The following is a 68,085-nucleotide window of genomic DNA, read 5'->3' as shown; positions in this document are numbered from 1 at the left end:
GCAGGGGAACCGCACAGCACGTATGGAGTTAATTCAAAATGGATGACGGGCTTGAATGTAAAATCCGATGCTATCATCCCCGTCAAAGAAAGCCTAGAAGAAAAATACATGTTGTGTTTTCATTTATAAAACTTTCTTGGGGCACGACAGGAGTAACCCACGATCTTTTATTCTTACACACAGGGCTTCGTCAAAGTCGTAAAAATGTCTGCTCTTTGAAAAGTATTGTAAAGGAAACGAAAGATCCGCCACAGCGTGGGAGAAGATGTCCCCCGCCTACATACTTGGTCCTGATCCCCGGAATGTACAGTGCATGTATGTATCCTTACAGCTAATGAGAGAACCAGAAAGCATGTTTACAATCCGTGAAGTGTCTAACCTGAGACCTGAAGGAGACAGTTGGGAGCAGTCGTGAAAGATGCCCAGCCTCATTCGTCCCTGAGGGATGTAGAAGACCGCACCTGGTTCCATAGCGCCCGCTGAACTTGGCGCTACAGTCAAAAGGACCCATGAGGTCAGGCTTCGACAAGGCGAGGGACCTCCTGAAACACCCCCACTTTCGGTGGGATCGTAACTCATCCAACTACTTTGGGAAACTCCCTGACTCAACGTCTTATGAAGAACAACACACATTTACGACATGACCAACTCCGATCTTAGATCCTACCAGGGAAGAGTGAAAATGTTACGCCCCCACAAAAAAAACCATCTGGAAACGATCTGAATCGTTCAACTATTGTAAACAGAGACACACAGCAGTTGTGTGCTCAGGGTAGCTGTGCCCACTAGCCACAGGAAGTACCACAGCCCTGCTTCATGCAACGTGAATGAACAGAAGAACTCACTGTGCTGAGCTCCGGGGGCGGGGGTGGGGGGCGGGGGGGGGGAGGCCCTGTCACCCTTTTGTATGGATTTATTTAGATGACATTTAGACACAGAGCTTCAAAGAGCAGATCAGTGGGTGTCTTGAGGCAGGGCAGGAGGGAGCTGTGGGCTGAGGGACCTGACTGAGTAAAGTCTACATAGGTGTCTTTTTTTTTTTTTTTTTTTTTTTTTTTTTTTTGTCCAAACTGAGTCTTTAGAACAGACACATTTGACAGCCTATCAATTAAACCTCAGTAAAACTGATCTTAAGAAATAAAAGCAACGCTAAAGAGAACCAAAAACCGAATGCACTTATGGTTTTGCCAGAAACAACCCGCAAGGCGAGACTGAATCTGCAGATCATTTGAGAATTTTTAAGAGTAGTATGCCTTTGATTCCATGAATATGGTTTATCTCTCTGCTTAATTTCTCCTAGTACTTATTGGTAGTTTTCAGTTTCTTTTCTTAATTGGGAAAAGATTTGTGTGTATGTGTTTGTGTGTGTGTGTGTGTTTGTGCACACGCATGTGCACGCATGCATGTGTCTGTTGTGTACCTGTGGGTACATGTGTGCCATGACCACGTGTGGAGATCCGAGGGCAACTCAGAGTTGCTTCTCCCTCTCCATCTTTGAGTAGGTTCTAGAAATCAAATTCAGGTTACCAGCCTTGTATGACCAGCACTTCACCCACAGAGCTATCTTGTAGGCCCCTTCGTTTATGTTTTTGATGTTATTATAAATTATATATGTATATATAATAAATTTTGTGTACATATAATTTAAATAATAAATAAATTAATGAAAATAATTAATAAGTTAAAGTAAGCTATGGAGAAATCAATTAAATAAATAATAAATTAAGATAAATCATGTGTGAATTAATTAAAACAAATAATAAATTAAAAATAAATCATGCATAAATTAATTAAAACAATAAAAATGAATGAATACTACATAAATTAATATATTCATAATTCATGTGCGATAAAGGCTTTAATGGTATAGCTAGGTTGGCTTTGAGCTCATTAGGCAGTTAATTGTGACCTTGAACTCCTGATCCTTCTGCCTCTACCTTCCAAATCTGTGCATTCTAGTAGAGTGCCACCATGCCCAGTTTTAAATAATATTTAATATACATCTGTATTTAATCTTGTGTGTGGGTATTTTGCCTGCAGGTGTGCATGTGTACTGCATGCATGTCTCGTGCCCACGGAGGCCAGAAGAGGACATCACATCTTCTGAAACTGGAATAACAATTGTCGTGGGCTACCAGGGCAATGTAAACTGCCGCACGGATTTTGGGAACTGAACCTGGCTCCTCTGCAAGAGCAGTCGGGACTCTTAACCACTGAGTTTTCTCTCCACACCCTCCCCTGCCCCCGTAAATGACACTTTAAAACAATAACTGTTTCCAGTTGTTGGCAGGGGTAGAGAAATCCAACTGATTTTTGTACAAGGATCCCACAACCTGCTAAGTTTAGTTATTATTCCTGGAGCTGGAGAGATTTTTCGCATTTCCTATGGACTTAATATGACCTGTTCTCCAAGTAGCAGCTGCTTTCCTCTTCCTTTCAAGTTGTTGTTGTAACATTAGGGCTATGTGGGATTTTATTGTATCACAATTTGCCATATTATTCCAGTGTGGGCAAGATGGGTTTCTTGATGCTATGCCAGTCTGGTTTCCTAAGATTAATTCTTAATTAAGAGTCATAACACTCATGTATATGTATATGTATGTGTATGTGTGTGTGTCTGCATGTTTGTCTCTGTGTGTCTCTGTGTGTGTACATACATACATATACATATATATACACACATATATGACTTCCTGGTCACATTCCTTATTTGTAATTAACATTTTTTTATGTGAGTGTATGTGCGCACACACGTGTGAGGATGCCAGGAGAAGGTGTTGGGAATCCCTTGGAGCAGGAGCTGCAGGCAGTTGTATTCACACATGCACACGCACATGCACACAGACACACATGTGTTTATGCACTTTACTACCAATCATTGGACTCAACATATAATAACACGCCTTTAAGGAACTCTACATCAGTGTTTGTGAATTACCTTGACCAGCTGCTCTTTTATTTTGCTTTGTTCTGTTTTGTTTTGTTTTTTGAGACAGGGTTTCTCTCTTGGCTTCGAGCCTTGGCTGTCCTGGAACTCACTCTGTAGACCAGGCTGGCCTTGAACTCAGAGACCCACATGCCTCTGCCTCCTGAGTACTGGGATTAAAGGCGTGCGCCACCACATTCAACATCATGTCCTTATTACTCACTGGTTCTACTTTTTCTTTTTCTTTTGTATTTTCTTCTTCATCTGGTTTATCCTTTTTTTCCCTTCGAAACTTCTTTCTTTTCTCTGTCTCTCTAACTTTCTGTGTTCATTGTACCATGCTGGACCCCAAATACGATGCTGAGTGGATGTGATAGTTCCTCCATGCTACTCCGTAGTGTAAAGACTTTTAATATCTTTAAACTTTTATTTACTAGAACCCCTCTTTCTTTGCTCTCTCTCTATATATACATATATACACATATATGCACACATATACATATATATACACATATCACATATATATACACATATCACATATATATACATATCTGTACACATATACATATATACACATATAAGACTTCTTAAATTATCACATTCTTTAACTTTAATTAAAATTTTTATTTGTGTGTATGTGCACACCCACATGTGAGGGTGCCAGGAGACAGTATTGGTGATCCCCTGGAGCAGGAGTTACAGACAGTTGTGAGCCTTCTAACATGGGACCAGGCTCCATGCTCTGCGGGAGTAACAAATGCCCTTTGAAATCGGCTTTCCACATTTCCCAGCATGCAGTGCTGCTCTGTGGCTGTGTACTCACACCTGACTCTGGATTTGCCCATTCTACAGATAGACAATCTACACCCGTTTAGTCAGTCACGTCCCCCACTTCCTCTCACTCCACCCTAACCCCACAACAACCATTTTGTTCTCTACCACATTCTTTCTTTTGCATAGCTCACACCTAAAGGTTAGCTGGCAATCTCTTTCTCCACCTGGCCTGTTTCCTTTCTGTGGCAGGCACCAGGCTGCCACCCATTCTCCCTTTTCTCTTAGGGATCCAAGAGGAATTTCCCAGTGACTCAGTTATCTTGAATTTGAACGTTAGAAATAGACAAAGTTTGCTACCGTCAAGGCAAAACTCATCTCTTGCTCCAAAGGGAGTTAGGAGACAGTTTCATTGTGATTCGGCTGTGAGTCACCTGGCTTCGAGTTACCCCAGATGACACAGCTTCACTGTGGAAATGTTACATGAACTTTTGATAGTCGCAGAACAAAAGGCAGTCTAAATGAAGGCATTTTCAAACACACGGCCCGGGACATCAGATAGATGGGTTACAGGGAAGCGGGGATATCTCTTCTGTAAGTCTCGGGTGCCATCCGACACCATGCATAGCTTTAGGGCTGGTAGAGTCACTGGTCTGCTGAATGAATACATTCCAATGGTTTTACTTGTTAGTTGAAGGAATGTTAGGTCAGATAAAGAGGTGGGTGACAAATGACCGTGAAGGATATTAAAGATAGTCCGAGATGATTTGGATCTTGATCTGCAACAATCCAGCATGTGCAAGGCCGCGTGTGCACACACACACACACACACACACACACACACACATACATATACACACATACACACATACATATACACACACATACACACATACACACATACATGCACATACACTCACATATACACACATACACACATATATATATACACACACATACATATACACACATACATATACACACATACACACATACATATACACACACATACACTCATACACACATACATGTACATACACTCACATATATACACATACACACATATATATATACACATATACACACACATACACACATACATATACACACATACACACATACATATATACACACATACACACATACACATATACATGTACATACACTCACATATACACACAAACACACATATATATACACACATATACACACACATACACACACATACATATACACACATACACACATACATATACACACACATACACACATACACACATACATGCACATACACTCACATATACACACATACACACATATATACACACATATACACACACACACACACACACGCATATACACACATATACATAAACACAGACATATACACACACATACATTCACACACACACACCATACCTCATAAGTTGTAGTCAGTCTATAAAAATCTTCAACACAGGTGAGGCTTTGTGAGGTGTGCGAGTATGAGGGCTTTGTTCCATATTACCCTGAGGAGAAAAATGTAAATGCCAAGTCTAATAAATAGCTCCATTCAAATATGGGTTTTCTCTTCCAAATATTAACTTTGAGCAGGTATATTTATATCTATAATATATTGAAATATGATATGTTTTGACTCATTTCTCTGTATTCCCAGAACTTGAAGCCAGAGAAGCAGAATGGTGAGTTTGAGGCTAGCCTGGTCTACACAATATGATGTTGACTCATAAAACAGAAGGAAGGAAAAAAGGAAGAAAGGAAGGAAAGAAGGAAGGAAAGGGGAAGAGGGAAAAAAAGCTCGTTCACATCAGCCAGGAAATCCTCTAGCTGATTTATTCCTTTCCTCATACCTTAAAAAAGATTGTCTTTCAGTCAGTCACAGAAAGAAACCATCCTGATGGTTCATCTACAAAGCTTGCAGGAGAGAACAGATTTATATGCAAATTATGCTGAGGAGGCGGAGACCCGTCTGACCTGCACCCTGCATCCTCTCAGTTAGCTGTGTATTTATTCAATACCGTTTGAACACATATGGTGAACAATTAGCTCTTCCTGGTCCCAGTCACCACTGTGGGAGCCATGACAGAACATTCTAGATGATCACCGAAAAGGTTCCATTCCACAGAAAGAAAAGAGAGCTTCAAGAACTAAAGTCTCCTGTCATTGTCTCAAGAAATATTCATCTTGGGATCAGGAGAGTAGTCAGAGATAAGAAAGGACCTGCAAGCATGGGGGATTTCGAGTGAATCCAGACATTAAAGGGTGGGCAAAATGGAAAATAGAGTGACTTTTTTTGGAGGGGGACCTGGATAGCAATCCCCGCCCCCCCCCCCCAACACACACCTCGGGTCTCACTACTCCTGGACTGGTCTAGAACCTGTTCTGTAGCTCATGATCCTCCTGCCTCAGCATCTGAAGAAAGCACACTGCTTCCAAGTACCTCTTCAGCCACTGCTCTTTGCAAATCTCTGAGCATTCAGCACAGAGGGTAGCTTCATGGCTGAGACTCATGGCTACAGCCTGCTCCAACCCCGTGTGTCTATGTATCTCACTCAGAACCTAACGTGTCTGTTCTGCTTAGCTTGTTCTGCCCTGGGTCTGTCTATCAGACAGGAAGCAAACTGGAATCCTTTCTGACATTGCAGGTTCTCCGAGCCACACATCAGACTCCCTCACCTCTGGCTCCAGGCGTGGGGTTTTCCCCAGGGTGCACCCTCTCTCCTGGCTCTGAAGTCATGGTTGCCTACTAGGAAGGAACAACCTAACCCTATTTCACAGGACTAATCCTGTCCTGTCCTGAGGTCTCTGCTTTTCAGAGCCTGTCCTCTATACAACCATCTTCATCTCTTCTAGCACTCTGTATAGCTCAAGGCCACATAGTCGAACACAGATACACTGAGCACACAGAGACCCCTGCACCATAGAGCTCCGAGTCTCTGCTCAGTGTGTGGCATCCTCCAGTTTCCAGCTTTTGTCCTTGGGGCAGCTGTAGGACTCAGCCAAGGCTCAGTCACCTGCGTGGATGGAGCTGCCCACAGAAGTGCCGACCTGCCCTTCTGTGGGGCTGTCTGCTTGGCACTGGGTATGGCCCCCTGTGTTCGCATTTGAATAGAAGGGCCCTACATTCTTCTGTGAAGCTCCTATAATTCTGCCTTTGCTCATTTACAAGCTGCTGTCTTCTATCTCTGGGCCCATACCACCAGGGTTACCTGATAGTCACCTTCAGATTGAGTTACAGAGGCGCCACGGTGATGCCGCTGGCCCCAGGGACGGAGACGGCAAGGCTGAGTGGCTTGGTAGAAATATTTCCCGACTGGACTCCCCTTTGCCAGCTGCTCACCCTCCTGCTCATTTTTTATAATGAAAAAGGAAATCATTCCTGCTTCCAAGGATGGCGGCTCCAGAAATGGTAAGTAAGGGACCCCGGGGGAGGGGCGCTCCCAAGATGCACTCTGGGGGACTTCCCAGCCTCCCCATATAGGACCTGTCAACCATGGCCAGCTTGGGAGGGGACGCTCCCCCAAAGCATATTTTCCAGAAGCTTAGAGTTTGCTAATATTGTAAAACAACAAACAAACAAACAAACAAGGTTAGTTTTTAATGGTGAGTAGCTCCATTTGGAATGTGAGTAAGTCTAACAGGTGGCCAGGAAGGATTCATTACTGGCTCTCTCACCAGCCTTTGTGGGGAGGGCTCCGTGGACCTCAGCCTTGGTGGACGCAGATTCCTAGAGCACCAAGGTTGTGCACTTGAGTGACCTGGGGCTCACCTGGGAGCACCCTACAGCTCTGTGCTTACCCAGACCTGTCTAGAAGGTCTCTATTGTATGAAAACAGAGGCCTGTGTGGGTTTGGCTCAAGCTGGAGGGTTTGGCCCTAGAAGGAGGCTCCCAGCCACTCCTCATTTGGCTGGGTGGCCTGGGTCCCCAGGGCTCCGATACTTTCTTTTTCAATTAGGTCATGCTTGCATGAGCCAGGAAAAGGCTGTGTTTGTGGGCTGCTACTAACAGGGTGACAGTGCCCATTCCCGGGTGCTGCCTCCGTTTTGGGATACACAAATTGAATATCAGAAGATCTTATGTTTATGACAGGTAAACTCTATGGCTAGAAAGAAAAATCAAAATGTTGGATAAAGGAGGACCATCTCATCCTGACAGTCACCGTTTTCTAAGGAACAACACAACAGTGACTTCTGTGTGACAAAGGAACTTATCTTTCTAAAAGATATCTTTCTAAAAGCGCCACTTGATTGGCTACACAGAGGACTCTGTCATGTTACTTGAAAGGAATTAAAATTCCGATTTTTGTCAGCTCTAGAAGCCAGTCTGCTATTTACTGTGGTCTCGAGAAAGTTGCGTTGTCAGTAGACAGGTATTTGCGACAAACCCACAGCGGGTGTGGGCTTCGTGTTGGACTGAAAGGACTTAAAGTGGGACAGAGGCGCCCCTGGTGCCGGCATTTTCCACAGGGACCAACGCTGCTCACCCCTGGCAAAGCAGGTGGAGGTGGAGCCGGAACCCAACATCAGAGGCCCTGAGATAGTCACCATGGGGGAAAACGACCCTCCGGCAGCCGAAGCCCCCTTCTCCTTCCGATCACTCTTCGGTTTGGATGATTTGAAAATAAGTCCTGTGGTACCTGGTGAGTGGGCCTTTTGCAAAATGGATGAATGTGGTCAAGTGGGGCTGGGGGAGGGGGATCCCCTCTGTACAGCCAGCCTCTCACTCTCCTACTCTGTCTCTTTCTCCCACCTCCCTCTCTTTCTTCTCTTCCACTTCCTTCTCTACAGTACTGGGGATCAAACTGGGCCTTACTCACACTAGATAGGCACTCTAGGACTTTGCTATGACTCCCACCCGTCCTGGGGATCTTGCCATCACTGGCTGGGCACCTCTCTTTCCTGATCTTGCAGAACCCGAGTCAGACGGTGCTGAGGGGGAGCCCCTTTGGCTCAGGCACTTGCTGCCTCTCTGCAGGCAGTGTGCACGTGTGCGAATGAACTCGTGTTTAACCTCTCTTCTTGGGTGGGGGCACGGTCTTCAGAGACTCAAACGCCACAGTGGCTCTGGTTCACTTAGAAGAGGGTCAGATGGCCACCGCCCTTCTGGAAAATTCAGGCACGCTGTGTGTCACCAAGGGTTAAGTGCTGGGCTAGAACGAGTGGTCCAGCCACCGGAAGAAGGAAAGCTGGTTTTATGAGTCACATACCTGTGCAGGCAGCATTCGTCGCCTGATGTCCTCTTTGTGCTGTGTGGCTTTGAACAATGTGTATCTGGGATCCCCAAAGGATTCTTTTTAAGCCATCTGGGCTGCAGACAGAATCTGGAAAACAAGGAAGAAGGAGTAGGTTTGTGAATTGAAAAGACTCCCCTGGGTCTATCCCGTGTGTGTGTGTGTGTGTGTGTGTGTGTGTGTGTGTGTGTGTGCGTGCTCTGGCTGGATGCCAAGGCTTTATTGATGCCCTATCATAGGCTGTTCAGACTGCTTCCTGTTTGCCATGCTCAAGAATGCCATGCTCCATAGGGTGTGTGGAAACAGGAATCTGTGTACTCCCACGGCAACGTTTAGGATACATTTCTGGGTCAAGAATTGTATCTTTTAAGCTGTGTAGATACATCTCCAATCGGAAAGCAAATGTGATCCACTCCCCACCCTGTGCTATGTAAGAAGCCAGCCATCCCTTCCACCATGAGCGCCAGTGGGTGTGGTCATAGTAAAGTCATGGTTGTGTTAGGATGAATTTAAGTCCATTTTTTTCTTTGTTTACTTCTGGAGAGGCTTTGCTGCTTGTCAGCCTTTTTTTGGGGGGTCTCTCTAGAGAGATACATTTTTGCACAGCATCCCAGGTGTCTCAGATTAGTTTCTATTGCTGTGATCAACACCATGGCCAGAAGCAAACTGGAGAGGAAAGGGTTAAACCAGCTTCACAGTTTATAGTCTGTCATCTGGGGGAAGTCAGGGCAGGAACTCAAAGCAGGGCAGGAAGCCAGGAACTGAAACAGCGGCCATGGAGGAGTGCAGCTTACTGGTTTGTTCCGTTCACATTTTTATGCCAGTCAGGAATGACTGCCCCGGAGAGACACCACCCACAATGAGCTGGGCTCTCCCATGCCCATCAAGGACAGGGATTTGTCACTCCCTGAAGAGCAGGTAGTCACCCTTGGCACTGCCAGCCTCCTCCCCCAGTGAGTACCACCCAAGTAGGTGGTTCTCACTGGAGCTGAAGACTCCAGAGTCTGGGAACCCCAGTCTTTGAGAGTCATAAGCAGAGCCGCGGCAGCTCTGATTGGGAAGCAGAATTTTACTAAGTTGGGCATTCAGCTGCTGGACAGCCCCCGATTGGGGCGACAAGCTGCCTATATGGTGGCCTCTACCCACAGGAGGTGCATGGTCTGGAGCAAAGGGTAAGGGTGGCACAGTTAGAGAGAGCCCAGTGCCTCAATGCTTCAACCACATGGTATAAAACCTCCACGACCTATTTCCCTTGAGACTTGGGACTTCCTTCAACTGTTCTCCCAGGGCTGCTGGGACAACATGCCACGGCTGGGTGGCTCAGTCAGCGGTCGTCTTGTCTTCCTTTTTGGGAGCTGGATGTCTGAGAGCCCTGATATCAATAAGGCCCCATTACCATGGATGTACACAGGACGCCCCATGCCTGTGCAGATGCAGGCCTTTGGCCAATAGCCTATGAGGTTCCTTGAATTTTGGACATATCACTCTGTCTTCTGCCTTCATCTTTCTATGGATGTCTGTTTTCCTAGTCTCTTATCTTTCTTCTATGCGTGTCTGTGTTAAAACATCCCCCTCTCCAAGGACACCAATCATACAAGATTAGCCTCTGCCCATCTTAACCTCTCTTCTCTGTGGCCTCCAAGTAAGATCCCATTCTTGGCTGTTAAAGGTTAGGGTGTCAAGGGCTCCCAGTGAGGATACTTCTCAGCCTACACAATGTTCTCCTAAGCTGGGACAGAGTGCTGGGTGAGCGAAGACAGTCCTAGACACTGTGGTCATTCACCTAACAAATGACCTGTCTTTGGGCCAGTGCTTTCTTTGCACAGAGGGGATACAGCACTCATGGCTAAACTTTAAGTTTCATGTCACTCGGAACTGATGCTCCCTGGCTACCCCCACACCCCCATCCCTTTGGTTCTCAGATGGAGATGCGGTGGCCGCACAGATCTTGTCCCTTCTGCCCTTGAAGTTTTTTCCGATCATCGTCATTGGGATCATTGCCTTGATACTGGCGCTGGCCATTGGCCTGGGCAGTGAGTACATCTATTATTTAATAGGCGCTCGATTACCTGTTCTGGCATTTAAACTTGCATGAGACCCTCCCACCCCCTTGTCTGTCCTGCTGCCGCCTGGCCTTAATTACTGGTGGCCAGTGTCCTTTGGGTTTGATGGCTGTGGGTTTGATCATCCTGTAGTATGTCAAACAGGTGTGGGAATGGGCAGGGTCTGCTGGCTGTGCCCCAGGCTCTGCCACCAGGGCACCTGGCTGGTTAGAATTACTCAGAGGTAGCAGGTGAAACAGGACTCTGGGATGGGAGGGGGGAGGCTTGGGTGGAGCAAACAAAGCCTTCCATTCAAGTCATACCACGCGCGTGGGCCATTTTTATAGGGAGGCATGTAGGGTTTTTAAGAAAGTGGGTCATGGGGAAGAAGGGGCTCTCTTAGAGCCTGTAGTTTCTCATGTTCTCCTTCAAGAAGCTGCAGCGCAGGGCAGCGTATTTTGCCCCCTGTTCGGCTGGGTGTTTCACAGTCTATTGGCTCCAGGCCCAGAGTGAACGGGGAAGCAGGGCAGTTGAGCAGTCTCAGCTGGGCCAGCTTAGTGTATTGGGCCCAGCCACGCAGTTTTGTCCTGCCTCGGATTTCCCGAGAGGCCGAATGCACTGTCTTATGATTCCTGGAGGTAGTGAGACTGTGGTTGTGGCAGTCCTGCCCCTGTTCAGTCATCCCCTGAACAGGTTGCTGTCGGGGATGCAGTTTCAAGGCGGGTTTCATTATTGATGAGCAAGTTCAAGGCCACACGGCGGGTCCACAGCTGTCTGCGCTGTGCACCGAAACGACCACTTGCTGGGATTCTCTCATCTCCCTTCCCCTTTCGGGACTACAGCTGTCTGCGCTGTGCACCGAAATGACCACTTGCTGGGATTCTCTCATCTCCCTTCCCCTTTCGGGTCCACAGCTGTCTGCGCTGTGCACCGAAAACGACCACTTGCTGGGATTCTCTCATCTCCCTTCCCCTTTCCCCAGTCCACTTCGACTGCTCTGGGAAGTACAGGTGCCATTCATCTTTCAAGTGTATTGAACTGACTGCTCGGTGCGACGGGGTCTCCGACTGCAAGGGCGCGGAGGATGAGTTCCGTTGTGGTGAGTCGCTCCCGTTCACGGAAGGAAGTCACAGAGAGTGAACACAAGCTGACGAGAGCCCTTTCTGTCCGATGGACCCCAGGCATAGCCAGCGTCACACCCTGTCCCCAGCTGGGACGTGCCTAGCTAGGCTCTTGGAGAACTGTTAGACATGTTTATATCCAGTTGAGGGACCTGACCGGCTCTGAGTTGGAGGGAGGGGGTCCCAGGGTACAAGCCCTGGGAACTGCAGCATCTTGTGGGGGAGGGGCTGCGAGTGGGAACAGATCAGGTTAGAAGGGAGGAGGGTGCGTGGAGCAAGCGTGGCTGTCCAGCCTCTGCCTGGCTTCAGCCTGTTCTGGTAATCATTGCCCTCCTCCACCCTACCCCCCACGCCTGGCCAGTGCGCGTGATCGGCCAAAGAGCAGCGCTCCAAGTGTTCTCGGCCGCTGCATGGAGGACCATGTGCTCAGATGACTGGAAAAGCCACTACGCCAAGATTGCCTGTGCCCAGCTGGGGTTTCCCAGGTGAGTCAAGGCCGAATGGCAAGGATGACAGGGCCAAGGCAGCTTCGCTATGGGACAGTCCAGAGCTCCCTAGAAGCTTTGGCGAGTCACAGTCCGTTCTTATAGCAACCTCATGGCACGGGGAGCCACACCTCACAGGGAACAAGATGAGGCCCACCCAGCCAGGTGACTCCACATCACGTAGAAGAACATCATCTTTGAAGGGAGTTCCCAGGGCGAGGCCAGGACTTTAGATGTAAAAGCCATTTAGACTTTTGGAGCTAGGACTGGGACTGGGGTTCAGTTGGTAGAGTTCTAATCAGGCATGGCCAAAGCCGTGGGTTCTGTTCCAGCGGGGTAACAAGCAACCACATGTCACATGGTAACACATATGTAATTCCCGTACTAGGGAGGCAGAGGCAGGAACAAAGGGAGTTCCAGCTGGAGCCGAAAAGTAAGTTCCTGTCCAAAGACAGACAGACAGACAGACAAACAGACAAACAGTAACAGAAAGCGAACAGTTCACGCGCCCAGAACTTCTGAGTGGAAAAAATAAATACTCTGGTTCGATGCGGTTTAAAGAGCACTGGGTCCTGCTGGTCACATCCATGTCTGCACTTGCATCCTCAAGAGCCCCAGAGGATGCAATTATTCAAAACACCCTTAGCCCCAGGAGACCGTCTAAGGTAGCATCTTTCCAACTTCAGGGTTGGGAGTCAGCTGCTGGCTTTCTACACTGCAGCAGCATGCTTTTACCCAGCTGAGGGTCCCCTGTCCTTCACGGCCATCGCTGACTCCTGACCCCTGCCTTGCTTCCCTGGAGGCCATCAATACTGTAGGTCACCGTTTACTAAGGCAGGTTCCCAAGTTCCTACACTCGTCTTAGGAACTGGGCAAGATCGACAATCACAAACTCAGAAGTATGACCTAACTTGTTTTATAACCCAGGAAGCAGGGCTCTCAAAACTGCATGGCCACACACACCTCCTGTCTGGGATCTAAGCCAGTGGGATCCTAGATGCCCCGAAGCTGAGGTCCCCCAGGCCCGCCTCCTCTGTACACCATGCCTGCCTGGGTTCTGAAACCAGTTGCAACTGAAATGCAGTGACAGCTGCGAAGGTTTCTAAGAGACAATGTTGAGAATTATGTAGCTTTAGTCCTTAAAGAAAAGGAAGAGACTTCAAAGCACAAAACCCACGCAGGTACTTACGTATGCACGCACAGACCAGTTGGCTCAAATCTCATTGGTAGAGAGAATGGATGATAAGCCTCCTCCTTAAAAGGCTGTGGGAGCTCTGTGGTTATTAGGGTGTAGGAGTGACCACAGCTGTGGTGGTGGTTGCTGCAGCTCTGAGGTGACCTGTGGGCTGTGTTTGTGACACCGAGACTCCCTCTGCCCCAGCTCACTGCCCTGTCCATCTCCCCATGACCCAGCATGCCAGCAAAAGCAGGCTCCTTCACCCCAGGGTAGCCTGCTGTGGCCTTCCCTGGGAGGAAATGCCTGGCCAATAGCTGGATGTCATTTGCTTCAAACCCATGCTTGGCTGAGCACTACAGGAAACTTACATGAGCTCCGGTGGCATTAACGGCATTTGGGGGCTCTTGTGGGTGACAAACTGCTGGGTTAGTGAGAAGGCGGCCACCTGCAGTACACTCTGCTCCCCACCTTCCTTGGGGACTCCTTAAATCCTTCATTTCCCCGTTTCTCTATTGCTGGGTTTGTGCTCAGCCGTTCCACCCCATTCTAACGCCTTTAAATCTCTCTTCTGCCCCATGGCTATGCATCTGTTTTCTGGCATTGAGCCCAATTGCTTGGTTCCAGGGTCCTTAAGCCACTGCCTTCTATGACAGGGCTAGGCAGAGTGGAACAGGCTCTCACACATCCCTTTACCCCTTACCCTCAGGAGCTAGACATCTAGCTGCCTCGCCCGACGCAGCCAAATCAAGAGCGTCAGAGCAGAGACCACCTGTGGCAGGAAGTGGTCTTCCTCAGTGGCTGGAGCTGGGCGGGTGGTCAGGCCAGGCTGTGGACTGTGGGTCAGCAAGCAGGTCCCCAGGCTAGAGCTAAGCTGGAAACGCCTGGCTAAGGCGTGTGCATTTTATCAGGAAAATGAAGTCTCTGGCGATTTGGGGAGGACCAAATGAGGTCTCCATAGCTTGTAACCTGGTGAGTGGGGGTGGGTGGCTGGTATCTCAGTCACCATGGCTGGTGGGCCTGGGTTTCTAATGTGCCTGCAGCTATGTGAGCTCAGACCACCTCAGAGTGGACGCACTGGAGGAGCAGTTACAGGGCAACTTTGTGTCCATCAATCACCTCTTGCCAGATGACAAGGTGACCGCGTTACACCAGTCTGTGTACATGAGGTAAGCGGTTAGACCGATGGTGCTGCTGTCTATACTGGGGCCAGGCCACAGACTGGGTTTGGGAAGTTGAGGTGCACTCTGTGAGGGGAAAGAATGTCACTTCCATGAGGTGCTCAGTGCTATGGCTAGAGTGGTCATGCATAGCTGGGGTGCAGGGATGAATCCCAGCCCTGGAAAGTCTGGTTCAGTGGAGGCAGCGAAGGAGGCACCGTAAAGGAGCAGCAGGGACAGGCAGGTATACCATCAGGCCATTGCTGTGCCTGCCTCACAGCAGGGAGGTGTGCATGCATGTGTGTGCTTATGCATGTGTGTGTGTCTGTGTGTGTAATGTGTATGTATATGTATGTGTATGTATATATATGTGCATGTATGTATGTACATGTGTATTGTGGGTACATATATGCATGTGTGTATGTAATGTGGTGTTGTGTATGTATGTGTATGTATATATATGTGTGTGTGCATATATGTATGTATATATGTGTATGTGTGGGTATATATATGTATGTGTGTTTGTGTGTGAACATGTGTATGTGTCTATGATTGTGTGTTTGTGTGTATGTATGTGTGTGTCTATGTATATATATATGTATGCATATGAATATGTGTGTATGTGTATGCATATGTGTGTATGCATGCATGTGTGTAGAGGGTGATATATATGCATGTGTTTGTGGTATGTATGTATATGTGTATGTATGTATATGTATATGTATGTATGTGTATGTGTAGGTATATATATGTATGTGTGTGTGTATGTCTATGTATATATGTGTGTACATGTGTATGTGTATGCATGCATGTGTGGGGGTAGTGGTGTGCATGCATGCGTTTGTGGCAGGTGTATATGTATATGTTTATATGCATATATGTATGTGTATATGTATGTAAGTGTATGTGTGTATGTGTCTATATATGTACATGTGCATGTATGTGTGTATATATGTATGTGTGTATATCTGTGTATGTATATTTGCATGTGTGTTTGTATATGTATGTGTGTATATGAATATGTGAGTGTGTATGTGTGTGTATGTATGTATATAAGTGTATGTATGTGTATGTGTCTATATATGTATGTGTGCATGTATGTGTGTATATGTATGTATGTATGTATATATCTGTGTATATATGTTTGCATGTGTGTATATGTATGTGTGTATATGCATGTATGTATGTGAGTGAATATGTGAGTGTGTATGTGTGTGTATATGACATAAGCAAAGAAGCAGGGAAGTTGTTCCCCAACCCCCAAAACTCTGGGGGAAAAAAACAGGTTCCCTTAGCAGCAATCAGTTCCCCAGCTCCAAGAGAGCTCCCCACTGGGGCTCAAGCTAAAGTAGGGAGCAAATGCCACAGGTGCTCTGAGCCCAGGCTTTCCTCTGACACCCAGGCCCCGGGTTGGCGTGTGTGACCTGTCTGCTCTATAAAAACAGCAGCTTGCTGGCCTGCCCATAAACGGTTCCTTTCCACTGCAGGGAAGGCTGCACCTCAGGCCATGTGGTTACCTTGAAGTGCTCAGGTAAGTGTCTGAATATGTAGGGAGCCACATGGACGACTGCACGGGTGGAGTCACAGCCCCCATTGGGGACAGCTCAAGACCCCTTCTCCTGGATGCTAGTGTGGGGCTGGTCATTGTCAGCAGGGACACAGTTGATGGGCAGGGTGACCATGCAGGCTCACTGCACTAAGGGCTCTTCCGCTGTCTCCCACAAACCCCACCCACCCCTGAGTCTTCCTCTTCTCATTACCCAGTTTTGGCAGTATTGTGAGCTCTGGGTAAGGGACAGGGATTTGGCTGGGGTGCTGACAACATTTCCTCCAGAAAAGGTCACAGAGTTTACCCATATAAACCCTTGTTCTTCCGTAGCCTGTGGCATGAGAACCGGCTACAGTCCACGCATTGTGGGTGGAAACATGTCCTCGCTCGCTCAGTGGCCCTGGCAGGTCAGCCTCCAGTTCCAGGGGTACCACCTATGCGGGGGCTCCGTCATCACCCCTCTGTGGATCGTCACTGCTGCGCACTGTGTTTACGAGTGAGTGCCCTGGCCTGCGGCTGCAGCTGCGGCGTCCACTCAGAGCCTTGTCTAGTCCAGGGTCAGGTAGAGACAGGGTGATCTGGAGGCGAGGAAGCCGTGTGTAGGTGCACAGCCCGCCTGCCTTACAGTGGACCTGTCTCTGTGTCTGAGTGACACGAGCTGGGCTAGCACAGGGAAGGTAGGAAAAGGAGGAGGGGACTCAAGGCAGAATGAGAGCCATTGAGGTCCCAGGCCTTCCCGTAGCTCACTCCTCTTGTCCATGGTATGGCACAGCAGGGTATCATGGGTGGAAGTGCAGGACACCCAGGGAACACTGAGCCTCCATGATGCTGTGTCTGTCGGGAGTTTAGAAGTCCCAGAAAGCATCTTAGAACAGTGGCTGGGGGCTGGAGAGATGGCTCACGGTTCAGAGCACTGACTGCACTTCCCGAAGGTCCTGAGTTCAAATCCCTCACAACCATCTGACGCCCCCTTCTGGTGTGTCTGAAGACAGCTATAGTGTACTTACATATAATAAATGAATAAATCTTTAAAGATAAAAAAAGAACAGTAGCTGGTTCTCTTTTTATCTCTTGGTTTGGTTACTGTCCACTGGAGAAAGGCCTCTCTCTGCAGAGAGCAAAGCTTTGCCCAGTTCTCAAATGAATATCTCTGGGGTGTCTTTGCAAGCCCTCAAAGAGGGCCTCGAAGAGAATGGTCTGTCTAGGATGTACATGAGTGGTTTGTGTTCTTGCAGAACTCAGGAGTGTGGTCTATGTGGGGCACAGTAGAGCATTGGGCCATCTATCCCACCTGGTGACATCTCTCACCTTTCCCCTGGACTCTTGGAACACCAGAGACCAACAGGGCTGGGTCTCCCCTGAGATTCACCTCTCCGTCTGTGCATTTCAGCCTGTACCACCCCAAGTCCTGGACTGTCCAGGTGGGTCTTGTGTCCTTGATGGACAGCCCTGTGCCCTCCCATCTGGTGGAGAAAATCATCTACCACAGCAAGTACAAGCCAAAGCGGCTGGGCAATGACATCGCTCTCATGAAGCTGTCCGAGCCACTCACCTTTGATGGTACGTTTAGGCCTCTGCAGCCGGCATTTGCTTGTAGCTTGTTTCAAGAGCTTGCCTGCTGAGGCACTGGGATACTGCCTGCTCTACTGTCCTTGCTTGGAAATTCCAAAATCTGATACAGCTGGGGTTTGACCTAGGTGCATTGCATTTGCTCGTTAAAGGTGTTTATGGGTGCGCATGCACACATGCATGCATGCACACATGCATACATGCACATAGTGGGGCAAGAAGTCAATCTTGAATGTTGTTCCTTAGGAACCATCCACCTTGCTTTTTTGAAAGGTCAGGGTCTCTTACTGATATAGAGTTGCCTAATAGGCTGACTGGCCAAGAAACCCCAGGGAACTCTTCTGTCTCTACCTCCTCAGTACCGGGTGACAGGCTCAGTGCCACTTCGGTGGCTTTTTTACATGGATGTCACAGATCCAACTCAGGAGTTCATGTTTGTGCAGCAAGCACTTTGCCAGCCGAGCCACCTTCCCAGCCCAAATTAGGCGTTTCTAGTCTGAGCGTGTTAGGAGACCCAGCCCTTGCTCAAGATTTCAGCCTGGTCCCTTCTTTCGACTTGGTGTGTCGATCTTAGCTGTTTCTCCAGCTCCAGTTTGCTCTCACAGCCTGCCAGTTCTGCTCTGGTCTCTCTGTCCTGTGCCAGCTGCAGATGGGCAGAGTTTCTCTAAGCCAGGCAACCCGGTGCCTCTAGGTGGTGGAAGAGAGTCTCCTTGTCCTCAGGGACCCAGAGCGGACAGCACTTTGCTGTCTTGCTTTTTGCCGCTTGGAGCCTCTTACAGGGCATCCCCAGTGGAAAAGAGCAGAGTCCCAGGCTGCGGCAGCTTGAGGGCTCGTGAAGAGCCTCCCTCTTCCTCACCATTTGGAAGGTTCTAGGTATCCTCAGCTTCCTGGGCATTCTCTTTCTCCACCCCGCCTCTTATTCTCCTCACGCCCAGTGACAGAGTCGGTGAGTTCCAAGCTCAGCCCTCTGGCTATTAACAGAAGCCTCCCAGAGTCAGCCCTGCTAGACCTCTCAAAATTCACAAAGCAAGGGGCGGGGGAGGGGGAGCTGGAGAGATGGCTCAGTGGTTAAGAGCACTAGCTGCTCTTTTGAAGGTCCTGAGTTCAAATCCCAACAACCACATGGTAGCTCACAACCATCCATAATGAGATCTAACACCCTCTTCTGGTGTGTCTAAAGATAGCTACAGTGTACTCACATATAAATAAATCCTTAAAAACATTCACAAAGCACAAAAACAGGAGAAATGTTGGCTTAAGTAAAAGGCTAAGCACTCCAAGGGCAGGCAGGACTGTTTCCAAGGTAGACTCCCATTCTTGGCAGCAAACCTGTGTGATTTCAAGGGCAACAGAGAAAAGCTGCTTGGGTGGGGTGGGGGCTACTTGCTAATTCCTGTTGGTGAGATAGTTGATTCTAGAAAGGGAGGTGTCTGTAGTGTACTTAGCTAAAGAGTTAAATATGTCTCTACCCATCTCCACGTTCCCATGATTACCATGCAGGATTGCGGGGGTGGGGGGTGGGGGCTGGGGGAGTGCGGGAGCGGAGGTGGGGGGGAAGAAGGGGGAGGGCATCTCAAGTACTGCTCACCCGGAAGCCCTGGGCATCTGCAGCTGCTTGGCTTGACTAGGTAGGGCATCAACAGTACAGCCTAGATGCAAATCGGCTGTCACCACAGACACGTAACATCTGGTCCAGGAGTGATCAACTGTGGTCTAAAGGCCAGCCATGTGACCTGATGCACATTTGAGCGAGTAAAATCTTGTCATAAATCCATCAGCCCCCTTCGTGTACATATCCTGCGGTTCCGGCAGCCATGATGAGGTCCACATAGCCCACAAGCCTGAACTGTCAATGGTCCAGCTGTCCAGCCTTTCACAGCTAAGTGTTTGCTGCTGGGCTCTGGACTCCTGCCATAGCCTAGGGCTACATTTGGGAGATGAGTGGGCGTGGCTTCTGCTCTGAGCTAGCTCAATGACCAAGGCCCAACCGCTCCCTAGGGAGTGGGTTCAGAGACTTGAACACAAGGTCAGTTGATTTCTGGGACAGTGGCTTCAGGGACTTCACTTTATTGTATTCCTTTTAACAGAGACCATCCAGCCTATCTGTCTGCCCAACTCTGAGGAGAACTTTCCCGACGGGAAACTGTGCTGGACCTCAGGATGGGGGGCCACAGAGGATGGAGGTCAGTGGTCTGAAACCAGAGGCTGGGAGGGCCCCTTGGGATGCTTAGAGGTCTCAGCGCAGGGTTAGGGCAGGCTGACTGTTCACAACAGCAGTCTGCTGTGTAGCCATTGGCCACCATGGTGCCACGCCTCTTTGGACAGTGTGTCGTTTTTTGAGGCTCCACAGAGAAATGAACTACGGGGGAGATGTGTGGGTACTTCTCCACGGTGAGGCCTCCACCCACCCCTCCTTCCTGCCCTCTTTTTATTCTACTGAAGCAAGTGTCTGAAGCACAGCTTGATGGGCCCTCAAGCTTGTGCCAACATGCAGGTACAAGATGAAGTCTTGCCCGGGAGAGCTGGCACGGTGTGCTATTTTTTCCTATGAGCTTGCAATAGCAGACATTACCCAGGAACCTCCACTGCTTTGGTAGTGGTGATAGCGTCAGTGATGGTCACATCACGTACTTCCCAGGGACGTCTGTGTCCCTTGCAACAAGGAACAGTCCTGACAGTCTCTCCAGCGATGGCTTTCCTTTGTGCATTTTCTAAGCACAGGATAGCCTGCTGTCACTAGCAAACTACAGTGGTCTGGATGGCTCAAAAAGCTCAAAAGAGCAGACTTGGGTCCTCCATATTTCTGAAGTCTGAGGTCAAGATGTCTGTAGGCCTCGGGTGGGATCTGCCCCAGCATCTCTCCAGTGTCTAGTGGCTCTGGCTATCCTCAGTGTTCCTTGGTTGGCTGATGTGTCAACTCAGTCCCAATGTCTAGGTGGTTGTTTGACTTTCTGTTTGTTTTGTTTTGTTTTTCTAATGTGAGTTCTTGGTATTGAACGTTCCAGGTTGATCCATCTCCTCAGTCCCTTGACCCCTGACCCCATGACATCAGTTGTCATATCTAGAGCCCACACTAAATGCAATGTGATCCAGCCTCCAGATAATACTTGATCTATACTTTAGCAGCTTCTGCTCCAAACAAGGCCGCCTGCCTTGGTTACAGGCAGGCAAATAAGATGGGGTAATTCAACCCATGAGGAAAACTCAGTGCTTTCCTTTGGAGACACGTTCATGCAGGGTCTCACTGCAGCCCAGGCTGACCTAGAACTTACTCTGTAGCCCAGGATGGCCACAAACTTCACAGTAAGCCTCCTGCCTCAGTCTCTCAAACTCCAGGGTTCAATGCCCATTTTGTTTATTACCTTCTGGTTATAGGTCAGAGGTCACCATCCAGCCTCAGGGGTCCCCGGTGCTGTAGGCTGGCTCCTCTGTTGGCTCCGGGGATGGTGACAGCTGTTGTCCCCTTACCTTTGCCCCTACACTCCTGGGCTCATAGCCTCATCCTCATCTTCAAGGCCAGCAGGCTGATCTGACTCTTAAGTTTCTCTGACGTCACCTTCTTCGAGTCATTGGTCCATCCTTGTAATTTTAACAAGTTTACCAGCATCCTCTGAACTATCTCGCAACCACACTCTTGAATATCTTTGAGGTTCCCCAGTTAAGGGCTCGGCCACAGGTTCAGGGCCCACACCTGTATGTGGAGGGACATACTGCTAACTGCATTCAGCTCTGTCCAGATGAGAGTGGCCTTGGGGCCTCAGTTTCCCTTTTCAGTAATGTGGATTGACTGGGTGGGTGGAGGCTTGGTTGACTGGGACAGTGGGACAACACACTGAGCAGGGGCACTCTGGGTGACAGTTTGCTGTCCCAGCTACAGTAGACTGCTGTGACTGCTTCATGTCAGGGGGCATGGCCCGTGTCCCCTGGTTCTCCTGTCTCTGGTCTCTAAGCTGGACTCCCTCTCACTACGAATTTCTCACATTATTTCGAGGCAGGTGACGCCTCCCCTGTCCTGAATCACGCAGCCGTCCCTTTAATTTCCAACAAGATCTGCAACCACAGGGACGTGTACGGCGGTATCATCTCTCCCTCCATGCTCTGTGCAGGTTACCTGAAGGGCGGCGTGGACAGCTGCCAGGTAAAGGACTTCCGGTAATCCTTGGGGCCACAGCAACAGGCAAGGGTCCAGTTTAGTGACCCAGCCCATGGGACAGGCCCCTGCCATCTACCCGGTGACGGAACACAAAGCAAATTTACACGGCCCAAGGAAGAGATTTGCTTGAGATATCCCCTGGCTTTCGTGGTGGCCCAACCTGTGTTTACCCAGGTTTTCAGTCTTTCAGGGCACATGGGGTGTGTCCTCTCCTCATCCTCTCAGGCTCAATTCTAAGTGCGAAACGGGGCTGTGAGCGTGCAAAAGCCACAGTGCACGAGACTCAGTACTACCTGTGGACACAGTGAGTTAAGTCTGGCTCAGGCAGAACCCCTCTCTTCCAGCTCCATGGGCTACACAGGCCACCCTTAACCTTCATAGTGTAGTGTTTGGGAAGTGAAGGGAGACATAGGCAGAGGGAAACATTCCCACACAGTCAGGGAGCCACCTCTTGAGTCCATTCTAGAAGTATATGGAGAGAGGCGTACACACGGTTCACCAGTAATGTGACATGGAAAGTCTGTGCCGCCAGGACGGCATAGCCCCTCCAGCCTCTTGACCTTTGTCTTCTTTGGCTCTGTAGGGAGACAGTGGAGGACCCCTGGTGTGCCAGGAAAGGGGACTGTGGAAGTTAGTGGGAGCAACAAGCTTTGGAATCGGCTGTGCTGAGGTGAACAAACCCGGGGTCTACACACGCATCACCTCCTTCCTGGACTGGATTCATGAACAGTTGGAGGTAGGTGGGGTGGCCCAGTGGGAGGTGGGTGTGGCCCTCCAGCTCACATGTCCCCCCCCCCCCCGCCCCCTGCACCCAGTGTGATCACAGCTCTGCCACAGGGAGCTGGGAGGAGATGGTGATTCGAAAGGATGTTGACTCTGCAGTGATTTGGCGGTTCTGGGTCCCAGCCTAGAGCACACAGCTGATCCCACTGGTGTGAGCCAGGCACACAGGGGGAGGGATGGGAGGAACAGCCTTGCCTGACTCAAAAGGGAGAAAGGTGGTGACCGACCGGTGGATGAGCTGGGAGGTAATCCCTTGCTGAGAGCCAGGCCTGCTTTGCTTCAGGGACAGGGAATTAGGATAGGCCTACAGAGGCTCCTAGTCAGAGAAAGGAAGACAGAGAAACCCTGGGCCACCAGAGAACTGAGAGTCACCAGGCACCAGGCAAAGAGATGTTCTGATAGACACAGGCCTTGCTGAGATGAGCGTCAGGTGTCTACAAGCCCCGTCTCTCCTGAGAGGGGAAGGGATGTAGGGAAGGAAGGCCCGGCCACACGCCAGGCAGTAGGCAAACATTTACTAACTTTATCTCAGATGGGTTTTACATCATCCCCTAGTTCAGTTTCAAAGATATTTTCCCCTGACATAATAGGAGTGAGATTTATGTAACGTGGGCAAATGTTTAAAAGACAACAGTCCTGTGGCATTTGACGCAATTACTGTGCAGTTCAGTTCTAGAAATCCTCCTAACCTCCCAAGGGAGACACGTGTCATAACATCCCAAGGGAGACACGTGTCCCTTCCTGCCCTCCAGTCTTTATCGATCTGCTTGGGGGTCCAAAACCTTTATAAGTTATGTGTGTGTGTTCATGTGTGTGTATATATATGGTGTGTGTGTGTGTGTGCATGTGTATACATGTATATGTGTGCCTGTATATGTATATATGTGAGAGCAGTGTGTCTGAGTGTATGTGGTGCATGTGTTTGTATGTATATGTGTGTGTGTGCATGTGTGTGCCTGTGTATATGTGAGAGCAGTGTGTGTGTCTGGGCATATGTGTATATGTGTGTATGTATGTGCATTTGTGTATGTGTATATGTGTGTGCATATGTATGTGCATATGTGTGTGCATGTATATGTGTATGTGTGTGTGTGTGTGTGTGCATGTTAGTACAGTGCCTTCAAAGGTTAGAAGAAGACATAGGATTTGGAACTGGAGTTACATTATTGTAAACTGCCCAGTGTGGGAGCTGGGAATCAAACCCATGTCCACTGCAGTATACAGTGGTATGTGTTCTTAAGTACTGGGCACCTCCAGAACCTTTTAAAAAGGGTTATTGTCATTTGAAGCAATTGACTAAATAAGAAAAAAAACCTCCAAGAACTCCCTTAACATCCCCCAGGAGTTAATGTCCATTTCTTTTCTTTTTAAAATGTTAGTTTTATCTTATGCATATGGGTGTTTTGTCTGCATAGATGTCTGTCCTCCTTGTGTGTGCTTGATACCTGGGGAGGTCAGAAGGGGGATTCAGATCTCTTGAGACTTGAGTCACAGACAGTTGTGAGCTGCCAATTAAACCCAGGTCCTCTACAAGAGCAGCCAGTGTTCTTAGCCTCCGCGCTTTCTCTCCAGCCTACAGAGGGGGTGGCTGCATGCGTCAGTGTGTCCAACGCCGTGGGATAGTTGTCTTTTAAAAAGCTCGTCCATGTTTCATAAATTACTATTACTAAATGTAGTAATTATACATTTTTTATTATTGGGTTAACTCGAGGGTTTTTTCTTTTTCTTTTTTCATTTTTAGTACTGGGGGCTGAATACAAGGTCTTGTGTGTACTAGGTGGGACTCCACCACTGAGCTATACCCGGAGCTCTCTGCTTCTTCATCTAGATGAGGAAAGACACTGAACGTGGCTTCCGGGTTGGGGTCAGTGGGGATGAGGTGGTGGCAGGTGAGGCCAGGGCATGTTCAGATCTCAGCACCACCAGTCATAGCCGTGACTTCCCACAGCCTTGCTTCCATCTTTGATGCATGATGGAGCTGATCAGGCTGGACCAGTGAAGGCCCAGCTGCCAGTCACAGGCGGGTAGGAAGCTACCGGCTGGAGCAGCCTGTTGGCACTATTCTGCATTTAGTACCACAGGCTCTTCTTTGGTACAGGAGTTAGCTAATGCTTGTCTTCCCCTTGTGAAAAGGGCGTTTGAGCAGGTGAGGCCTGGTGCAGAGGCCACTGAAGGCACTGTACAAGGAGACTAAAATGCACAGACTGGCCATATGTATCTGGGAGGTGTGGCAAGGGAGAGAGACACCTCAGAAAGCAAGCATGCCTTCCTGTGGTTATCTCTTGGGGCACAGGTACCACGTGACTGTTCTAGACCCCTCCAAACCACCACAAAGCCAAGAAACTTCTCCCTGGATGCCTCATGCTGTCCAAGAATATGGGGCAGTCAAGGACTCAGGCTGGGCAGCCGTGACAGGAACAGGGTCCTAGCCAGTGTACTCTCTACATTGTGTTCTGTGACAGATCCTAGAACACTCCTCATTGATAGATGCAATCTCGGATAAATGGGGGTTCCCAGGCTAGTATATGAGTAAGCCATGCCCAGAGCAGAACCCCAATATGACTCAACCCAGAGGGATAAACAGACGGAAAACTTGGGGAGGGAAAATCCTTTCTTGACCATTTGCTAAAACTGAGGAGCCCTAGGATCCTCGTCCAGTCAGTCTCAGTCAGGGGTCTGGTATAAGGGCCAGGTGATCTTAATGTTTTAACACCATTTTAGAAAGGCGGGTGTATCAAGTTTCTCTGGCAAGCAGGAAAAGACCTGTTTTCTGAAGTGCTTGTTGTCTGAGGGGCTTCACTATGGTGGCTGGCTGGGCTTCGGACAGTCTCTCGGGGCATCTTAGTCATCAGCTGCTTCTGACCACCGAGGACCTACAGATGTCACCTGCCAGACACACCTGCTTCTAAATCATTTCCCAAGTAGCCCAAGGAAGGTCTGGAAGCCCCTTCCATTCTGTAGGAAGATTCCCAGGTTTGACTTGTCCCATGGGAGGTCCTTCCAAGAGTCCTCTCACTTTGTGGCACTGTCCCCATGTCAGGCCCCCAAAGTCCCCACTCTATCACCCTCATCCTACCGACCGTGTTTCCCTATTCAGTTAGGGCTTAAAACAAAAAGTTATTATGTCTCACCTTAGTCCTCAGGGGCACGTGGCTGGGACCTAGCACCTTCATGTAGCAGTCTGTGGGACAATCTTGGGCAGAGCTGAAAAGTGCCAAGGGCTTTCTGAGGGGGGCCATCCAGAGCTGGCTGACTCTTCCCTCAGAAACCCAGCCCTCCTCAATAACCATGGATAACACCTGGTGGGAAAATCTGTCACCATGTCCAAGACATGGTTTGCAGGGGAAAAAACACAGATCCCTGTTTTCACTTCTAGAGAGATCTGAAGACTTGAAGAAGAGGGAACAAGCCAGCCCCCTGAGCTCCTGAGGGTGGACACAGCCCGAGCCTTCCCTGGACTCCTGTGTGGCCATGTTGGATGCGAGTACCTGATTTTACTGCTCTGCCATTGCACTGAAACGGAACCAGTGGGAAGAGCATCCCCCCAACCCTGACTCCTGGAGTTGCTTGCTGCTAAAGCCCCTGGGCTTTGGAGCTGGAACGACCTTGGAAGCCCCTTCTGTGCCTCATGAACCAACTCATTCACACAAGTGTCACCTTTCCCTGCCACCACCCTAGATTTTCTCCTCAGAGTTGCTGCCAACACAGGCAAGCTCTCATGCAAACCCATCTATCACCAATTGGTGCAGCTTCGAGGCCAGGAACAGCTCGTGTGGATGGTTGGAGACGCAGACACTTCTTTGTTCCTAGCCCCAGGCTCCAGATCTCAACCCAACTGTCTGCTTCCCAGAGCTGGTTTCCGGAGTGGAGAACTTGGCCTGTGACTGATTCGCCCTGAGGTTTCGCTCCACTGTTTCCTCACAGGATTTGGTGCTTGATGAATTCCTCGCTTCTGGAAGGTGTCCCTTCGCTTATCTTGGCTCGTCCTCGGGCTTGAGTGACTGCATGGTGGTGGGTCGTGGACACTGAAGTCATGGGCTCACATCCAAAGCCCATTCTACACATGTCAGGAGTTTGCATTTTCCTGTTAGAACAGGTTTCCCAGATATCAGAGGTATTCCATATTGCATCGTGGGACTCATAAGCAGAGTTGGGGACATAGATCTGGACACTAAAAGCAAGTTGAATAGAGGGGTCCTAAGTTATCAGGTCTGTCCCCCTCTGCCCCCCATGCTCTCTGCTAATGGACTGCAGCCAATGGTATCTGGGCCCCTTTTACATGGTTCACAGTCCTGTGGTTCCCATATTACCATATAACAGAGGAGGGTTATGTGAGACATAGCCATTGGTCATTCAAGCTTGTCACAGATGGAGTCTTCAGAGTAGGAATCAGTTGCTTTGTGGCTGCAATAGAAAGTGTGTGCGTGCATGCGTGCGTGTGTGTGTGTGTGTGTGTGTGTGTGTGTGTGTGTAGTGGGGGGGCACACCACCAAGACAAACTTCCACATAGCCATTGTACTTTGACTCAACCTGTCCAGATTAGAGCCACTACTTAGATTTCTGTGAATAGAACATTGTCCTAAGACCCACAGTGGGTGCCTGAAAGTATAGGACAACTCTGAGCCCTATACGGATGGTTCTTTTCCGTATGCATACCTCCCTATGGATGTGATGTATCTAGTAGTCACAGGAAGAGAGGACAAGCCCAACGGAACAGCAGTTGTAAAAACATATGGCTGTTCACACTTACATGTAACAGCTCATCGTCAGAAGCAGTGAAGGCAGGAACTCAAGCAGGGCAGGATCCTGGGGGCAGGAGCTGGTGCCCAGGTCACGGAGGGGTGCTGCTTACTGGCTTGTCTTTCATGGCGTGCTCAGCCTGCTTTCTTACAGAACCCAGGACCCCCAGCCCAGGGGTAGCACCACCCACAATGGGCTGGGCCTTCCTCCATCACGAATTAAGAAAATGTCCTACAGCTGGATCTCATGGAGGCTGTTTCTCAACCGCAGTTCCCTCCGCTCTGATGACTCTAGCTTGTGTCAAGTTGACATAAAACCAGCCGGCACAATAGAGAGCAGTTGTCGTGAGCTCAGAGAGGCCAAGCCCTGTCATTTGTAGCCTCTACCACCTCAGGCAGAGAGCAGTCAGGTGGGACATATGTGGCCTCCTAGTCCCTCCCACCTTTCCCTGCAGCCAAAGGCAATCAAGGGCTCCCCGTGCACTGACCCACGGCAATCTCAAACTCCAACTTCACCCTCCTATCTAGAGCCTTCTTGCTCCATTGCTAACACTCAGATTAGGTCACTAGTGTGGTGTGGATCCCCCCACCCCGCAACCTCTAAGAGTCAGAAACTCCCTTCAAATCCCAAAACTTGAAGGTCTTTCTTTCTTTCTTTCTTTCTTTCTTTCTTTCTTTCTTTCTTTCTTTTCTTTTCTTTTCTCTCTCTCTCTCTTTCTCTCTCTCTCTCTCTTTCTTTCTTTCTTTCTTTCTTTCTTTCTTTCTTTCTTTCTTTCTTTCTTTCTTTCTTTCTTTCTTTCTTTCTTTCTTTCTTCCTTCAGAACCCTGCCACAGCTATCTAAGTAAGGCTCCTACCTACAAACCCGTTATGTCTTTTTTTCTTTATATCGGCAATAATTACAAAGTCAAATAAGGGTCATTTGGACATATGCATTTCTCTACCAAGATTCCACTGGATAAATGAAGTAGCTATCAGCTGACTGATGGATGGGTAGCATACTCAGTGTAGACACACTGGACTAACACGTGGCTTATGTCTTGAGGGGGAGAGAGTGGATTTCCCCATAGTATTCAAAACAGTAACTGAAGACTCACTAATAGTGTGTTTCTGGAATTTTCCATTTAATATTGTTGAACTGTATACAGTTGACTTTTTAAAGGCTTATTTATTATTATATGTGAGTACACTGTAGCTGCCTTCAGACACTCCAGAAGAGGGTGTCAGATTTTGTTACAGATGGTTGTGAGCCACCATGTGGTTGCTGGGATTTGAACTCAGGACCTTTGGAAGAGTAGCCAGTGCCCTTAACCACTGAGCCATGTCTCCAGCCCCTACAGTTGACTCCTTGTAACTGGACCTTTGAGAAGAGGAACGTTAGATGATTGTGAGGATCTTCTCCTTTCTGGTAGGCACTGCCAGATTCTCTTCGACAATACTGCCAGTTTCCATGTGATGGGGGCAAGCCGTGACGTAAGGAGTTTTCCTGAGTAACCATCCCACTTGAGAGAGCCAGACTGAGGCTGGAGAAGGAAGGTTCCAGCCTGCTGTGACCTCACCCTTCCTGGTCACTGTTGTTTCGATGCTACAGACTGTCTTGGATAACACAGACAGCAGCCCGGCTCATCAGCACAGACTGGGTGCCTGGTCTAACCCTGCACGTTTCGATAGGCTTACCCTCTGTCCCTGGACTTGGCTGTGACAGCTCGGTCATTCTTTAGGAGCTTTTCTTGACAGAGCCTTCTTTTGCCCTTCTCCAGGCCTTCTTCCTCGAGGCCCCATTCCCCTCTCCAGGCCTGGTTCCCCTCCCCATTCCTGCTTCCCTTCCCTCAGCCTTCCCACACGCCCCAGCCCACCCTGCCACAAGGCCTGCTTTTCCTTCTCCCTCCTCTGCAAGCCTTAGGTCACCTTCCTCTTGGCCTGGCACTCAAACTTCTAAAGAAGAGACCCGCCTAAAGGATCAATGTGCTAACTGCTAAGTTATATTTCTTTAGGTTTGCAGAATCTAGGACATGGGCGTTGTCTTCATGCAACCTAAAGCGTGTACTGCCTTCCCATAGTCTTTACCAAGAAGCGTGGGCATTTTCTGTGAGGTTTGGTTTACAACAAAGCACCTTGTCTCCCAGAGAGGAATGCAGGACTTCCTCTAAGGAGCTTGGACTCCACTGCAGGGCTCAGGCCAGAGGGAAAAGGCGCTGGACGCAGCCTTTCTGCTTCTCTCCTCCCTGCAAACATCAGTTGCATCCCTGGATCCTCCAAAGCGGAGCTCTAAGGACCGCCTTATCCAGCTGCCAAGGTGCTGGTCCTCAAATAAACCTGCTTGCATCCCATAAGTTCTCATCTCCCAATGGTGGCTTTCACACGGAGACGACTAGATGTTAGTCCAGTATCACTGAGAAATAGGACTGGCGTGCGATCCCTCTTCTGTGATAAGAAGTCTAGGGTGTGAGAAAGAAGGACACACTTTCTCAAGAGCACACATTGACCCAGCTCTGTACGGACTAAGAATGGCTCACCTGAGTCTTGTTTCCGTGGGAATGAAAGCAGCATGGGACTGGACACTTTGGCATTCTGCTTCCTATTCAGAGGCATCAGAGACATCCATAATCCAGGTCCTGGCTGACTTCTTCTTCCTCCAGGGCAACATTTGGTTTTCCCAGAGACAGCTGCTAGCTGCTGGCTCCAGGCGGAGGTCAGCAGGGTGGCCACATCCTTCTCTTTCCAGCTGATGATGTTAAGTGTCATCCTGTTTCTCTCTTCCCTATTCCCCCAAAGACAAGGTTTCTCACTGAATCTGGAGTTTGCTGTTCACTGATCAGCAAGCTCTAGCAATCCTGTTTCTGCCCTGCCTTCCCCAGTGCTGGAGTTACAGGTGTGTGTGTGTGTGTGTGTGTGTGTGCGCGTGCGTGCGTGTGTGCGTGTTTAAACACGGGCTCCGGGGATTTGAACTTAGGTCCTTATGCTTGCAGGGCACGCACTGTGACACACTGAGCCATCTGCCAAGCCCCTCTGTTGCTTAAAAATTAAATGGTGCCGGGCAGTGGTGACACACGCCTTTAATCCCAGCACTTGGGAGGCAGGGGCAGGCAGATTTCTGAGTTCAAGGCCAGTCTGGTCTACAGAGTGAGTTCCAGGACAGCCAGGGCTACACAGAGAAACCCTGTCTCGGGGGGGGGGGGGGAATTAAATGACACCAACTCAACTCAAGGATGTCTCACTATGCCCCATCCTTACCCACATCCTGTAAAACAAAGCTTCAGTAGGCTTGCCGCAGGGGCGGACCACACCCTGTATCCAGGCAGAGTTTTTAGAGAGCTCTGCACGCAGAGTCATGGTCTGTCTATCCAGCAGTACTTTCCTTGAAATGGGCTGTTTCCTACTTTCGCTACCCTGCTCTGTGTAGTTATAAAGACTAGATTTTCCCCGAAGTACACGAACCTCCTCCGTGTTAGTTACTTCTCTGTTACTGCGACAAAGCACCATGACTAGGCAAGAGTTTGCTTTGGATTACAGTTCTAGAGGGATAAGAGTGCATCATGAGAGAAAGGCATGGCGGTTAACATCAGTCATGGCGGCTGGAGCAGAAGCTGGGGACTTACATCTTTGGATGCAAGTCCGAGCAGAGAGAGAAAACTGCAAAGAACAGGAGGCTTTTAATCTCAAAGCCTGCCCTCAATGACATCTCTCCCCCAGCAAGGTGGTACCGTCCAGACCTGTCTCCCCCAGCAAGGTGGTACCGTCCAGACCTGTCTCTCCCAGCAAGGTGGTACCATCCAGACCTGTCTCCCCCAGCAAGGTGGTACGGTCCAGACCTCCCCAAATAATGCCACCACCTGGGGACCACGTGTTGGAATGCCTGAGGCTAAGCCAGACATCTCATTCAAACCACTACATCCCTTCTTTTTGACCCTCCTAAGAGACGTGTGCGTGTGAGTGTATAAATTGGCATGGATGTGTTAGCTTGCATGTGAGTGGACACACGGACATTAATCCTTCTTGGAAATGTCACCACTTGTGTCAGAGCCTGTTTGTCACTCTAAGCTGAAGGCTTGTTGCTGGGAATGAAGCTGGCCCATTGATGCCCGTGTGCCTGGCACCGACTCTAGGATCTACACAATGCTCACACATTCTGGTACGATGAGCGAATGAATGAATGAATGAATGAATGGGCTATAAGAACAAGCCGCCATCACAGACCACCTGAAGGCTATCACTTCATGCATAAGTGCACTGGCTTAGACGCAATGAGACGAAACCCAGAGATAGACCTTAACACCACAATTTGTTTTTTTTAAAAACGTCTTCGTATCTCTCCACTTAATAGCACAAGCAGTATCAGCAGGTATCGGAAAACCAGACTCTAGGATATCACCATGTAGACCTGGACTCTGTCCTAGGTGGTGTGAGTCATGTGGAAGGAGTGATTAAAGGAATGATTCACAGAGAAGTGGTCAGAGTATGATCATTGAGAAGAAGGGGTTGCAACTCAGTAATCACAGAAAGGAAGGGACAGGACAGGGCAGGTCCCCTCCAGCTCCCCCAGCCCAGTCCTCCCTCTTCCTCCTCCTCCCCTGCTAGAATGACAGGTAAGCCTAGTGGTCCTGTTTCATGGCAATCCTCTAAGCATCGGGGTCATGTCTCAGGGTCGGGACCTGGTTTCTTGGCTTTTTCCACTGTGGTTTCTTGTCTCTTTTTTCTTCTTTCTCTCCTTCGCACCTTGGTGCTAACGGAGGCTCCGGTTCTCGAGAGCTGAGCTTGTTGTCTTTCATGTGCATTTTGGACATTCGTCATCTCCCTTTCTACCAAGAGTCGCTGGTGAAGGGTGCAGCCCCTGCGCCTCCTACAGTCTCTTTCCTTGCTCTCATGAACACTGGGGTTTCCCAGAAGGCATGGCTGGAGTGCAGCAGCTACTCCTTCAGTAGACCTGAGTCCCGTTCTTAGTACCTGTACTGGGATGCTCACAACCATCTAAGTCCAGATCCAGGGTGATCTGAAGCCTGGGACCTCTGTGGACACCTGCCCTGGTGTGTGCATAGACACACAGATACACATTCTTTAATAAAACCAGTCTTAAAAGAATTAAGGTTGGGGGAGCTGGAGAGATGGCTCATTGGTTAAGAGCACTGACTGCTCTTCCAGAGGTCCTGAGTTCAAATTCCAACAACCACATGGTAGCTCACAACCACCCGTAATGAGATCTGACGCCCTCTTCTGATGTGTCTGAAGACAGCTACAGTGTACTCACATATAATAAATAAATAAATCTTTGGGCCGGAGTGAGTGGAGTCAGAATGAGCAGGGCCAGAGCGAGCAGAGGTCCTGAGTTCAATTCCCAGCAACCACATGATGGTGTACAACCATCTGTACAGCTACAGTGTACTCACATACATAAAATAACTAAATAAATCTTTAAAAAAACTTTAAGGTCGATTTCTTTGTTTCATTGTTGTTTGCGATGATAAAATATCCCAGCAGAAAGGTCTGAAGCCAGAAAAAAAAGGGGTTTATTTCATCTGATAATTCTACGTTACAGTCTAGAGGACAGAAACTTGAAGCGTTTAGTCACAACACACAATCAAGGACAGGGGCGCATGCATGCTTACTTATGTCCAGTCCCATCTCTGTACTTACTCAGTTTGGGATCGGCTGCCTAGGGAATGGTGCCGCCCATAGTGGGCAGGTCTTCCCACCTCAACACAATCAAAACACACACAGACATATTCACAGATCTAGACAATCCCTCACAGAGACTCTTTTTCCCAGATGACTCCAGATTGTGTCAGGCTGACAATGCTAAGTGAGTGGTGAGGTCCAGTTGCTGGAATTTTCTCATCAGTTCTCAAGTCCACAGTAAAAAGCTGGAGAACATTTAGGTCCTGGATGATTTTAGTCCTGGCAGACTTTGCTTGCATTTATCTTAAAGGTTTTATGTTTTATATATTTAGTTCTATGATATATATTGTATTTTATTTGAGGTCTGAAGTGTAACTGAGGCACCTGTCCCACCCTACTCCCCACCCCAGGGCCACAGCCCAGACACCCCTTGCTCTACCAGCAATGTCTCCTCCAATGGATATCTACTCCTTTGTCATGAACATGTGTGAGGCCTGTTCTGAGTCCTCAGCTGTTCCTTATTGACCGTGTGCCTGCCCGTCTGCTGCTGCTGCACTGGCCCCAGTATAGACCCCACCCCCAGCAGCAGCAAGCCTAACTCTCAGGGCCTCTTCCTATGCATTCTGTTTTTAAGACTCTTTTGGCTCTTGTGTGGCCAGCATCTCTCCACATAGATCCCAAAATAAGTTTATTCATGGCTACCAAAAACCCTAGGAACTGGATCTCTCTCTGGAAAGGAGCTGATATCTCTCCTTTCCAGAACCTTGGGTGTTTTTTGTTTTGTTTTGTTGTTGTTTGTTGTTTTTTTTTTGTTTTGCACACAGGTCTTATCTGTATTTCATGTTTTTCTTGAGTGACTGTAAAAGGCAGTTGTGATTTGAGTGTTTCTGCACATTCTCTGGCACTGTGTAGAAGAGCAGTTGGCTTTCGTGGCCAGGCTAAACTCTTTCATCTTTAGCTTTTTTTTTTTTAGATTGCTTTAAATTTGGTCTTATTTTTGGTTCCAGAGATCAAACCCAGGCCCCCGAGGGCACAGACACAGACTAATCATGTGGTACTCTACCCCGGAGCTGCACCCCTACCTCCTGGAGACCTTATATAGGTGTGGTCATGACATCTGCAAATGAATTTATTTATTCTCATGTGTATATTTTTTAATCATACACATGCAATTATATTTTAATTACATAACTACCACCTCTATTACTACACTGGATAAGTATGAGTACCCCCTCTTTATTCTCAATCTTAAGATGAAACTATCCAGTCTTTCACCAGTAAATAGGACATTACTGTAGGCATTTTGTGGATACTCTGTTTCAAGGTGAGATCATTTGCTTCCACAGGCACAGACCTAGGAGATTTTTAAAGTCATAAGTGGGTGCTAAATCTTGTTAGTTGGATTTCTTACTTAAGTTGATATGGTAATTTTTAGAGTTATAGCAGCCTTGCATGATTAGAAAAAACCCTAACTGGCTTCATATATAATATATATATTATAAATATATTATATATAATATGTATTATATTTTATATATACATATAAAATATACTTAGGCTCTTGGTGTTTTACTGAAGAAGTTTGTGTCTAAGTTCATGACTATTGCTCCTCTGTTGCTTTACCTGTGTATGCTGCCTTTGTCTGGTCTCTGTGGGTAATTGGGTGATAATGATCACATAAATGAGTTAACAAATACCATTGTCTGTCTCCCAGAGAAATGATGTGAAATTGGTGCTAATTTAAGAACTGGACCTCAAAATCCAACCATGAATTCAAATTTTCTGAGGATTTGAGGGAGCAAATTTTTACCTTAATTGAGTTTGGCAGTTTATGATTTTTGAGGAATTGGTCTATGTCTTTTTTGCTGACTGTATCATGAGCAAAACAAGTCTTTTATTTTTTTCCTGATCCTTTAGATGGCTGTTGGGTCTGTAGTAATCTCTGCTGCTATATTTATGGTATTTGTTGTTTGTGTCTTATCTTTAAATGTTGTCAGTTTTAATATAAGCTTGTCAATATTATCGATCTGTTATCATCATCATCATCATCATCATTATTTATACAGAGTCTCATTTTATAGCTTTGGCTATCCTGGAACTCACCCTGTAGATCATACTGGCCTCAAGCTCCCAGAGATCTGCCTGCTGCTGCCTCCCAAGTGCTGGTGTGCACCACCATGCCTGGCCCTATCGATCTTTTGTCAGTGAACCAGTTTGTTATTGGTTTGATACTGTCCTCATTTCCAGGTTACATTAGTGCTGTCACATGATCTCACTCCTGTTTCAGCTGAGCCCTACAGGTTCTGATATGAGAATGTGTTTTCATTTTCATTTAGTTCTGTGTTCTTTAAAGTTCTTTTTGAAACACCCTTTTCAGTTCATGGGAGTTTTAGAAACCGGGTGCTTAGTTTCCATGTTTACAGCCCCCCATCCACACCTCCACCCGGTTCTTTGGTTCTAATTCTAGGTTTGATCCCACTATAGTCTGGGATATTTGACTCATTTTTATTTTGTAGGCATGTGTTTTGTGGTCTCATCTCTGTAGGGTCTGTCTTGGAGAGCTGATTTCAGCTGCTGGTGGGTGGAGCCTCTTGTGTATTTCAGTTAGATTCCACTGGGCAGTCAGACCTTCTATTTTTTCTGTTGAACCCTTACCCAGTCATTTTGCTGTTACAAGTTTCTGCTTGGGACTTTGAAGTGCTCAGTGGACTCTCCTCCCATTTCCCTTGCCTCATTTGAACTGTAACCAAGCCCCTCATAACACCGACTTTAGTGTAGACTGTAGAAGGGACAGCCAAGTCTCTGGAGGTCTTGGCTCCAAAAATTAACTCTCCCTCTCGCAGTTTTGGAAATCCCTTTTCATGGTCTCATTTCATAGAAAACCAGAAAAGACCAAATGTGTCATAGAAAGCTGCTGAGGAACTCTCTGTCCCTCCCATTAGAACACCTCACAATCATGGGGTCCCCTTTGGGACACACTCACTCGTGGCCAGGGTGGACCAGCACGGAAGCCCCAGAGGCAACATCTCCCTCTCAGAAGCTCATGGTCAGGATTTACATCAGTTTGGGGCTTTGATTTATGCCTTGTCTAGATTGATGGCTGGTGATATGGGAAGCAGAGGAGGAGGGGGGGGAAGAAGACAAGGCTTGGGATTTAGGGGTCTCCATGTTACCACTGATAGGCCTGGATATCTTCTGTCCCCTCATTGGCCCGTGTGGAGTGAGGCGTTAGGATTTATGGGGTGGAGCAAGGAAGACTCACTGGGCAGGAATGGGCGGTTCCTCTCTGCAGCGGCTGATATCTGAACGATTACAGGAGCCCACCTCAGGTCTGTGTTTGACTTCAGGGAAGGTGTGCGGAAATGGTTTCAGTGCAAGCACATCGGTGGGGTGTGGGCATGAGCAACCCCCCCCAAAGTCAAACACTAGCCCCATATCGTACCCTCTGACTCACCTGCCAGGAGAGGTGGGTGGCTTCTCCCACTTTGATCTGGGGAGAGCAAAATTATTGAATTGCGCTTGTTACATACTGCCTTTTCAATAATGCAAGTTAATTCCTTGCTCGTGGGGTTAAGTGGGAAACAGAACCCAGAGCGGTCTACAGATGCACCTTTTCACACCCATCAGCTCTAACACCAGAGCTCAGCCTTTCATTTTCCTCTCAGGCTGTTTTAAACTTGAGGGCCCAGTTCCTTTGGATGTAACAGGGAAGTATAATTCTTCATGCATGCTGATAACCCTTAAAAATCTGCACGTGATGGTTCCAATACGGGAGGATGTGAACCCTTGCTGTCCACATGGCGAACCAGCATCACCTGTAGTCCACAGCCGCTCTCGGAGTCCTGGATGGAGTCTGTGCTCCTGAGGGTCCGGGTCAGCTCAGAGCTAGTACTGACGGTCTCAGACAGACTTCGTGGTTTTCTTCACCAGCATCCAGACTACACTGGGCCATAACTGCCCCAGTGAAGTCCCAGGATGTGTCTGTGCCCAGGTTTCTTGTTTTATATAGAAAACATTCGCATCTATCTTGTCTCCACCTGAACGCCATCATCTGCAAAGACCCATTTCCAAACACAGGCACAGCATCAGCTGCTGGAGGTCAAGGCTTCATAGAGTGTAGGAGAGACAGCTGGAAATGGCCTCGCAGCCTCGCTGCAGGGCCCTTTATTGTATTTGGGGAACTCCGGATCCCACATTAGCTCCAACTGGAGCCTCAAAACTTCTGAAAGCTGCTCTAGGCCCTTACTAACACATTTCCTTTTTATATAGAGATCTTAGTTTATTAATTCATTTTGAAGTTCAGAAGTAAAAACTATATACACTTATGATGTATAATACAAGGCTTCGGAATATGTGTGCTCAGCTAGACCTGGTGGTACCCGACTGTAGTTATTATTCCAGCACCAGAGAGAGGGTGAGTCAGAAGGATCACAAGTTCAAGGCCAGGGTTTGCTACAAGTGCAGAACCTGTGGGTGGGGGGGGGTCTCTGCAAACACCAGGGCTGGCAGAGATTAGTCTGTGTGGGGCAAGAAGAAAATCCAGTTCAATGAGGCTTAGTTAGCAGGCGTTGTTTCAAACTTTTAGAGACTGACCCTAGTGAGTTTATTTTTGACATATTTAGACACAGTGGAGTTTTGGAAAAGAGTTTCCCAGTGACAACTGTCAGAAGAACTCATATGGGATAACCACGTCAAAACTCTTTGCAAAGTACAAGCCTTCTGCAAATCACCATGGACCTCTTCCTTAAGAATGGGTTCTATCGATTGGCAGACAATGTTCAGGATAAAATTCTTAGGGAGGAAGATCTCGGATAAACATACTAGCAGGGGGGATTCACGTGAGGCCTGACCCTACAGATAACACAGGTCACTGGGCTATTAACTACACCTATTCCCTGCTTTCTAGGTGGAAATAGGTGTATGTCCCTTCCATTAAAGAGACCAGCCTGAGTGCTTACCATTCTTGGTTTCCTTAGCATTTATCTGTAGGTACAAGGACCTTGTGCCCCCTGTACTGCTGCCTCAGAACATTAAACAAAATGTATACCTCACAAGCCAGTTAAGCCAAAATGTCCATCCATACACTCGTTTATTTGCTTTTATTTTGGGGGGTGTACATGTGTCATGTGCCTGTGTAGCTCAGAGGACAGTGTACAGGGGTCAGTTCTCTCTTTCTGACATGTGGGTCTTAGAGCTGACACAGGTTGTCATGCTTGGTGGCAGGCACCTTTACCTGCTGAGACCATCTCGCTGGGCCAAGCCAAATTACTGAACATTCGACTCACCACATGGTACTGCTCCAAAGAGCTCCTAAACTTAATTTCCTCTTGCTTTGAGCAACATCACCTTGATTCCATATGCTCTCCTGGCCATCAAAACCACCATCCTACACTCTACTCCCCGAGTTCAGCCTTTTACCATTTCACAGACATGCGAGGCCATGCAGGGTCTGTGTCTCTGCATCTCTGCGTCTCTGCCTCTGCGTCCGCATCTCTGCATCTGCATCTGATTCTGATTCTGAGTCCTTTCATGGAGCATGGTGACAAGATTGTTTCAGGGTGTGGTTGTCTGGAGATCTTCCTAGAAGAAGGCTGTTCACTTCTGGCAGGGGTGACGAGGTTTCTGGGGGTGCGCATCTCAGCTCGCACTCTGACTCCCCCCCACCTGTGGCTCTGAGTTTCACCTCCTCCTCACTTCAGAGCACACCATGCAATGCCTCTTCTCATACTGACCCCCTTTCCTTTGGGCACATACCCCGTAGTGGGTAGCTGGGTCACAAGGCAGTTGCACTTCTAGGGTCTTGAGTTTCCGTGATGTTTTTATAGTGACAACAGTTGTTTGCACCTCTCCCTGACCACTCTCTATTTTTTCAAGTAGGAAAACCCCAGAGCTGATGAGACTGCACAGGCCATCCCTGACTATGGGTGGTCTGTCAGTCAGCCCTGGGAACCCAGGGTTCTGCTCTGGGTCCCACTGCTATGTTAAAAGCCTGGTTTTTATTTAGTAGGTCCACTATTGCCTTCCATTGGAAATCACGGAGATGACTCTACTCTGGAGAAACGGAGCCCTCACTGGCTGTCCCTGCAAGATCAGCTTCAGCCACTCCACTGTCTACCCCAAGGCCAAACCCAGAGGCTCATGGATCCCCTCCCCAGCTTTTCTCAAAAGAAGTCAGATTTGGGGGGGGAGGAGCCAGGTATCTATGCAGAGGGTCGCTCAGTGGTCATCCCCCAGACCCACCCCAGTGAATGGCGTTGGCTCTCACTGGCCTCTGAAGAATTCGTTTATTATTTTCTTCAACAAATCACAGTCTGGCAGAAGCGTGGAGGGCTTCTGTGTCCCTCTGATGTCTCCATTTCCTCCTTCCTCTGTGTGGCATGGTGCTGAGGCTGGACCCTTCCCTTCCCGTCTGTGTTTGCACGCATTTGGTCTGGGTGCTGTTCTAGTGTGTTCTAATGTATTTGACATTTTTGAGTATCCAGTCTTAGGTTGACTCTTCATTTAACTGTGTTCCAAATATGTCTTCTTATGGTCTGTTCTATGCTCCTGTCTATGCAAGGAACTCCATGCATTCTGTATGCGGAGTAGGCCCATACTATACACAAACGTGACATTCCCATATACTTCAAGCCTTTCCACTTTCTTTTGTTAGTGAGCACCTAGGAGCCTCCTCGCCTCTTCCCCGTCCCCCACCCCTCTCTCGTAAGCAGCTAGCCGAGCCTGTCTTACTTCTCCATGTGTGTGGGTGTTTACCTGAGGTCGACATAAATCGCGAGCCAATTGAACGTCTGGGCTGTTCCTTGTGGCTCAGGCTCCACAAGCCTCGTCTCCTATTTCTCCCAGCTGTCACCCCGTTCCCACTCTGCTTTCTGTGCCCACACTGTGAACCAAGGAAGCCTCATATCCCTTGCATGTGATGAACTCAGCCCTCTCCAGGGAGGCCCCCAGTTCTGCCTGTCAGGCCCTCTCGTATGAGGGAGAAAAAGGGTGATACGTCTACTCTGATCCATGTCCTCAAGGACCTCTGGGGTTTACTTAGTAATGCTCTCTTCCAGGCTAGCATGCAGGACCCTTGATCTATCACCAAAGGAAAAGCACTTCTGCTGTGGCTCATTCTTTCATTCATTCATTCAGGTGTTCACAGGTACTGCTGATGCCCATTTAAGCTGTGTGGTCTTGGAGCTGGGCCACTCCCAGAACAAAACAAAGGTTCTGCTCTCACGAACCTTGCAGTCTAGGTGAGGGCTATAAACAATGAGCAGATACATGGAGTGACTGCGTGCGATAGATCGTGAGATCAATAATGAAGGCAGAGGTGGAGGGTGAGTCAGAGCGCTGGATGCAGAGACTATGACACAGGAGGCAGAATGCCTTTTGGGGACATTGAGGCAGAGGCTGGAGGACAGGGAGCAGGCAGGGAGCAGGTGCCAGGCAGAGTGAGCCCACTGTATATGTTTTCCACTTGACTCTTGCACACGATTGGTTTTCCTTTCCTTTTCCTTTTTCTTTCCTAAAAGGACCCCACTGCAAATAGTCTATGGCCACAGCACCCAGAATGTGCCTGGTCTCGTCTCAAATAGAAAAATAAAGAAAGAATCGCTTAGGTGAGCTAGTCAAGATGCATGTATAGACCTCGACGAGGACTCTGAGCACTTGCAGGTTTTCAGGGCCCCGAGCTGTCAGTGGGGCAGCCTCCCAATGAGTATGTTTCCTCAGTAAAGGACGGAAGAGTGCGTTGGTCACATAGGCATGTGTAAGGATGCAGTGAATGCTGGAAAGATACACCCTACAGGTTCATCCCAGCCGAAGAGAGGAGCACGCCAGCAGGGGACCCATTATTTTTCCCTGTCAACTTGTCGAGCCACACACATCCTGCCACCGGGTGAACCAGATCCTCCAGGTTGATGACACAAAGCACATGCCCACTTTGGAAGGTCAGGGCCAGCAGATGGGGACTCCCCAGCTTCTGATCACGTGTTGAACACTGCTAATGCAACAGGCCCTTTCTGTGGTCTCTTGCTATGAGTCAGCTCTGACCAAGCAAACCATGGATCAAGGTCATGTCAGGGGAGATACACAGGTTACCCAGTGTATCTTAGGAGAGGGACCAGCCTTCCCTATCAGCGCACTCTCAGCCCGTGACTGTGTCTCAGAAACACCTTGTAATCTTACTCAGCGTGGACCCTCCTTTGGCAAATGCTCGCTCCCTCTAAGCAAATAGACTGGTGGTATAAAGTCAAGAACTCAGGCAGAAGCCCATCCATCACTCGTGGTCTTCCCGGGAAGCTGCCATGGAGCACAAGGTGATCTGTGTCCTCGCTGTGGTCCTCATGCTGGCCCTCAGCAGCCTTGCCCAGGACAAGGAAGGTAAGGCAAACCCTCTTGTTTCCTTCTGGCCACAGCTGACAGACACCAGGCCCCAGAGGCTACTGCAACTTGGTGCTTAGTTTTAGCCTTTCCCTACGCAGCCTTGAAGGCTGTCACCGTTTACAAGAACACAAGAACTGGGTTAGATGGAGCAGTGGGTGGAGCCCCAGGACCTATCAGGATGCAGGGAGACTGAAGCTTCCATAGCTGAGCTCTGTCTTCACTTGTTGATGTGAACATTTACACTGATCTTAGAGCCTTGTTTCTAGATGTGACATCCAGCCAGCCTCTCCCTGGCAGGCAGCCCTGTCCAAGTCCTTGTGCTGGGACTGGGCCTTCAAGGGATTCCTCCAGATCCTGGACCCTTAGGATACACCCAGTTCTGGGAGCCAAACCCCTCCTACAACCCTGTGTTATCTATCTACATAGCCCTCATCCCTCCTTGGGGTGGAGAGCCTTGTGACCTATGACCTTGTCTCAGCTGCTTTGCCTGTAGAATGGGAAGAGCTTCTGCCTGGTGGGTGTCAACAAAAGGCACACGCAGTGGCTGTGTGCGAGCTGAGCTTTCCCTGGCTGGTGAAGAGCTTGCTTCTCAGACACAGTGTTAAGGAAAAGAGAACTGGGAAGTTTCTAAGCTAAGGAGCATTAGAGAATAGTTACCTTCCAGAATCTTCGATGCCTCTTGAGTGAGAAGAGGTAGTTGGGAGAGCAGGGAGGAGAAAGGTACCTTATAACTCCCTAGGCCCCTCTGTCCCAGCCTGTGATGGAGGACAAGGAAATAAATAGCTTTGGAGTAGAAGGTGAAGGGAATGGGGTACATCCACCAGCTACTCTGAGCTCTCTCCAGCCCCCACCCACCCACCTCCAGTTCCAGCCACCATGCAATCTCCTTGCTTTTCTCTGCCCCATTCCCTGGACCAGGGCTCAACCCGTTTCTGGGTCACATGGTGTCCTTGGCCTTGTTTCCATAGAGATATATCTGTAGATACCTAGACATATCCCACAGAGTATGATGGCTGCCTGAGCCTCTCCTGAAGGGAACTCGCTTTCAATAACTTCCTCAGGTGACCACAGAGGTGCAGGCAGGACAGAGATCTTTGAAGTCGGGCTGGGGAAGGGAGTTGGAGGCCACAGGAGAGCAGCGACATTGCTTCCTCTCCTGGCTGCTGATTCTCCACACCTTAAAGGGCTCCTTGTGACCCATGATTGCCCTGTGCTATGGCCAGTGTCACCTTAGCTTTATATTAGAGGCCAGCACCCCTCAGAGGCCAGCAGTGAGGAGATGACAGCCCCCGATCTTATCTTGAAAGAGTCAGTCTGCTCTTCAAGAATGTTTCAGATCTTCACACAAGGAAAGAGCCCTGGGGACAGTCCCTGATGAGCCCACAGGCCTCTGGACCCTGATAGGTTCTTGGGACACCTATTGTAAATGCTCAGCCCCCTCCTTACGGAGCTCTTTCCTCCCTTCAGTTTTAAAGTCCTCAGCCTGATTCCAGGGCTCCCGCCAGGCCCCAAACATAAGCACCACACTGTGGGATGATTGTACTGTGTGGTTCTTGTCCTTTACGGCTCTGTTAGCCTCTGAATTCAGGGTCAGGGGTGGAGAGTTAAGCCTGAGAGTCTGGCAAGGGGTTCCCTTTTACTTAGCTGTCTGTCATATCTGAAACAAAGATACATCCTCAGGAATGGTCACCAGCGTCCTGGAAGAACAAAAGAAGTGGGATGTTAAGTAAGACCCCTGTTTTCGCCCTCTGTGTTTCATTCGTCACTGGGCAGAATGTCCTTGGCTTTTGCCAAGTCAGTACCTCCACCCAGCCAGCACATATTCTGCTTGCTAAGTATTTATTTATTGGGTGAGCAGAGTTTACTGACCAGACGCTGAAGCTAACGATGAGCAAACAGTATATCACCTAGCAGATGCAGCTGTGGAAGCTGGGGCCCTGGAACTGTCTCAGAGTGTCAGGCTTTCTGCATCAACAAAAGAGAACAGTATCCCCTTGTGTGGTCGAACCTGGCTTCCCTGCAAGCGGTGTCTTGTTTCCTCATAGAAGGACGCAGTGTGACAACCTCAGGAATGTGGCTCACGACTCACCTCTGCTTTTTGTCCTCACTTTAGAAACGTGTACCGTGACCCCCCGAGAGAGGATAAATTGTGGCTTCCCTGGTGTCACTGCCCAACAATGCAAGGAGAGAGGTTGCTGTTTTGATGACAGCATCCGGGGATTCCCGTGGTGCTTCCAACCTCAGGCCATCGAGAGCCAGCAAGAAGGTACGGTCACCTCTCAGCACACGAGGGGATGAGGAGTTAGTTAGTAGGAAGAACCACATGTGACTGTGGGGCCAGTTGGTGTCACTGGCTGGTCTTTACCCATCTGGTGGTCCCTGGATTCCTGCAACATAGGTGAATCCAGGTCTTGGGGTGAAGCGTCAGGGCTGAAAGTCTGGCAAGGAAGGGGCTCGGTTTATTTGGCCATTTGACTGAATCTAAGATACATCCTTGGGAATGCTTACTGGAGCAGTGAGGGGCTGGCAAGGGATAAGCCAGGGTGCATGTGTGTAAGTGGTTGTGTGCATGCAGATGCATGTGCACACGTGAACACATGTGTGTGGAGGCCCGATGTCACCATCACGTCTCATTACTCAGGAGCCACCCACCTTCTTTTTTGAGTCACTCACTGGGATGAGCAGATAGGCTAGCTGGCCAGCAAGCCGCAGGGGCCCTCCTGTCCTCATCTCCACTGTACCACTTCTTGTGTGGAGCTGGGGATTTGAACTCAGGGTCCTCTAAGCTTGCAAGGCAGGCACTTTGCCAACGGAGCCATTTTGCCAGTCCTGAGAGTTTGTGCTTTGCAAAGAATTTTCCCATTGGTACTTTGAGCCAAAGCTTCCTGCAATCATTTAAAGAGAAAGACAACACTTATTCTCATACATACCCCTGTTGTACAAAACCCCCAAAGACCACCGAGGAGCCAATTCCGATGCAACTGCACCAGGGTCTTTATTCAAGCCCAACAAGCTTGGGCTCACCACCGTCACTGATGCAGCAGGACGGGAGGGTGAAACCCCAAGCTCAGTCGCAAGCAAGCATTTATAGAGGCAAGCAAACAAGCCAGGGGGTCCCCAGCCTGGCATGCACCTTGTGGGGGGAGGGCTATTATGGACTTTGTTGCTCTTTAAAATGATTAGCCAGGGCTGGGAGCCCAACCATAAACAACTTTTGCTTTCCTCCTCATTGGTGGTTGTCAGGGAGTGGCCTGGAAACTAGTGCTAGGTGCAGGCTTGTTGGTTAACTTGAGTTCAGCATTAGGTCAGGTTCTCTAAGATGGAGCCTGAACCCAAGATGGAGGTCGTCTGGTCTCTCACCCTTTGTCTGTTCTTCTCTCTTTAGAAGAATGTCCTTTCTAAGGTCCATCTGAGAGAACTGGTTACATCAAGACTTGGCACCCCTGACCTGGGCACTGGAGTGACCTGGCCCACCTGCTATATACATGCCTGTTCTGTGGCTGGATCTGGTCTGGTGATACAGTTCAACCCCTCAGACTTTTAGTCTTCAAATTTGGCCTAAGAATTAAAAAAGATATGAATGTTATTCTGTGTTCGTCATTCTTTTTTTTTTTTTTTTTAATACCAACCATTTTCTTTTCCCTGATAGTCAAGGGCAGTGTTTTGGTTACTGACACCTTGTCACAAATCAACCCTTAGCTGGAGCTGTCTGAGGCAGGGTGGGGAGTGGGTAGCTGTGAGGGTGATATATCCTACAGCTGATGTAGTTTTGTTGTTGTCATTGATGTTGAGAGCAAGGACAGGAGTCTCAGAGTCACTCTGAGGAGCCCCACAGGCTTCTAGCACAAGCTAGGACCATGGCACCAACTGCGCCATGAGTGCTCCTCTGACACCCAGGGGAGCACGGACTGACCAAGAGCTGAGATTCATCTCCCAATGATGCTAGTGTTATTGTCAATGGGAGGACCATTAAAGACAAATGATGAAAAGCACACAAAAGGAGATGCATTTAATGTGGCCACACTAGGAAGGGAACAAGGAGGTCCAGTGTCCCTCCATTCCTGCACCACCTTTGGGGTCCTGACACTGAGTTTAAGTTTAAACACAAGGCAAGAAGCAAGCACAGCTAAGCAATCTGGTCAAATCTGGTCCTGTCTATCACCTCGCCTCAGCTCCAGTCTCTCCAGCAAGTTGTAAATCTCTCCCATGGAGACAAGTTCCTCCCTTTGCTGGGACAATGCTTCTGCCTTTCCTTCCCCAACACGAGGTCCCCGGAGGACTCGTAATTTCTTGGGGTGTATGTCTCAATCTGATAACCAAATGAAAGGGCACCGTTGTCCCTTTGCAACACCTTCACTCCTGCTGGGACAGCTCCACTAAAGCCTTCACTGCCCCTAACAGAAATCTCCTTAGGAGTCAAGTCCACAGTGTTGGAATGAGTTAACAATAAAAAGACAGTGTGTGTGGTCCTGTGGTTAAACCCGCCCAGGGCAAATGAATGAACTGGAAAAAAACAAACAAACAAACAAGAAAGCAAAGGTTCAAAGTCTCCTCTTCACCTTAGTTGCAGCATAGCCCAAATAAAGAGACACAGGGTGGTCTGGAGCTGCCACCACCACTGCCAGCCTGGTGTGGCCACAACAGATGAGGGACATCTTTCAGACAGGAATCACAGGTGCCACCTGCTGCAAGAGCTTTCATGGGGTGAGGAAAATGGTCTCTTGGGGCCAACCAGCCCTGCTCCAGGGAGATCAACTAAGCAAGCCAGGGCATCTAGATCCCTCTTGTCATATGACCCCTAGGTGTTTATGTGCGTGGTGCTCAGTAGGAATAAGGGAGGCTGGGACCCTTGGGTCCCTCTCTTTTTGTGGTAGTCAGACTTGAGGATGAGGTATGGAGAAATGAGAGCATCTGGGAGAAAATCCCCCCCAGAAAGATAAGCACTTGTGACAGTCAGAGCCTGTTCCCCACAACAAGCACACGCATCTGTCCCTCAGTGTCCCTAGGAGGCAGGCTGTAGGAACTTCCAAGGATGACAAAGTCTGTGAACTCAATACCCTCGATGGAACGGTGTGGTAACCTGCACACAACCAACCTAGTCCTGCTACCTGGTTGAAATCATTCCCTACTCAAAGTACCAGCAACCATGGAAGTACAGACCTTAATCATGGCGCTACTGCATCTTTTAGGAAATGACAGCAAGAAAATAGGTCTGCACCTACACAGAAACAGAGCTCATGGATCCTGACTGAAAGCATCCAGTGGAAAAAGATAGCCTTTTCAACAAATGATGCTGGTTCAACTGGAGGTCAGCATGCAGAAGTGTCCCGACCCGCAGGACAGTCAACAGGGTTCCTTTAAGCCACCTAGAGGAAAGGCGATGGGGCGACAAGACACAAGAGAGAGAGGCTGGACAGCCTGTCTAGTTCTGATCAAGCTGTCAAACTTTAATTTCCAGACAAGTCAATATAAAGGGAAGCATACAAGGTTTGGGAGGGGTAAAGGGGGGAACAATCTCAGGGGGTTGGCATCATTTCTAAGAAACAGTTTCTCATAATTTCTGGTAAAGCTAGTTATTGCTGTTGGAATGTTGGCATGATAAAAGGGGGGTCATGAGGCGGTGAAGTAGAAAGGGGTTGCTACAGTAATCTATCTACAGATGAACGTCAAAAGGAGGGGGTTTTGAGATTTACGTAGGAAAAGTTCCTGGCATGGAGATCTAAGTGAGAATGACTCCTGATATCGAGGTCTCCTGGCATTGAGAGCCAGGTGGGGATGGCTCCTGGTATGGAGAATTCTTGGCATTGAGTTCTAAGTGAGGATGGCTCCCGGCACAGAAGAATGCAAATTGATCCATCCTTATCTCCTTGTACTAAGCTCAACTCCAAATGGATCAAGGATTTTCACATAAAGCCAGACACACTGAAGCTAATAGAAAAGAAACTGGGGAAGACCCTTGAGGACATTGGTACAGGGGGAAAGTTCCTGAACAGAACACCAATAGCATGTGCTCTAAGATCAAGAATTGACAAATGGGACCTCATAAAATTACAAAGTTTCTATAAGGCAAAGGACCCCATCAAAAGGACAAATTGGCAACCAACAAATTGGGAAAAGATCTTCACCAACCCTACATTCCACAGAGGGCTAATATCCAATATATACAAAGAACTCAAGAAGTTAGACCCCAGTAAACCAAATAACCCTATTAAAAATGGGGTACAGAGCTAAACAAAGAATTTTCACCTGAAGAACTTTGGATGGCTGAGAAGCATCTTAAAAAAAAAAATGCTCAACATCATTAATCATTAGGGAAATGCAAATCAAAACAACCCTGAGATTTCACCTTACAATTTTATATTCTGTGCCATGCATGTGCTGTAAGGGTCAGAGGGATACCCTGTACCGCTCCAGTATGTCTGGAGACTATCTAATCATACAGTCTGCATTAGTTATTTATCTCATTGCTTTAAGAAAATACCCAAGAAAAGTCACTTAAGGAAGGAGAGGCTTGCTTTGGCTCACAGTTGAAGGGGACACAGTACATCATTGTGGGGGAAAGCACAGGGGTGGGAGCCTGAGGGGGTCACATTGCAGCTGCTGTCAGGAAGCACAGAGAGCTGTGTGTGACTGCTCACCCAGCTCTCTCTCTCTCCTTCCCTTCTTCCTTTTATAAAAGAAAGCCTTTAATTGAGGGCTTGCTTATAGTTCCTAGAGGGTTAGTCCATTATCATCACAGTGGGAAGCAGACATGGTGCTAGAACAGTAGCTGAGAATTTTATGCCTTGATCTCCAGGCAGTAGGAAGAGAGAGTGAGGCAGGGCCTGGTTTGTGGTTCCTCAAAGCCCATCCCCAGTGACACTCCTTCTCCAACAAGGCCACACCTTCTAATCCTTCCCAAGAAGTTCCACCAACTGGTGACCAATCATTCAAACATTTGAGCCTGTGGTGGCCTTCCTCTCTAAAACCACCACAGCATCCAAGCACCGTGTGTGAAAGGCAGTGATACTGTTTTCCTGACTTACATGCTTGCTTTGCCGTGGCATGTGCCTTTCTTGGGGGTGATCAGAGGGTTTAAGGGGTGTTGAGCATCAGACCCATTCACTCTCAAGTAAGTGAGGAATGTCCTTTATGCTGTCATTATACTTTGCTATAATTTTGTGACCATTAAATGGAAAAAAAAATCATCATAGGAGGGATAGGACCAGGAAGAGCTGGTGTTTACGATAACACATCCATGATATAGGGGTGTGTGTGTGTGTGTATTTGTTTGTGTGCATGGGTGGGCACAAGCCAGTATGTATGAGCGTGTGCATGGGCATGTACAAGCATGCATAGGTGTGTGCATGCAATACTTGCAAGCTGGTCTTCTCAGATTCAACTAATGAATAATGTTTCATTTCTGTGAAACTGGAGTTTGATATATCCTCTAAATTTATTTATTTACTTTATTTATTTTACAAAAAAAGAGTTATCGGTCATTTTCACACAGATAACCAATGGGCACAACAGCCTCTGAAGAGACACACTCTGGTCTTTATTGAACTTCCCAAAGCCCATCCATGAGTTCCACAGTCTGTCAACCAAACTCACGGTTTTCCCTCTGTCTGTGATTTTGCCATGGTGTAATTAGGTTAACAATTCCCTATCAGGTTGGCTCACAGTCCGTAAGGAAGCCCCTTGGCATTTGAATTCAGCTCGTGTTGAAAGCGGTGGATCTCTGGGTGGTCATGTCCACCGTGTGCTGTGACACCCAACTTTTCTCTGTTGCCCCTGAGGCCTCCTTGAGGCCCACCTTGAAATCAGGCTGCTGGTATCTCAGGTCTGCTTCAGGTCCTTCTCATGCTTAAGTTCTTCTTGACCAGAAGGAAAGAGTTCTTAAAGCATTCTCCTTTTTATACAGTCCACGACTAGCCTGGAGAATTAGTTTGTTTTTTATTGCTGCTAAGTATCACTGTGATCAAGGCAACTCTTATTAGGGACAGCATTTAATTGGGGCTGGCTTCTAGGTTCAGAAGTTCAGTCCATTATCATCATGGCAGGAGGCATGGCTGCACACAGGCTAACATGGTGCTGGAGGATCCAAGAGTTCTACATCTTGATCTGAAGGCAGCCAGAAGACAGACTCTTCTGCCCTTGACAGAGTTTGTGCACGAGGAGCCCTCAAAGCCTACCTACACAGTGACACACTTCCTCCAACAAAGCCACACATATTCCAACAAAGACAAACCTCCTTCAACAAGGCCACACCCACTCCAATAAGGTCACGCCTACTCTAACAAGACCATGCCTCCTAATAGTGTCACTTCCCATGGACCAAGCATATTCAAACCACCATAGTAGGTCTTCCCCACATCAGTTAACCTAATCTAGAAACTTCTTTATGGGCCTGCCCAGAGATTTGTTTCCGAGATGATTCTAAATCCTGTCAAGTTAACAATTACTTCTTTTGTTGTTGTTGCTGTAAGGCAATTTATAGAAGGAAACATTTATTGGGCTTACACTTTCAGAGGAATGAATGCACCATAGCAGGGAGGCATAGGCTCAAGGCATAGGTGTTAGGAGCTCCCACCATGCAAGGGTAAAAACAGGGAGAGCAAACTGGAGACATGCTCTATCCTCTGAGGCCATATACACATCCTAAGCCTCCCCAAAGACTGACACTAACAAGAAACCAAGTGTTCAAATAACCCAAAAGGGGGACATTCCTATTCAACTGCTACAGCTCCTGCTGTTGGTGAGAGGCGAACTGTGTTTGGTAGGACCCCATAAACCTCAGATTGGGAATAATCTACACAGCTTCCTCAGGCCACAGTCTTGGGACCAAGATCTGAGGGTCTACATCATGCCCCTGTGTCCCACGTTTGGCTGAGCCACACATGAAGTGACAGCCCCAGTGTCCTCTGGGATCCAGCTAGCAGGTGTGCCTCATGCTATGTTCTCCTAGAAATTCCTCAGTGGCAAGATGGGGGTATCTCTTGACATCTTGCTGCTGCCATGTTCCTGGGTACTGCCCCTCCCACACCTCTCCTTCTCTCTCACAAGACTTTTACTCATAAAGGATGAGGAAACGTTCTCCCTTCCCAAACCCTCCCAACCAGAGGTGGGCCTCATCCAAGGGGGCATCTGCATGAAGATTATTGTCTTAGTCAGGGTTTGTATTCCTGCACAAACCCTGACTATCAGCCCAGGGATGGCACCACCCACAAGGGGCCCTCCCCCCTTGATCACTAATTGAGAAAATGCCCCACAGCTAGATCTCATGGAGGCACGTCCCCAACAGAAGCTCCTTTCTCCGTGATAACTCAAGCCTGTGTCAAGTTGATACATAAAACCAGCCAGTACAGGTATGGAGAAGGAACTTGTCAATCTTTCTGGTTAAAGGAAGAGTATCTTCTGGCTTCCTGGATGGCCCCCCAAGGTTAGCCTTTGGCTTCAATGGTGTTATGTGTTGCAGACAGCCATTCTCTGATAATAAAGAAGAGCCCAGAGCTAGAGCCCTGATACCTCTGAGCTGCTGACTCAATCTCCCCACATCCCATTCATAGACTTTGTGTTAATTCTAGTGTTTCTAGAACGTAAACCACTGTGTGTTAGGATTTCTACTAGAACCCAGCACACTCCTAAGGACTGTATCTTCCTTCATAGTTCGATGATACTGTGGTCCAGTTCTGGTTAGCAGCAAGGGCACCCCCTGAGGTGAGCAGATTTGGCTAGTCACATGGCCAGTGTACCTGACAGATCAAGGTGACTAAAGATAGATGGGGATTTTTTGTTTGGTTTTGGTTTGGGGGGCAGGGTTTCTCTGTGTAGCCCTGGCTGGCTCTGTAGACCAGGCTGGCCATAAACTCAGAGATCCACCTGATTCTGCCTCCCAAGTGCTGGGATTGAAACGGCAAGTGCCTCCGCCACAAGATCAGTGTGCCACTTTGCATCCTGTGCCCAACCAGCCGAAGGGTCTGGTTTGGTGGTACACGGGTGTGGTGGATGGTGGTGAAGCCTTCAGGGGTTTCTTCCTGATTATTGAGCCTGCGCAGAAAAGGCAGCTGAAGCTAACTCAAGACCCATCACTCCTCTGAAGGGTACAATCGCACTACAATCTGAGCAGCCAATGGCCTTGGGCACCGACTCCTTAGGATTCTACATGCTCGATACCACCCTTCATTACAGAGCTGTAATGCACTGGCTGTATCCTGCTTATCTGATCTGCCGGCTTGTAGAGATCTATGGCAAGTGGGGTCCTCCTTCCATTACTGACAAGAGGTTCCCCACTCCCAAGAAACAGTGCTTGGATTTTGCTTTTGAATTTCCCATTCCATTTACAAACGGCATTGAAGGATGCCGTTAATACCTCGATGCAGGCCAGTATCCTGTCTGAGGGATGAATATACTCTTGATAGCCTTTTACATGTAGTGCAAGCCATGGATAATATAAATGCTTTCCCTCCTTTTTCTACACAATTTTGTGTGTACACACTTGACAGCTTTTTAAATTCAGTGCAAACCACAAAAAAATGTTAACTTTTTTTTTTTTATAAATTGTTGTGTGCCATATAAACACTTTTTTCTTTTTCTAAGTGTGTGTGTGTGCATGTGTACGTTCTTGAAAGCTTTTAAAATTTAGTGCAAGCCATGAGTAATATAAACACTCTCTTTTCTAAATTGTGTGTGCACATGTGTGTGTGTGACTTGTGTATAGGGGCCTGAGGAGGTAGCTAGAGTAAGAGGCAGTTATGAGCTCTCTCCTTTGGGTCCTGGGAATTGGATCTGGATCTCCTGCCAGAGAAGTAAGCATTCTTTACTGCCCACCCAGCTTTCCAGCCCCAGTTTATTTTCTTTAACACTTAGAGAACCCAAGGGTGCTCTGTGACTATGCATATTACTGGCATAAATATACACATTGATGCAAAGCCCTGGGGATGGTTGTTATTCTAAAATCCCATCTCAGCAAAATTGCTCTTTGGGCTCCTTGTCCTGTCGGAGGAGTATGAATTAGCTCTTCTGGAGGGAGAAGTAACTTCCACCCTGCCAGGACCACTGCTGTGCTGTCTGTTTAATTAAAGCACCCTGTCCCACTTCCCGTACATTTAAAAGAAAACCAGGATCACAGTCATTCTTTCAAATGCAGTGACTCGTTTCTGAAGGCAGAGTTCCGTTGGCGGCGTATTCAGGGGCACACCCCTCAGTGGCGTGGCTGTGTACACAGGCCACCTCCTCAGGGATGCCAAAACAGGGTTCTGATTTCGAACGGCAATTAACTACCATGGGCGCTGTTTAAGCTATGAACGATGGAAGCTAATAGCGTGTTGTGCAATGACCACATCACCCAGTCATTAATCTCCGCAGTCTGATCGATCCCGGGACCCACCCATCCTTTGTGGGCAGGCCTCCACCCTGCACCCTCCACCCGTCAGCCTTTTTGGCTTCTGTCCCCTACTTCTCGAGAAACTCAAGGCTTATGAATCAGATCTAGGGACTAAGCTTGCCATCTCTCAGTGTGTGAAGTCTCAGAATCTGGGACTTTATAAAAACCAAGATCGGTTCAAAATAAAACGCCATCAATGGGTGCTGGCCAAACTGAGCACCATGGCGGAATGAGCTCAGACCCAGACCCTTGACCTTAATCAAAGGCCAATAACTTGTTTAGTTTTCTTGACATCTTTTAGCACAGTCATATACGGGAAACTGCTTATGGCACGGGGGACAGTTTTGTGATTGAATCGAGTTGGAAACAACACAATGAATGAGAAGGAGACACTTGAAGGCACCAGGCTTGGACTTCAGCTTGTGACATGAAGGACCTGGTGGTTCAAACTGGCAATCACAGCTAGTTGGGAGGCTGAGGCAGGAGGATCATGAGTTTAAGGCTATCCTAGGAAACATAGTGACTTGCAGCCCTTAAGTCCTGGTCTCCAAAAGTTGGCTGTGCTTTGAAACTGGTATAAACAGAAAGTCTGTAGAACTGAAGGGGCACCTGGTGTAGAGAGCAGGTACCCAGAGGCGAGCGAGTCTCCTAAGACATGGTCCTTGTGGATGGCAAGGCAGTTGGTAATCTCTAAGCTGTGTCATATGACAAGGAGAGGGAAGGAGTCACCAAGACAGAAATGGTGGAAAGGGGTGGGCCTAGTGGTCCAGGTCAGTAGTTAACTACTGTTCTGCAAGTTCAGGTGTGGGGATCATGCGCCCAAGTCCTGCATGGGCCTCAGAGTGAGTTCAAGGCCAGACCAAGCAACTTGTTGAGAACTTGTTTCAAAATAAAACACAAAACGTAAGCGAAGGGTAGGATCAGTGATAGAGTGCTTGCTTAGTACATGGATGGCCCTAGATTCAACCCCCAGCACCAAGGAGTTGGGGACAGAAGTAAGGAGGGAAGGAGGGAGGAAGAGAGAGAAGGAGAGAGGGAGGGGAAATGGAAAGGGTCACAGTTCTGCTTTGCCTGTGGCGACCTCACACCTGGGATCCACTGAGGTGGAGTTAGGGTCACCTGTATTCCACCTAACATGCAGAATAGAAACCCCGTGCTCTGTGGGTCCTGGTGATGACCAGATATCCTTACCCTCAAGGCAAAGTTGAGAACATGGCTCGTGTTCTAACTTGGGCCACTAACTTAAGTCTCCATTCTGGCCCTCGAGACAGTATCTCATAGTTAATGATCTGGTCTTCCCTTCCAGGCACTTTGTCTCGAGAAGAGAGATGTCAACCTCTTCTATCCCTGGTGCTACATCACACTGTGTGGGTTGTGCCTTTGGTTGGTCTTCTGGTGCAGACCAACACATCTAGATAACACCCTATATAATTCTGGGCTGCTTCTAGTCAGTGTCGAACCAAGGGCCAGAGCAGGAACTAGGGCTTGAGTCAAGTTGTGGCTTTGGATCGTGTTTGCAGGGTCATTTGTAACATTGGAGAATGATAATGCTAACTTAAGAAAACATCCTTGACCATGTGGAGGTGGAGAGGGGCCACGTGTTGAACTATTTACTTCTCAGGAGCCTGGTGGGAAACATAAGATAAGGAGGAAGATATCACCCGGCGAGGGCCAGCCATGGAGTTTCCTGGAAGGTTTTGAAGGCCTTCAGGCAGATTGTGGCCAGGGAAGGGATGGAACGTGGTTTGTTTAATCTCTTTTTTTCTCAATGCTTAACACCAAGCTGGGTTTTTCTGCGCAGCAAACAGTTTCAGTTAGGCAAAGATATTATATTCTATGCATGTGCCGGGAGACGTATGAACCTCATCTGAGTTAGTAGAGAGCTTGCAAGGGCACACCTGAACCTCCTCAGGTGGTGACTCCATTCACTCTGAGAAGGGCCAATAGTTTATGCGACTTGCAAGCCCACAAGACAGTGAGTTGATGTCTGCATGACCTGAGGCTCGGGAGCGCTGGTAGAAGCCTGGCTGTCCCTGAGCTAAAGGGTTTGATATTCTTTGTGTGGAACAAGCAGCACAAATAGCATGACACTTAGAAAGTTACTTTGGTTCTGAAACCACTTCCCTATGAAGACAGGACAGGCTCAGAGGGTACACTCCCCCCCCCTCCAGCCCCATGCACAACCATTGTGTTATAGGAGGAACCCTGCCCATAGCGATCCTTTGCTCTGGGAGAGACATCTTATCTACCTCTCCAGGTTATCAACTCTACAAACTTCCTTGGAGATAGTACAAAGATAAGACTGTAAGACTCTCTAGAGAGGGAGGGACCCTTTCCTAGAGTTACAAGGATGGTCAAACACCTTTCACCTAAAGGTATGACTGTGAACAAGAAGTTTGTGACTCACAGGAGAATGACAGCCTGAGGCTAGCACACACAAGCCACACACACGCCACACACACACACACACACACATATACACACACACATACACACACACACACACACACAGCCACATGAGGAGGCACTCAGCCTAGTGTGAATGAGATCCAGGCCTTGCCGTATCAAGGTGTGACGGCAGTGTTTCTGTATAGGGACTGGTTTAATGTCTTGAAGCAGTTCTGTGGGTGGGCAGCAGGCTGGAGACACACAGCTGGCTACTCCTGGATAAGCAGGGAGAGGTGACTGATCCTCTGAGGAGAAGTGCCTTACCTGTGAGCAGGAGGAAGAGGAACTTGTGTCTGGGTTACTCAAAGCTCCCAAATCCAACTGGGATTCATGGAATCCTTCTACACCATCTATTGGTTTTAGGACTTAAGCCGGGATGGGCTGGGGTGGGGTCGTGGGGGAGTTCTTCATATACAAGGCCTGAAACCATGAGCCAAACAAGCACTGCCTTCTTTAACCTGCTTTTACCAGGTATATTGTTGCAGCAGCATAGCACGTCTCTAACGTACTGGCCTGAACCCACAGGAATAAGGGTCCTGATCAGCAAGGTATTAAGTGAGAGGACCAGAAAGAAGACAAGAGAGAATGAAGACAAAAGCATTAGCTGGGACCGGGAGGCCTTGCGTAAGCTGATGATGTATGACAATCAAGTTAATTAGTAAGAACAGCATCGTGTATACTATTGGTGATGGGGTGGCCAAAAGAGAGCTAAATCAGATAGCGTAGGCAAAGACATCACAGGATACCCCAGACACAGCTGCCTTGGGACTGATAACCACAAGGCAAGGGGAAGAGTTGGGTCCCTCTGTAGCTGCAACCTTGACTCTTCTGAGATGTTGGCTGCAGCTATAGACTGGCCTAGCCAAATCCCCTCCTACACACGGATACAGATCAAGTGACCATAGGTGTGTGGGTAAAAGCTGAACAATGCTCTTCTCAGTGATAACTTGGTCAAGGAAGAAATAAAGAAATTAAAGACTACAGGGACTAAAAAGTCCCTTTGTCCTTTCACTAGGCCCTCTGAGAAGGCCTTGGGTTGGTCTGGCTCCCCACAAGATACAAGACAAGTGAGAAAATGCACAGACTGGATTAAGCTGTATGTTGGAAGCTAACAGAGAATCTAGCAGGTAGCTGAGCCAACCCAGCCCGAGGGGTAGGAGAAGGGCTCTGAGGGGCACAGGGAGAAACTTCAGCCTGGATTCCCTGGGAAGTTCCTTGGAGGATAGATTTTCAAACAGCAACTTCTACTGTACATCTAAAGACGATTTTGAGGGATGTTTCCACAGGGTATAGTGCACAACTTGGCCCAACTCTTTAAATATGTGGTTCCATTGCTTCAGAAAAATGCCAGACATTTATGTAATGGGTCTTCAGCCTCTTTGACAATTTTCTTAATGTTTTCTAGTACAGTGATTGCCTTTCTTTCTTTCTTTCTTTCTTTCTTTCTTTCTTTCTTTCTTTCTTTCTTTCTTTCTTTCTTTCTCTCTCTCTCTTTTTCTTTCTTTCTCTCTAATTCTTTCTTTTCTTTCTTTCTTTTTCTTTCTTTCTTTCTCTTTCTCTTTCTCTCATTCTCTCTCTCTTTCAAAAGTTTATCTTCCTTACACTTATTTGAGTTTCTGGGGTTTGTGTCTTTGTACCTCCAGTTGCATTAATTAAAATGTTGACCAATTTTTCTCCAAATATTCATAAACAAGATTTTTCTTTTCCCTCCCACCAGTGCTCTGGTTATGTGACACTGTCCGATATTATCTCAGAAGTCATAGAAATCCTGTCCAGCCCTTTACTCCTGGTGGCTCAGACGGTTAACATCACACTGGCTTTCAGCAAACCAGCTGCTTCTGCTTTATCCACTGTCTAAAACTATACAACAAATAGCCCATTTCAGATGCATTTTTTTTCATTTCTAGAATTTGCATTTTTGCATTTCTCCCCTCTTTCCTTGCTGGGGTTCTTTATATTATTGCCATTTTGTACTGGCTAGTTTTGTGTGTCAACTTGACACAGGCTGGAGTTATCACAGAGAAGGGAGTTTCAGTTGGGGAAGTGCCTCCATGAGATCCAGCTGTGAGGCATTTTCTCAGTTAGTGATCAAGTGAGGAGGGCCCCCTGTGGGTGGTACCACCTTTGGGCTGGTAGTCTTGGGTTCTATAAGAGAGCAGGCTGAGCAAGCCAGGGGAAGCAAGCCAGTAAGATATATCCCTCCATGGCCTCTGCATCAGCTCCTGCTTCCTGACCTGCTTGAGTTCCAGTCCTGATCTCCTTTTGTGATGAACAGCAATGCAGAAGTGTAAGCTGAAGAAACCCTTTCCTCCCCAACTTGATTCTTAGTCATGATGTTTGTACAGGAATAGAAACCCTGACTAAGACACATTTCCTGGTCTGATTTTCCCTTTCTGAAGTTTCTACCCACCAGCCTTTCGAAAGGTTGTTAGATGTGTTTTTCTTGCTTTGTTATCGGTATAGTAGATTTTGATTTTTGTGTTACATGTTGTCATGGCTTGAGTCTGAAATGCCCCATTCCCTGCCTGCTCAGGCTCAACTATTTGGACACTTAATCAACATCTTGTTTTGGAAGTTGTAGAACATATATGGGATAATGCCTACATGGTAGTGGTAGGCGACTAGGAGAGACTGTGAGGGAATACCACCTTTTATTCTGGTCCAATCCCTTTGATTCCTGGTCTGGATGCCATATGAAGAATTCTGTCACACACTCATATCCAGGGAGTCACTCTGCCATGCCTGCCTTCTCTGTTATTGTAGACTGTGAACCCTTTCTCAAACTGTGAGCCAAAATGAACATTTACTTTCTGGAGTTGTTTCTGTTAATATTTTATCACTGCAGGAGAAAAATTAACACAAAAGACTTACAATGGAGACACATGTTCTGATTATACCTGACCTCGCGTGGGTCCTAACCTTTGTCACTTGGCTGGGAACAGAAGAGGGATTTGTAGATGAGGTTAGACAAATCCTAGAATGCCATAGACAGAAATTAATGGGATGTCCTGGCTGGAATTCAAAACCCCTGTGTATAGATAGAAGTGACAGCAGCAAAGACATGCTCTTAAGAGTTGAGATGAGGGCTGGAGAGATGGCTCAGTGGTTAAGAGTGTTGCCTGCTCTGTCAGAGGTCCTGTGTTCAATTCCCACATGGTAGTTCACAACCATCTGTAATAGGATCCGATGCACTCTTCTAGTGTGTATCTGAAGACAGCTGCAGTGTACTCATATAAATAAAAATAAATAAATCTTTAAAAAAAGAGAGAAGAACAAACCTTATCTGGAGTCAAACTAGAGGCCATTTGTGTTCAATTCTGCCAAAGAATTTGGACACATTCTGCCCACATCCCAAACAATCTCACAAATCAGAATCCAATAGTGTGGACTAATTTTCTTTGGTGGAGGAAATTTCAAGACAGGATAACATTCAGGCTATTGTATGGCTGTCACTGCTGCTTTTACCCAAACATGTGGTGAGAATCCAGAGCAAAAAGCAAAGCAAAAAGATAAGAACAATGTGAAATTTGGTAAGGAAAGGAATGCAATCATTATTTAAAGTTGTGCACAAAACAAGGCTGGTGGGGAGGGAAGCATCTAATTGTCAAGTTTAGTGCTGCTCCAAAAACCCTCCAATGGAGCAATAGAGAAGCTGACCAAAGGGACAGGCAGAATCCTACCCTTCAAATGCTAAAGAGTGTAAAATTGCAAATTCATTTGAAAGATTTCCTTTAGAAAGAAGAATCACGAGCCGGGTGGTGGTGGTGGTGGCGGCGCACCCCTGTAATCCCAGCACTCTGGGAGGCAGAGGCAGGCGGATTTCTGAGTTCGAGGCCAGCCTGGTCTACAAAGTGAGTTCCAGGACAGCCAGGGCTATACAGAGAAACCCTGTCTCAAAAAAACCAAATCCAAGAAAAAAAAAAAAAAAGAAGAAGAAAAGAAAGAAGAATCACTGTAAAGAGAGGAGCTGACAGAAGAGATTTACTAGGGCCAGCTGCTCAAACAGAGCCACTCAGGAAACAGTCCACAGGTTCCACCCAGCAGGCACTGGGGGCCAGGGTAGCAGTGGTCCAAGGGACACGATTTGGCAGCAGATCAACCACTTGGCGAGTGCTTTTATAAGTACGGTGCGTAAGAATCATGGGACCATGGACGATCTGCTCCAGTGAGAATCTTATGTTGCAGTGGAGATGTTGGTGATGTGGAATGTCTACCGAGGAGACAGGTACTGAGCAGAACTGGCCAAGGGAGGGCCTATGTGTGCTCTAAGTGGTAGGGCTATTGAAGGGACTCTCCAAGCCTGTTAGAACCCCAGCGATGACCCCATGTGTCCTTGGTGCCAGGTGTAGAGCTGTCCGATTTATTGTTTTAGTGTTCGGGTTTCTTTATTGGACCAATTTTTCTTTACTATATCACTTTCTGCACTTCAGCACAGAAGAGTTGAGTCTGTAGCATCACAGATTGGAAGTATGTAATGTTTTGATTTTTCAGAGGTTCAAACTACAGACTGACCTCGAGTCTCAGTAGATGCTTTAGACTTTTTGACAGTGTTGGGACCCCTAAGAGTCTGGGGACATTTGGAGTTAGACTGAATGCATTTTGCACTATGTGGCGGCCATGGATGTGTCAGAGGCCAGAGGTGGGATATAATGTTGTGGCTTAAGTCTGGAATGCCCTTCATGGGCCCAAGTGTCTGAACGCTTGGTCCCAAGCTCTTATTGTTTTATGGGGCACAAAGCCTTTGGGACATGTGACCTAGCTGGCAGAGGTGGGCTGCTAGGAGTGGGCTTTGAAAATTAAGCCCCTTTCTAGTTCTGTCCCAAGTTCTCAGATCACCATGTGAGGAGTTCTACCCACATTCCCAATATGACGGAGCCATGCTGCCAATCCTGCCTTGCTGTGATGGAGTGAAATATTTCTGAAACTCTGAGCCAAAAAAAAAAAAAAAGAGTCCTGCTTAAAAAATATTAATTTGAAAAAAATATGCATCCAGGACCCGCACAAAAGAATAAATTTTCCCTCTTTCTTAAGTTGCTTTTATTGGCCACAGACATGAGAAAAATAACCCACATGCAGAGTACACAGTTGCTGTGTTGTGTACCTGTACTTTGTTTTCTTCCTGAGCTTTTGTCAGTCAGAACAAGCCTGGTTGAACTCGGTCCCCTCGCTTCTAAGATCCCAGGGTGTGATTATATGTAGAGATGGGATGTTGTGGGGGCTAAGTTAAAGCTGTGTCAATTATCCTGTATGTTGGTGCCCTTATTAGAGATGCCAGGAATCCAGAGGGGCAGCCCTGTGAGGTCACAGGAAGAGGATGCCTTCTTCCTGCTGAGCAGGGCCTTAGGTGGAGCTTGCCTCTGCTGATACCTTGATCTAAAGCTCTCAGCCTCCTGAAGCTGGAAAAAACCCACACCTGCTATCAAAGACAGGGTCTGTGGTCCTTTGTCCCGGTGACCATAGCAAAGTAACTCGGGGCAGCTAATTTACTTGCAGAATGACTTGATTCTTTCAAGACCTGCTTTGAAGTTCTGCTAGATTGGGCCTGGGGCACCTCTGCTCTGGAAACCATCGGCCTGTTCCTATGTACCTCTGTGTCTGTGACCCATCCTTGGGTCCCTCATAGCCTTCTTCCTTAGGCAAGATAGAGTCCGCGTGATTTCCAGCCTCTAAGAACCACTACAAAACCAGTAGCATCTGGCTGCCTCCTACCTCTGGGTTCACACTGTCTCTGGAGTTTGGTCCTACAAGCCTTATGCAGCTGTTTCCATGCATGCTCAGCCCCCTGGCAACCATCCCTTCCTCAATATCCGAATTGTCTGGCCTTCAAGTCAAGGCAGTGAAGGATTTGATTAGGAACTCAAGGGACTCACATTTATGGTCTGCGGCTTCATTTTCTTCCTTCTCCCACACAGCTACCCAGGTTCTGGGCCTGGTTCTTGTTTCTCCCTCTGCCTTGTTTCTCTCTAATGGATCCCTGTCATTTGACAGGGCTTTAGAGTCTCCTACAGGAGAGAGCGGTCTGGACCCCTTTCTGTGTGCTCAGATAAAGACGCCTGGCTAGTACCCAAGGAGCTCTGGTTTGCCTGAATGAATACCATCTCCCCCAAGGCGTGAGGGGGACTGGGGGTGGTGGGTGGAGCATAAACATGAAAAAAAAAATCACATCACGAAGCCACGGCTGGTCTGAGAGCATGCGCAGAAGCAGCAGCGCAAGACTTGCACATGCAAGCCCCGATGCTGTTGTGAATCCGGAGGTAGGAGGCAGCCGGGTGCTCCTGGTGTTGTAGTGGGGGTGATGTGAGCCCTGTGGAAGTCAGGCTGGAGGAGAAGAGGCACAGACAAGGAGAGCTGAGCTGCTGTGGAGTCGAGGGTTAGGATTTTCGGAGCGGCTGCTGTGGTAAGCCACAGAGAAAGTGCTAGAAGCGAGAATGTACTGAATGGAAAAGACACCTGTGTTTTGTCTGTGGAGGGTTCAGATTCTGAGTGAGAGGAGAAGAGGAACTTCCTAGAGTTTAGGAGAAGATACAGAGCCAGGCAGCCATGAGTCTGGATGTGACGTGCTTGGAGTGCAGAAGCCATTTATGCTGGTACCAAGATTTGGGCCAATGACCTTGGGACTGAGTCCTTGACACCAGAGATGGGTCTGTGGACCCCAGTGAGGCAGGCGCAATAGACGTGGCACAGTGCAGAGCCTGCATCCCACAGTACCCACCAGCTTTCCTATGAAGTGGAAACTGTAGCTTTGAGATTGTCCTGAGCCTCCATGATGGGCCCACAGTCTGGGTCCACAGATGTGGCTGTCTGTTGTGCGGTACCCTCGACCTCAGATGGAATGGGGCGGGGTGAGGTGCTCAGAATGTGGCTAGCCTGTTCATCGGAGCATAGGCTTGTACAGGGGAGAGGGAGGGGGTAATGCTCAAAAGGAGCAGCAGAGCAAGATAAATGCCTCTTCAGGGGACAGGTGGCTTTGGTGGAACCCCTGATGGGGCAGGGGTAGTTAGGTTGGGATGTGGGCCAGAGAGGAGGGAGGGATGAGAACATTCAAGATAATGGGTTATGGCAAGCCTGTCATCTTGGTTGGCTGCCCCCACTAGAAAAAAAGGAACTTGGACAGAAAAGGGATTATTCTGCCGGGCGGTGGTGGTGCTCACCTTTAATCCCAGCACTTGGGAGGCAGAGGCAGGCGGATTTCTGAGTTTCGAGGCCAGCCTGGTCTACAGAGTGAGTTCCAGGACCGGCAGGGCTACACAGAGAAATCCTGTCTCGAAAAAAACTAAAAGAAAGAAAGAAAGAAAGAAAGAAAGAAAGAAAGGAAGGAAGGAAGGAAGGAAGGAAGGAAGGAAGGAAGGAAGGAAGGAAGAAAGAAAGAAAGAAAGAAAGAAAGAAGGGAGGGAAGGAAGGAAGGAAGGAAAGAAAAGACAAAAAAGAAAAGAAAAGAAAAAAGAAAAGAAAAGAAAAAAGAAAAGAAAAGAAAAGAAGATAAGGGATCATTCATCGACCACATCCCTATCAGTCAGTCACTGAGGGACGTCAGATAGGCCCGCCCTCCAAGCAGGAACCTGAAGGCAGGAACTGAGGCAGAGACCATGGAGAAAAGCTGCTTCCTGGCTTTTCCCCCATGGCTTGCTCAGCCTGTTTTCTTATACAACCCAGAACTATCTCTTGCCAGATGACCCTGGCTTGTGTCGAGCTGACAACAACAACAACAACAACAACAACAACAACAACACCCAATAAGCACAGTGATGAAGGGCCGCTGGGATGTGCTACAGAGAAGTAGACCCCTGCTGGGTTTGCAAGGATCCAGGATCGAGGATTTAGGTCTGCTCGCTAGAGCCTGAGGATACGGCCAAGGCTTTCAGATTCTGTATCTGAGTCATGGACTCTGCAGCCTTTCACCCACAGCTGGGCAGATTCCTTCAGCCCCAAAGAACACATACACACAGACAGACAGACAGACAGACAGACAGACACTCTCTCTCTCTCTCTCTCTCTCTCTCTCTCTCTCTCTCTCTCACACACACACACACACACACACACACACTCACACTCACACACACACACACAGAGTCCCTCTCCTTCTCTACTCTGACATTTCTCTTCTGAGTTAGTTGTCCTGATCCTCTGGGTTCTGTTCCCAGTGTCCCAATTTACAGATCCCCTCTCGAGGGCATCTCGTGGTGGGCATCTCAGCGCTAGGCATGGTCCAGCCATGCGAAGTATCCCCATGGGAGAACGAGTGCCCATCTTCAGGGACAATGAAAGCAGCCTGCCCCCACAGCTCCCTTAGGCCCTGCGGACTGGTCTCTTTGTACAACAGTCCTTGAGGCTGGCAGGGAACCTTGAGGTAGGGTGTGCCCTGCATCTGGGATGCAGACTGGGTTCCCTGGTGCTGCCTCCCACAGTCCTAGGAGATGCTCCCCCTCCCCCGGAGAGGCTCCTGGATGGAATGACCTCCCGCCTCTGGGCTTTTTGTTTCCCCATCCTCTCACTCCAAATATTTAAAACTAAAACCAGAAAAACCAAACCAAACCAAAACAAAACAAAAAACCCCATGAACCTTATCCAGAGTGTCACCACACTGGCTAATCCCTTCCTGGGTGTGACCCTCTGGGTGCCCAGCCCCAGCTGCACACGTGGCCCATTCCCCAGTCAGCAAACTGGCATGACCCTGCCCAGGCCCGACCCAGCAGGTGACTGGAGGGGTTTGTCCCACCTCCTCCGGGCTTCCACTTGGAGCCACATCAGCTTTTTTTTTTTTTTTTTTTTTTTTCACAAAGGATCCAGGAGGGCTTGGGGCCACCGGTAGGGGACAGTTATCAGGTCCGTTGAGCAAACATACAGAAGCCAATAAAACACCAGCTGGTGGCAGCTGGGCATTCTGCACGGCGCCCAGGTCCAGCGGAAGCAGACATGCAACCTCGAGGTGCCCCCCTCCTGGCAGTGGTCCTTGTCTTGGGGCTGCATGCCCTGGTGGAGAGTGAGAAACCTTGTAAGTAAAAGTCCATGGGGGACCCAGCAGGTAAGAGGTGGGATCTGCCTGAGTCCTGGACAGTGATGGGCTGTGGTCCGTCTGTTACCTGTACTAGGTGGGTTTCTTTCTATGCTCCCTCAAAGGATAAAGGCAGGGTGATAGCTTGCAAGGAGCTAGTCAGCACCTGCAGTCTGGGTGCTGCTACGCGAAGCTTCCCATAATCTCTTATTCGGAAGGGCTGTGTCTATGGGTGTCAGCCTGGTTAGGAGGACAGGAGGGTCTGCAGCCTTGGGCCTGTCTTATGACCTTGACTTGTGCATAGGTCCACGGGGTCACCTTCTTTATAGAAGATTTGTGTTACCTTCCTCGTTCCTGTCCCTCTTTTCTCTTTCTTTCTCTCGCTCTTTCTTTCTCTCTCTCTCTCTCTCTCTTTCTTTCTTTCTTTCTTTCTTTCTTTCTTTCTTTCTTTTTTGTTTGTTTTGTTTTTTGTTTTTTGTTTTGTTTTTTTTTTTTGTTTTTGTTTTTTTTTTTGAGACAGGGTTTCTCTGTGTAGCCCTGGCTGTCCTGGAACTCACTCTGTAGACCAGGATAGCCTCGAACTCAGAAATCCACCTGCTTCTGCCTCCCAGAGTGCTGGGATTAAAGGCGTGCGCCGCCACCGCCCGGCTTCTTTCTTCTTTTCTTAACAAATGAAATGGTTTCAATAGAAACCCCCGGTTTCCCCAGGAGGAAGCCAGACAGTTCTAACATGGGCAAAATAAGACCTCATGTCACTCACTTGGACAATGACATTTTAGAAGGTCCCTAAGCCCCCCCAGGGCAGGTTGGGACAAGCATCTGACACACCAGGCAGGGTTGATCATGACGATGGATCTATCCACAGCCCCTTGTCGGTGCTCCAGGCTGACACCCGACAATAGAAAGAACTGCGGCTTCCCTGGCATCACGAGTGAGCAGTGCTTTGATCTTGGATGCTGCTTCGACTCTAGCATCGGTGGGGTCCCCTGGTGTTTCCACCCACTTCCAAACCAAGGTAAGCTTTGGAGAGCCAGGTCCCTCTTTGTTGGCTGTTGGCTTAGGACTTGGCCCTGAGCAAGGTCTACAACAGGTACTTGGAAGCCTCACTGAGCTAGAGCTAGCTCCGGCTAACAAGAAGGAAGCCTTAAATGGCTCTTCTCTTCCCCCACTCTCACCCCGAGCTCCATCCCATAACCCGGATCCACATTTGTCTGTGCTTAAAAATGTAACTTCCAAAGCTGTGTGGGAAGGGAAGTGGAGGCATCCGATAACATGGTATTGCGACCCCTGCAAACAGACTTCAGACATTCAGATGGGTGACGAGGCTGCCGGCAGCTTTTACGGGAATGGGTTTCAAGCCAGGGCAAACTGTGAATACAGTATGCACAAGAAGGCCAGCTGTGTGTGAGTTCACCACAGGCATGGACTTTGCAATTGGGGCACACTTATGGTAAGAAATCTCCTCTCTAGTGTCCAACATGCTCTGAAGGAAAACCAGGTAGGTTGGTGGCCATATCCAAGGTCCCTTCAAGCTTCCGGACACGGTACAGTGGGCTGCCCATATTTCCTAGAGCCCAATCCTGAGTTCAGAGAGGTTAACATGGTTTTCCCGAGGTCTCAGTTCTGCATGTGTTCTCACCTGTAATCACCTCCCTACATTTGTGCCTTCCCTGGAGGAGGACAACCAGTCCCTAGGTATTCCTATCCTGAGAGACGCCACCTCAAGGAGCTCTTTGGGACACCCAGAGATGGCAAATTCAATGTCCCTAAGAAGGTAGAACTGGTGGCCCTCAGCAAGTGTCCAGCTTGACAGAGCATTGTATGTTGCCCTTCCCCACAACCAGCCTCGGAGCAGTGTGTCATGGAGGTGTCGGCCCGCAGGGATTGTGGGTACCCGGGCATCAGCCCTGAGGACTGTGCCAGTCGACAATGCTGCTTTTCTGACCAGATCTTTGAAGTGCCCTGGTGTTTCTTCCCACAGTCTGTGGAAGGTAATGGTTGCAGGTGGGGCCTGCCTGGGACCTGGCAGGAGCCATTCCTACTAACTCCCACCTGCTGAGGGTCCCTCATTTGTGTGTGCGTGTGCGTGTGCGTGTGCGTGTGTGTGTGTGTGTGTGTGTATACTCTGTGTGTGCCTGTGTGTGTACACCTCTCTTTTTGACATCGGATGCTTCCCCTTGTCCTTCTCCACCATAGTTTTTTGAGACAAGGTCTCTCACTGAATGGAGAGTACACCAGTTGGGTAGACTGGCCGGCCAGTGAGCTCTGCTCCAACCTGCTCCCAACACTAGTGTTAAAGACATGCCCAGAACACCTGTGGGTTCTGGGGATCCCAACTCAGACCCTCGGGTTCAGACAACAGGCGCTTTACTGATTGAGCCATCCCCCTTCCCCCTCCCACGCCAGTGGTTTGTTCTATGGCCACCCAGACTGGTCAACAGCTCCCTTGGGGAATTTCTAACGGTTTGGGGAGAACAGGCCCATCATTCCTGTCCCATTTCATCTTTGCTCAGAACCTGTCTGGGACGACAGGGCTCATGGCTCCTTGGTGTCTTTACCAACCACCCTGCTTTTGCATCTCCAGATTGTCACTACTGAGAGCTACTGCTGCCGAGCCGGTTCCCCGGAAGAAGAAAGTCTCAACCAGACCCCATCAATCTCTGGGGTTTCTCCAACTATCTTGACCCTCAGCAGTGGCCAGACACAGCATTTTCTTTTCCAAGTAAAGAAAAACCTTTGAAAAACCCTGACAGATTGTATTTTGGTTTCATTGAGGCAGACGTGTAATGGTGGCATGTATGGACGTGACTGTGTGTGTGTGTGTACATGTGCACATGCCTAGGTGTGAATACATGGTGCATACACAGGTATATACACAAGTATGTGAATGCATGCGTGTGCATATGTGTATGCACAAGAGTATGATGAATATGTGTGTATGTGAACACTTCAGCGTGTATATGTGCATATATGAGCAACAGTGCATTTTACACCCTCTCATCCCTCTGAGAGCCGCAGGCCACTGATTACTTTTAGGTCACTCCAGCAACAACAGTGTTCTGCCTATGTGAACTTCCCATGCACTCAGTTCTCTTTAGAGAGCTCAATGGACTCTGACCTCAGACCCTCTAGGTGTAACACATGACTGCTGGTCACAGTTCCTGAAGCTTTCCTTCTTATCAACTGCTCTGCGGTCTACCCACTTTGACATGGGTCCCTGGCCGTTAATTGCCTTCTTTTCTTGATGTGAACAGGAGCGGTGGGGGTCTGGGCTTTGGGAAGTCACCCTCAGCTGTGTTTTTTGGCCCGAGAGCATCCTTAATAACATTCGAATGGAGGTTGCGGAAAGAGAAAACTTTGTTTTAATGAGGCAGTTCTGGGTGCGGAGGCACCAGCAGGGACCCTTCTTCCCTGCATCATCAAAGACAGCGGTTCTCCACCCGTGGGTGGTGACCCTGTTGACAAACTTATACATCCAAACGTATTTACGTTATGATTCATGACAGTAGCAAAATTACAGTTATGAAGTAGCAACGAAGATAATTTTATGGTTGGGGGTATGAGGGACTATGTTAAAGGGTCTCTACATTAAGAAG

At 48.3% G+C, this 68,085-nt stretch overlaps 3 protein-coding genes across 3 annotated transcripts; all 3 read left to right on the top strand.

The window, feature by feature from the left end:
* The first annotated feature begins 11,886 nt into the window (after positions 1-11,886).
* Positions 11,887-28,328, top strand: Tmprss3 (transmembrane serine protease 3). Its single transcript, XM_052164276.1, has 10 exons — positions 11,887-12,069; positions 12,453-12,576; positions 14,794-14,919; positions 16,398-16,441; positions 16,790-16,955; positions 17,850-18,019; positions 20,116-20,211; positions 22,024-22,166; positions 22,765-22,917; positions 26,341-28,328. The coding sequence occupies exons 2-10, from the start codon at positions 12,512-12,514 to the stop codon at positions 26,356-26,358; spliced, it is 981 nt and encodes a 326-aa protein (XP_052020236.1). The 5' UTR covers positions 11,887-12,069; positions 12,453-12,511; the 3' UTR covers positions 26,359-28,328.
* A 13,277-nt stretch (positions 28,329-41,605) lies between these two features.
* Tff1 (trefoil factor 1) lies at positions 41,606-63,234 on the top strand. The gene is made up of 3 exons (XM_052164437.1): positions 41,606-41,681; positions 43,798-43,950; positions 63,167-63,234. The coding sequence occupies exons 1-3, from the start codon at positions 41,606-41,608 to the stop codon at positions 63,232-63,234; spliced, it is 297 nt and encodes a 98-aa protein (XP_052020397.1).
* A 1,176-nt stretch (positions 63,235-64,410) lies between these two features.
* On the top strand, positions 64,411-67,087 carry Tff2 (trefoil factor 2). Its single transcript, XM_052164436.1, has 4 exons — positions 64,411-64,489; positions 65,355-65,504; positions 66,334-66,480; positions 67,074-67,087. Exons 1-4 carry the CDS (start codon positions 64,411-64,413, stop codon positions 67,085-67,087), a joined length of 390 nt encoding a protein of 129 aa, XP_052020396.1.
* The last annotated feature ends 998 nt before the right edge of the window (positions 67,088-68,085 follow it).

This window comes from Apodemus sylvaticus, chromosome 19, assembly GCF_947179515.1.
Source record: "Apodemus sylvaticus chromosome 19, mApoSyl1.1, whole genome shotgun sequence".
NCBI lineage: Eukaryota > Metazoa > Chordata > Mammalia > Rodentia > Muridae > Apodemus > Apodemus sylvaticus.
Note: the sequence above shows the minus strand (reverse complement) of the source record. Positions and strands in the feature narration are given on the sequence as shown.

What these genes read in the sequence shown, in the direction of transcription:
- Tmprss3 (XM_052164276.1), top strand. Translation starts at nt 12,512, where the DNA reads ATGTGCTCAGATGACTGGAAAAGCCACTACGCCAAGATTGCCTGTGCC. An exon ending in GGTTACCTTGAAGTGCTCAG is followed by an intron (nt 16,442 to 16,789) that starts GTAAGTGTCTGA and finishes GTTCTTCCGTAG; the next exon opens with CCTGTGGCATGAGAACCGGC. An exon ending in GGGGGCCACAGAGGATGGAG is followed by an intron (nt 20,212 to 22,023) that starts GTCAGTGGTCTG and finishes ATTTCGAGGCAG; the next exon opens with GTGACGCCTCCCCTGTCCTG.
- Tff1 (XM_052164437.1), top strand. Translation starts at nt 41,606, where the DNA reads ATGGAGCACAAGGTGATCTGTGTCCTCGCTGTGGTCCTCATGCTGGCC. An exon ending in CCTTGCCCAGGACAAGGAAG is followed by an intron (nt 41,682 to 43,797) that starts GTAAGGCAAACC and finishes TCCTCACTTTAG; the next exon opens with AAACGTGTACCGTGACCCCC. An exon ending in CATCGAGAGCCAGCAAGAAG is followed by an intron (nt 43,951 to 63,166) that starts GTACGGTCACCT and finishes ATCTCTTGCCAG; the next exon opens with ATGACCCTGGCTTGTGTCGA.
- Tff2 (XM_052164436.1), top strand. Translation starts at nt 64,411, where the DNA reads ATGCAACCTCGAGGTGCCCCCCTCCTGGCAGTGGTCCTTGTCTTGGGG. An exon ending in GGTGGAGAGTGAGAAACCTT is followed by an intron (nt 64,490 to 65,354) that starts GTAAGTAAAAGT and finishes ATCTATCCACAG; the next exon opens with CCCCTTGTCGGTGCTCCAGG. An exon ending in CCACCCACTTCCAAACCAAG is followed by an intron (nt 65,505 to 66,333) that starts GTAAGCTTTGGA and finishes CCCCACAACCAG; the next exon opens with CCTCGGAGCAGTGTGTCATG.